General features: G+C 41.1%; 6 gene segments (V, D, J or C); all 6 read left to right on the top strand.

Annotated features, from left to right (window-relative positions):
- Window positions 1–7,790: 7,790 nt before the first annotated feature.
- Window positions 7,791–9,412, top strand: LOC122704610. The segment is given in 3 exon segments: window positions 7,791–7,833; window positions 7,927–8,015; window positions 8,418–9,412. Coding segments are annotated over 2 exon segments (543 nt in total).
- Window positions 9,413–17,031: 7,619 nt separating this feature from the next.
- On the top strand, window positions 17,032–17,644 carry LOC122704623. The segment is given in 2 exon segments: window positions 17,032–17,173; window positions 17,306–17,644. Coding segments are annotated over 2 exon segments (438 nt in total).
- A 6,402-nt stretch (window positions 17,645–24,046) lies between these two features.
- Window positions 24,047–24,743, top strand: LOC122704640. The segment is given in 2 exon segments: window positions 24,047–24,198; window positions 24,326–24,743. Coding segments are annotated over 2 exon segments (372 nt in total).
- A 6,235-nt stretch (window positions 24,744–30,978) lies between these two features.
- Window positions 30,979–48,528, top strand: LOC122704632. The segment is given in 3 exon segments: window positions 30,979–30,992; window positions 47,666–47,883; window positions 48,048–48,528. Coding segments are annotated over 2 exon segments (399 nt in total).
- LOC122705829 lies at window positions 37,227–38,091 on the top strand. The segment is given in 2 exon segments: window positions 37,227–37,580; window positions 37,708–38,091. Coding segments are annotated over 2 exon segments (430 nt in total).
- A 21,601-nt stretch (window positions 48,529–70,129) lies between the features above and the next one.
- Window positions 70,130–71,048, top strand: LOC122705830. The segment is given in 2 exon segments: window positions 70,130–70,228; window positions 70,672–71,048. Coding segments are annotated over 2 exon segments (441 nt in total).
- Window positions 71,049–72,089: the final 1,041 nt, after the last annotated feature.

Consider the following 72,089-nt stretch of genomic DNA (forward strand, 5'->3'; position numbering starts at 1 on the left):
TTCAACTTTAGTGAACATCAGGTGCCCACATACAGGCTAGCCTACTATGCTTCTCACATACAAGCCCAGTAGCAGGGAGACTAGTATAACTATTCCACATATTGACCTTCAGTTGGTCCCCAAGTGCTGTCCCTCCAGCCCTGCATCACACTTATCCTTTCTCAGTCCAGAATCTCTACAGGTTCCTAAGGAGTAAGTTTCCTTCACTTGCATATCCAATAAAATCTGTGCTTTCTCTCTCTCTGTCTCACCCATCAGAATGCTCACATCTACTTTTTGTCTTATGGGAACTGTTTATATCTTTCATCTTTTTATTATATTCACATTATGGATTTAGTATCATCCTATTTATACTTGTAAATTTCATCCCAGTGGGAAGTTTGGTGAGAAAGGAGGAGAGTACATATATTTGATCAGATATTTTGAATCATATAAAATTTCAAACTGACCCTTTGATTTGGTCTTATATGTGAAAGAAAATCTATCAACAGGATCAAGAAGTAAATAGAAGCACAAGGGAGACATGATTTCTAACTGGTACAAGTCAACGGAGTGCTCAGAAAGAAGGAAGTTGATTTGACCTTGTCAAAAGGACCCCCGCTGACCAGACTTTCATTTCAGCTGAGATTTCTCTGCTTAATATTTTCAACATTAGGTTTCAGTGTTCTCTATGCTAAAATAAGTTGGGTATGGAAGTCTTTTCCCTTTAGAGTTGCGTCTTATTATTAGACCACAAAAGGAGTGTTCCTTGAACAGACCCTCTCCCCTCCCCGCATGGAATGCTAATTGCTTTGCTATGTTGAGTGTCTGTGTCAATTTACTGCTGTGTCCTCTGTACCTACAGAAGTTCTTCTCATTTCTGCTCTCCTGGTTTCACTCCTTCCAGCTTTATTGAGCTTATGTAAGTGTACTCTTCTTTTTCTCACAGTTCTTTCCAGAATCATTTATTTGTGTGCTATATTTTCTTTACTGGTAGAATGTAGCTCAGGTTTCTCTGCAGATATGCCTCTGTTGACATTCTCCTTAGTGTGAGGTCCCTTTAATTTGGCGCAGTATACCTGTCTGTTCTGACCATCGACAACTGGAATGGGACTCTCCCTTTCTGCACATAAACATGTGGTGCCCAAGTCATTTTTTTTTCACGGCTTTAACAAATATCAGAGTTGTTCACCTGAGACCAAGTCATATTTAGACTTTCTGACTGACAAAGAAAATTGTTGTTTTTTATTAGTTTGCATTGATTAAATAATTAATGTTACATGTTCCATTCTGATGTTAAGTAAAAATCTCTGATCTAATTTACTCTTCCCCTTTTAGCACCAAACAAAGGAATAATCTCCCCCCATCCCCCACCTGCTATGACACTCATATCCATCCTTCCTTTTTTGAATGTGATGCTTGCTGAACCACCTGAGTCCAGCAGGGAGCCCAATCACAGACTTTTAACATTTCTGTCACTTCACTGCATTATTTTTATGTCTCCTAAGCAATATTTGAATATCATTCAGATTGTCTCTATATCTTAATAGGAAATTTTGCCTATTTATATTTGTGTTTACATGCATTTATTGTTCCAACTAGTATTTTTAACTATTTGAAGCAGTGTCTTTGTTTGGACCAAAGTACAATAGACTGGGTGGATTATAAGCAAAGTGGATTTATTTGTTTCTCACCATTCTTGTGGCTGAAAGTCTGAGGTCAGAGTGCCAGCATGGTGAGATCCCGTCTCTGGTTTACAGACTGCTCACCTCTCATTGTATCTTCACGTAGAGAGTAGAGAGAGAAACAGCCTGTCTTGCATCTATTATAAAGGCACAAATCCCACAGTGAGGGCTCCACCCTAATTTCCTCTCAAAGACCCCACCTTCAGATGCAGTGACACTGGGGGATTAGAGTTTCAACATATGAATTTCATAGCAAATAATGATGACATTTGAGATTATAGAACCCTACCTTCTCGAAATTCTTTCTTTAGATTTAGAGCCAGAGCACTTTCTTGGTTCTCTTCCTGTTATCAGTTGCTCCTTCTCAGTCTCCTTTGAGGGTTTTTCCTTCATTCCCCTGATCTCTAAATGTTAGAATGCCTCAAGAATTTATTTTCAGAACTCTTTTACTTTCTACCAACAATTTATTTCCAGCTAATTGTATCCTATCTCTTGGCTTTAAAAACTATTTAAATATCAGCATTTATATCTGAAACCCACATGGCTCCTCTGATTTCTGAACTTGTATATTAAATGATCTATCTGACATCCCCATTTGGGCATCTTCTTCTTGGTGTATCTCCAGGTGATCTCCTGATTTCCACCACTCCAGCTACTTCACCCTCCAGACCTCCCACCTGCTTTTTGTGAATTCATCCTCATTTAGGCAAAAGGCAGCTCTGTCTCTGAAATTCTCTAATCATCTTGGTCAGAAACCTTGAAGGTGCCCTTATCTCCTCAATTTTTCTCATATTGCCAGTTGATCTGTTAGGAAAGTCAATTAGCTCTTTCTTCAAAGCAGGCCCAGAATTGATCACTTTTCACCCCCTACTCTGCTCTTACCTGATCCAAGCCACTCTCATCTCTTGCCTGAGGGTGGCAGTACTAACCCTCGCTGATCTCTCTTCTTTCCTTCTTGCCCTCTTCAGTCTGGTCTCCACCCAGCGGAGTGAGCTTCTGAGAACATAACTCAGATCATGTGGCTTCTGTGCTCACAACTCTGCAGTGGTTTTTCATGTCAGTGAGATGAAAAGCAGATTCTTACTACAACCTGCAAGACTGCTCCACCTGGTTCCCTGCCCCTCTCTGCCATCAGGCACTGTCTCCTCACTCTCTCCCCTTCACCACATTGGATGCTGCTCTGACCTGATACCTGCTTTCCTGCCCTGGGGTTTCTGCAGCTCTTCTTCCTGGACCTGAGTGCTTTTCCTCCAGGTAGCCACCTAGCTTACTCTTTCACTTCACTCTGGCCTCTGCTCAGAGACATGCTTGAAACATTTATTGCAGCACTTGAGAGTGGTAGCAGTTGGAAAAAAGAAATACAAAGTGTTTCTCAGAAAATGAGTTCAAAAGCTGTATTACAAATCTATTCTATATTAGGCCCCCTACATACAAGTGAGTTCCATTCTGAGAGCGTGTACACAACTCCAATTTGTTTGCAAGTCCAACAAAGTTAGCTTTGTCCTACTAACACAGCTGGTTATATAGTACTGTACTGTAATAGGCTTATAATACTTTTCACGCAAATGACACATAAAAGATGAATACAAAAATAAAGAAAACAAAATAAAATTATAGTACCTTGAAAATTACACCAGATATGTGAACTAACTTATGTGACTGGACATGAGAATGCATGTTTGCATCTTTGAAAGTTTGAAACTTGAAGGTTCGTATGTAGGGGACTTCATTATCATGAAGCGGGGTGTTAGCATCAATAGATCATCAGGACGTATAACAGAGTTCCATAACTCAAGTTGCAAACCGTATACTATTACATATAGAGAGGAGAGATAGGTTAATAATATATCCATATGTCCTTTAAAATTTTGAAATGCACAATAGAATAGAACACTTTACCTCATATCTCCCACATTACTTCCCCCTGTCTGTCCATCTCCTACTCTTTCATTTTCATCTAGAAAGTGTCTCTAGTCTTCAGTCTACTCCCAACCCAATATCTCTACTTAACCTCTGATAACATTCCTTTCCATCATTTCCAGGAAAAAGACAAGGCGATTTTGTTCTCATTAATTTTTGTTTGACTGTTCTCTGTTATAAGAAATCTCTCCTTATTTCTGGATTCATTTTGTACTATCTCATGTGCCACTTTGTACATGAAGACACACACACACACACACACATGTCCTTGTCTTTCCTATTATGTTGCAATGTCTTGTAAGTATACAAAGCTGAATTCAGTTTTTAAGTTTTAAAGACTTAGAACAATATCTCACTCATAGAAAACCTTTGATAATTTGTTGTGGACTTACTCTGAAATAGATTGGAAAAATCACATTCAGCTTTGAAGATGCAATTTGACAAAATAGTTTAAGATGGTAGTTTCCATTAACTGACATTTTCAAGAAGGAATAAGTTTACTTAAAAAATCCCCACCCAAGCCGACAGTTCTTTTGTTCCTGATAATTTCTAGATGGTCCTCAGGAGAGAATGGAGGGCTAGAGGCTGCTGATCAGCTAGTTGACCCAACAATTTTAGACCACTAGGGGGCACTCTAAGCTACTCCAAATGATGAAATTTTTTCTCAAGGTTTGAGATGAATCTTGGTGAACATTAGAACGAGGGTTTCTGGCAGTTAGGAAAACCTCTGAACTAGTCAGATGGGGAACGGGGTCATCTCCATATACTCATCTGTGAGGAAGATCTGTTGCTTTGAGTGGTGTAAATCGATGATTCCCCAACAGAATTGAGCATCAGATTAGGGCCATGGTAAAACTAAAAGTTCAAGAAGAAAAGACATGCATTACCTGTCTAGAGTTTTGATATTCATAACTAAAAATTCTAAAATACGAGCCTTGATGTCACTTCACAATTATTCCAATGATTTCTACCTTCTATTACACATCCATTTCTTTCAGAGACAAAAAAAAAAAAAAGTAAAAAGGAGACGAGAAGATGAAACAGAAGAGAAGTAGTGCACAGAAAAGAGAAAAAGAAAAGAGAGATTGGGGAGAAAGAAATAGGAGACAGTTACTTGAATTGTGGCCCCTACTTCATAGTCACAGAGCAGAATCAGTCAGATGCACTTGCAAGGTGCGTGGGGAAAGTGCTGGATAGGAGCAGAAGGGCGGTGGGATTGAGGTCAGGTGGTCATCATGTACATGTCCTGTTTCTCTTCCATCAATCAAAATCTTGTTGGAGACACTATTTTTTCATGATAATTATGTCTGAGGTTTACATAATTCTCCTAATTTTATTTAATTGCACTTATTCCCTCAAGAGGATTCAATAAATAAGCAATGCATTCAGTGAGATATTCCTTCTTTGGGAGAGCTTCCTTGTAAATGAATTCTCAATCACTGAAAACTTTGTGTCCTGATTTTTGGCTAGGGGAATTGGGTCACTGACCCTGATCATTTTTTAGACTTTATTTTCCCCAGATGAAGCCCTTATTTTTCTCTGAAGTATCCTTTCCCTTTCTTTACTCCTTTCTGACCTGTCTGGTTGCTGGGGCACTTTAAGTGGAGGCAATGCCATGAGAGTGAAAAGTCTAGATATTTCTGTACCTGTGATCAGCAATGTCTTAGGCAGTAGGGCACTGGTCTCAACAGCAATGCCAGTATCTTGCTGAAAAACTAGAAAGACATGTCTTTGCTCTCCGATCTTGTTGTACTCCTCTCCATTTAGGACAGATGGGAGTCAATCTGCTACTTCCTTCTCAGTTATTTGGGGGCTAGAGAAAAGACTTTCTCAAAAGAACTAGCTTCCTTAGAGGTCCATTGATCTCTGCATGCAAAGCTTTCTTTACGACCTATAGTTTTCTGCTCTTCGTCCTGAAGTTCCTTGCTACTGACCCCAGATTTATTATGAGCCCCAATGGAAGAACTCACTTGAGCTCTGTTGGCACAGCATTGGCCGGCTTCAACAGAAAGCTCCTTGGCTAAACACAGGGGATCAGGAACATTTTTAATCTACCCTCTTTCTAGAATTGCCTTCTTTTTAGTTCAAATGATTGTTACTTTGTTAATGAACTATTTAAAAAAAGACTGTAGATCTGAAATTCTAAGGGCCCATTCCTGGTGTGAGGAAGGTCAGAATCAATGATGAATGGAAAATAACTCGGTATGGTAATGCTTAAGCATTTCATTAACAAACCTATACAGAAGCTTAAATTTCTGTGAAATCTGATCTGCTAATTTCCTATACTCTTTCTGGCTTTCAGGCTTAGAAAATTCATGACCATCCTAAATTTATCAAAAAATAGCTATTACTTAAAAATATTAATCATCTATATTTAGAATTTATTTAATAACAGATGCTAAGGTAGGTGTCCAGATTTATTTGTTAACCTCTAGAGGACTGCAGAGGACCTTTAGTATTGGGCATGGAAGTGCCAAGAGGCTCCCCTAGGAAATCTCCTGGGTTCCAGACATAGTCCTCTTTTTATTTGATATGTAGCAACACCCCATTTCTCCTTGGTAATTGGTATCAACCACCCTAGTCAGTAGAGTAACCTCATTTTCTATTCATTGGTTGTGAGACGTATGTAGCCCAAATAGCCGCATTGAAGTCTTATCTTCCAATTCAGTGAAACCATTGCTGTGTTCCCTGGGGAAAGCATTATTTCTTTTAGAGAATAAGAACTAATGCAACTCAAAGTTACAAATATTACCTGCAAAAATCTTGCTAGTGAGTTACTGAAAATAACAGTGAAGGATCCACTCCCAGTGCCACCTCCTTGATTTCTGGAATCACGCATTCTGGCGATGGGGGAGACAACACCATTACTTATCTCTGCTGTAAAGCACACATTGCAGCCGATGAGACAGAATGCCGTCTTTTCAGAGTTGTTTTTCAACCGGTGCTATTACAGAATCAATGTGTGTGAGAGTGCTCAGTCGTTCAGTCCCCTTTGGGACCCCATGGACTATGGTCCACCACGGTCCTCTGTCCCTGGAATTTTTCAGGCAAGAATACTGGAGTGGGTTGCCATTTCTTACCCCAGAGGATCTTACTGACCCAGGGCTCAAACCTGCATTTCTTGCATCTCTTGTATTGGCAGGTGGATCCTTTATCACTGTGCCACCTGGAAAGCCCATAGAATCAATAAGCCATGCTAAATTTAATCAGGTCAGCCATTTCTGGATGATAGGGAATGTGGTAAGAAAAACAATCCTGTGGGCAAATACTGTAGGGAATATCTTGCTGAAATTCGGCATTCTGTGAGTTTATGAGGAGGACGCTGGCAGAGTACAACAGCAGGTATGAGTGTCTATTCCAGTGAGAACAAAGCTCAGCCATCTCCATCATAGGAGATATCTAATGTAATCCAGTCATCACCAGGCATCTGGGAAGTCTCTCTGGGGAATGACACCACATCAGGAACTCAGTATGAGTCTGTGTCATTGACAGATTAGGCCCTGAGCAATAGCATTATCGAGGTCAAACTTGGTAAGTGCAAATCAGTGCTTTTGAGCTCAGGCATAACTTTCAGACTGCTAGCAAGGCCGGATCATGAAGTCATGAGACCAAAGTGATGAAGCAGGTTGCACTGAGATGGTCCTTCCTCTGCAATCTCTGCAACTTTTGAGAGTAGTTTGAGAAGGATCAGTGTTAACTCTTCCTTAACTGTTTAGTAGACTGACTCTATAGCTTTGGAGTCTAGTTCTCTGACCGTATTGGAGATTCTGAGGCAAACCCAATATTAATTAACTTATTCCTTTTCTATTTAATTCAGCCAGAGTCAGTTTCTGTTACTCATAAATAAGAACCTTGACTGATACACAATCTCATTCCAGCATTAGGCAAGTTAGGAAAAAAGAAGAAGGGCATGGTATCAGAAGTGACTGTAAGAAGTCTAACGGTGCTCCTCAGAGGTGTTCTGTAAATACTAGGCATCAATGTTCTTTCTTAATTGAGTTTTTAGTGCATAAGATTGTAGCTGTTCTCACTCTAGGCTGGAACTGGAGTTCGACAAAGGCAGATAACAGAACAGCTTTGCGATTTCCTCTGACCCAGCCCTAACACACTTCATCTTCCTCAAGTGGTTCTCTTTGCAGGATGATGTTGCCCTCACAAGATGGCATTGCCTCTCTCCTCAGACTCACTTTGTTTGAAATCAGCATGTTTGTATTGAAAGCAGAAGATTAAGCTTCCTTTGATTGGCTGGGTAAGAAACCTGAGACTCTCCCTGGGACTCAGAGGGACTGGATGAGTACACTCAAAAAAGAGAGCTAGACTGAGGAACCTGGCTTTATTTCAGGACGAGAGCTGCGTCTTCTTCCCCATAAAAAAGAAGAATGGAGAAGCTTCTGGTTCTGTCTTTGGTGATTCTGTGGCTTCAGCTGGCCAGTGAGTCGGGGCTCTTGGTGATGGGAAGAGGGTGACCAAAGTTCAGAGTCCACAAGACTGAGGGGCAAAATCTCTTTAATTGGGAAAAGTGAAAGTGTTAGTCACTCAGCCCTGTTTAACTCTTTGTGACCCAATGGACTATAGCCTGTGAGGCCCCTCTGTCCGTGGAATTTTCCAGGCAAGAATACTGGAGTGGGTTGCCATTCCCTGCTCCAGGAGATCTTCCTGACCCAGGGATCAAACCCACATCTCCTGCATTGGAGGCAGATTCTTTACCACTGTGCCACCAGGAAAGCATGTTAATTGGGAAATGTACCCTCAAATTATGGAAGGAAATGCAAACACTAGCGAGTGAAAATGCAGTGACTGACTCCTGGCCTCTGTCCTTGTGTTTCTGCCTAGAGGTGAATAGCCAGCAAGGAGAACAGAATCTTCAGACCCTGAGCATCCAGGAGGGTGAAAATGTCACCATGAACTGCAGTTATAAAAGTATTACTTTAACTGCCTTACAGTGGTACAGACAGGATTCAAGGCGAGGCTTTGTTCATCTGATTTTAATGCGTTCAAATGAGAGACAGAAATATAGTGGGAGACTACACTTCACACTTGACAACTCCATCAAAAGCAGTTCCTTGTCCATCACGGCTTCCCAGGCTGAGGACGCGGCTACTTACCTCTGTGCTGCAGACCCACAGTGCTCCGCGGGCACCCGCAGCCCCAGCACAGACCTGCCAGAGCTGTCTCTCGGAAGCCGCAACAGTGTGCAGAGTTGGTGGTTTTGTCTTCCCACAAAGGAGAGTCTGCAAACGGCGAGCAACACGAAAGGGAGCTCCTCTCAAATTCCTGATGTTTTCGGTAGCGTGTCAGACTGTAGCAAAGGGCATGAGGTTTAGAACGGGAAACTGAAATGCCAGATTCAGCTCTGCCCATCCTGGCTGTGTCTTTAGCCATGTCATCGGTGTAGCAGCCTTCAGTTTCCTCAGTTTAAACAAAGGATTCAGACTGGATGAGCCTAAGGACCCTTCAAGTTCTAATTTTACCAGGTCACCTCTGGAGGATAAAGAAGGACTTCTCAGTATGGAAGGGCTCATCTGTTATATGTGCAGCCCCCTCAAGACTTAGGGAGGGCTTTAAGATGCCTGAGATGATTTTAGTATTTCTCTAATTCCTGTATAGGAAACAGTAGACTCATCAGGCATTAGAAATAAAAAGGATTTAGGACTGTTTCAATGAAACTTTTCACTTTAAAACAGAGGAGTGAAAATGTTACATAATAATAGACACAAAGATCTCATTCTTTGGAGTAAAAGAGACAAAGATGTGCATCTGATTCTGCCATTTATGATTTGTATGATTCCTAAGCTTCAATTCCTCCATTAAAGAGATGGGAATTTATCTAAAAGTCAGAATTTTTCCTCTTACAAGTGAGAGATGTATGTTTTCTGCTATCAGCCCCTAAAGTATTGTTTTTTGAAAGTGGATACTTCTGTTTATTATCACATATAACAGTTTTCCATCCATTGTATTCTTGTTCCTGGTAAGAGTAGTTTTCTTGATACAGTTTTGATGCTACTGAAAATGTGTTTGTGGACAAAGGGCATTTGTATTTATGTGACACTTGGTGTTAAAGGTAGGAGGGCAGGGGAAAGGTTGGTAGGACTGTGGTTCCCACATTCCAGACCTTAAACCACCACCATCACCTATATCAGAATCACCTAGAACACCTTTGAAGATCTGGGTTATTAGGAGCTTACTCAATCAGACTGATGCAGTGATGTATTTTTAATGAACATCTTTTATATCAGATATTGGTTCAGCTTCACATCACAAAAAACTCAGGTAACATTTTTAACAAGCTGGAATTTACTTCCCTCTCATATAAAGAAGCTCTATCGCATGTACCATGTGCAGTCCAGGGCTGGTATACTAGCTTCGTAATTTTGTGAGAAATCAAGGGTCTTCTTTCTGGCTGTTTCTTGTCCTTAAATTGTCACTTTGGTTTATATACTTTGCCGAAACAGCAAGAAGTCTATCCATTTTTTCCACCTTCCAGGAAGAACGTCAAGAGGCAACTGAGCACATGCTGGCCATGTCAACCATTTTCAGAAGCTTCACCCTGCAGCTCCTACTTACATTTCATTCACGAGTGTTAGTCCGTGTCTCCACCTTTTTTCCATCAGCAAAGGAGCCTGGGATATCAGGATTTTTTCAGTCTCTGCATGTTGTCGCTCACAACAAAATTGTTGTTCTCAGTTCAATTCAGCTTAGTTGCTCAGTTGTGTCCGACTCTTTGCGATCCTGTGGACTGCAGCACGCCAGGCTTCCTTGAGCATCACCAATTCCCAAAATTTTCTCAAATTGATGTCCATTGAGCCTGTGATGCCACCTAACCATCTCATCCTCTGTCATCCCCCTCTCCCTCTGCCTTCAATCTTTCCCAGCATCAGGGTCTTTTCCAGTGAATGAGTTCTTGACATCAGGTGGCCAAAGTATTGGAGCTTCAATTTCAGCATCAACCTTCCAATGACTATTCAGAACTGATTTCCTTCAGGGTTGACTGGTTGGATCTCCTTGCAGTCCAAGAGACTCTCAAGAGTCTTCTCCAACACCACAGTTCAAAAGCATCAGTTCTTCAGTGCTCAGCTTTCTTCATGGTCCAACTCTCACATCCTACATGACTACTGGAAAAATCATAGGTTTGACTATATGGACTTTTGTTGGCAAAGTATTGTCTCTGCTTTTTAATATGCTGTCTAGGTTGGGATATCAGGATCCTTTCAATCTCAGCATGGTGTCACTCACAACAAAATTTTGGTTCTACCATAATTGAAAAAGACACATGTACCCCAGTTTATTTAAGCACTATTTACAATAGCTAGGACAAGGAAGCAACCTAGACGTCCATTGACAGATGAGTGGGTAAAGAAGTTGTGGTACATATGCACAATGGAGTATCACTCAGCTATAAAAAGGAACACATTCGAGTCAGGTCTAATGAGGTGGATGAACTTAAAGCCTATTGCACAGGGTGAAGTAAGCCAGAAAGAGAAAGACAAGTATCATGTATTAATGCATATATATGGAATCTAGAAAGGTGGTGATGATGACCTATTTGCAGGGCAGCAAAGGAGACACAGACATAAAGAACAGACTTTTGGTCACAGTGAGGAAGGGAGAGGGTGGGAAGACTTGAGAGGGTAGTACTGAAATATATATATTACTATATGTAAAACAGAGAGCCAGTGGGAATTTGCTGTATCACACAGGGAACTCAAAGCTGATGCTCTTCTAACAACCTAGAGGGGTGGAAGGGGGAGGGAGGTGGGAGTGAGGTTTAAGAGGGAGGGGACATGTGTACGCCTGTGGCTGATTCACGTTGATGTATGGCAGAAACCATCGCTAGAGTATAAAGTAATTATCCTCCAATAAATAAGTAAAAAAATAAAGTATATAATCAACAAGGACCCACTGTAGAGCACAGGGAAGACTGCTCCGTGTTCTGTAATAACCTAAGTGGGAAAAGATTTGAGAAAGAACAGGTCCATGTTTATGTAACTGAATCACTTTGCTGTACACTTGAAACTGACATGATACTGTCAATCAACTATAACATAAAATAAAAATGAAAAAAAATTGTAGTTCTATTAGAGGTAGTAGAAAATGAGCATTCTATAGGCAAATAGCAGTTTCTGCTGTACTCTCAATATGGGGTATATTAATACTCATGTAGGTTTTCTTTGCTGGTTTAGTGATATTCAGTTTTGAAATATTGTCTCCAGTCTGCTTCCCAGTTCTGTTGACTTTGCTTCCTAAAAGTCCTCTAGAAGATGTCACAAGCCCCACAACCCAACTCACCTCCACAATCCTCATTAAAAATCCATCTTAGTCTCTTGTTCAACACTCGACACACCCCATCACTCTTCCATGTAGTCCCTTATACCATGGTGAGAACGATTTTGTCAGAGTGCAAATTTTAGCCTGTCAGTCACCTGGATCTGCATTTGCTCTGAGGGTTAAAAAAAAGCTGTGTCTCTAGCTTCATTTCATTGTGTCCAATTCCCCGTCTCTGTCTCTCCCTCTCTTTCAACAGAACTGATACTATGTTTGTCAAAGGCACTTCTTTCCTCTTACATAACCCATTCATAGTAATTTTAGGTGATTTTTTAATTTTTTTCTTTTCCTAAAATTCTTTTCCTTGCTTCAAAAGAGTTAGAAGAGAAGAGAGAAGAAAAGTCGCTCGGTGGTGTCTGACTCTTTGCGACCCCATGGACTGTAGCCCACCAGGCTCCTCAGTCCATGGGATTTTCCAGGCATGAATACTGGAGTGGGTTGCCATTTCCTTCTCCATCAAAAGAGTTAAAAATATAGTCGGTGCCTACTCATTCTTGTATACTTGTCCAAGAGTCAATAACTAAGGAAAGCTTAGTGGATATTTTTAGAATTACAGACCTCTGCATTTTCAGGTTTGTGATTTATTTTTACTTCTTTTATTATTTGTTTAAGGTCTATTTTCAATCCTACTCTGTGATCTCCTTAATGATAGTGTCCATAGCTGTGTTTTTCTTTCTTGAAAACTCAGCATCACTGTATCTTAGCCATTTGTTGTTGTTTTTTAGTTGCTAAGTCATGTCCAACTCTTTGTGACCTCATGGACTGTAGCCTGCAAGACTCCTCTCTCCATTGGATTTCCAGGTGAGAATAGTGGAGTGGGTTGCCATTTCCTCCTCCAGGGGATCTTCCTGACCCAGGGATCGAATCCACATCTCCTACATTGGCAAGTGGATTCTTTACCACTGAGCCACCTGGGAAGTATCTTTGGCATTAGCATCATTCAATTTCCTTCTTCTTTTCTATCCATTACTGTGTTCTTTATTTTAAGCCTCCTCAAAAAGCTATGATAATATTTAGTGAAAAAAGTAATCTTTAGAGGTTTATGGATAAATTCTTGGAGTATAGCGGGGATTGGCAAAGGATAGCCACAGGGCAAAGTAGCTTGATACTTATGTTTATAAATAAAGTTTTGCTGGAAGACAGCCATGCTCATTCATTTATGCATTGACCATGGATGCTTTGTGCTATACCAGCATAGTTGTAGCAGAGCCTGTACGACTTCAAAACCTAAACTATTTACTATTTGACCCTTTATGGACAAAAAAGTCTGCCAACCTACAGGGTGTAGGAATTACATTAGAATTTTTCAATTTGGATTTTTTTGTTTGATGACAATAAATTAAATAATAAAGGCATATTTCTAATCATCTGTTGGGTCAATTTAGAATACTCCCCGTCTTTCTGAAGATTTTGTGTTATGTCATTTTTTTAATCTAATTAAAGCAAATGGAATAATGACACTTTACAATAAAAGCATCATAGGTCTTTAAATGGATAAAAGTTTTAAGAATATTTTTTAAACATTTAAAAAGTTTGAATGTATCAACATGAAATTCAGTAGAAAAAAGAGCAGCAGTAAATGCACAATATTTTTTTCAGTGCTGATTTTTTGATGCTTTGTTCAATAATAGAGTTATATAATGCTGACTTAAATGGATATTTTTGAATAGAAGTAAAAATACTGGAAATCAGTAATCACAGTAATTCAGACAACAGTGTGGAGAAGGCAATGGCAACCCTCTCCAGTACTCTTGCCTGGACAATCCCATGGACCGAGGAGTCTGGTAGGCTGTGGTCCATGGGGTCGCTAACTGTCAGACACGACTGAGCGTCTTCACTTTCACTTTTCACTTTCATGCATTAGAGAAGGAAATGGCAACCTACTCCAGTGTTCTTGCCTGGAGAATCCCAGGGATAGGGGAGCCTGGTGGGCTGCCATCTATGGGGTCGTGCAGAGTCAAGACACGACTGAAGCGACTTAGCAGCAGCAGCAGCAAATAGTGTACTAAGCTCCAAATCATCTTAAGCAGGCGAATTGTTGACTGACACAATCTATAGCTTTCTACTAATGAGTTTTCACCACCTCTTTAGTTTCATCAAAATATCACTCCTCACATTAATGTTTTAATATGAATTTTATTAACTTTATATTTTGTATGCATGGGCTTCCCTGATAGCTCAGTTGGTAAAGAATCCGCCTGCAATGCAGGAGACCCCGGTTCGATTTCTACATCGGGAAGATCCATTGGAGAAGGGATAGGTTACCACTCCATATTCTAGAGCTTTGCTTGTGGCTCAACTGGTAAAGAATCCGTCTGCAATGCGGGATCTGGGTTTGATCCCTGGATTGGGAAGATCCCTGGAGAAGGGAAAAGCTACCCACTCCAGTATTCTGGCCTGGAGAGCCCCATATAGTTCATGGGGTCGCAAAGAGTCAGACTCGACTAAGCGGCTTTCACTTTAGTGATTAAGAACTGTGAACTGAAGACATTTATACTTAACCTGAGTTTTGTATGTATAAAAGTGTTATAGTATTTTTTAAATAGTCAGTATGAGAGTGGTCTCTTACACGAAGAACTGTGCTTTAGTTTGAGAAATACCTAATGCCCCTGTGTTCAGACCCTAGACATGCCGCTGGAAAAAGCTCATCATACCGCGGGCCTGAGAACTATTTCTCATAGAGACTATACTTTATAAACAGATCATTGTACACCTGGACATGTCCACTCATTCACTTATTCATTCATTTTTCAAATATTTTTAAACCATTTGCCCTGAACTAGTGTTCTGTGTATTTTGAGAAGTTGGCCACTGAGATTAATAAGATTAAGTTCCTAAAAAAAAAAAAAAGAAAAAAAAAAAGATTAAGTTCCTGATCTCAGGTGCATCAAACCAAGTTTGAAAAACAACACACAAATGCTACTGGATTGATAGCGCTGCCCTGAAAACCCGTGTAAAGCAACCTCACACCTGACTGCAGCCACAAAGTATTCATGCCTTAAAATGGTTAATGTCAGCAAAGAACAATGTTTTGACTTCTTACCATAATACAACCATACTTTCCATAAAGTAAATCCTAGAAAAAGAAGCAGCTATGAAATGACTTTGTTATATCTTCTGCTGGGTTCACTTCACTTGCACAAATAATTGCACAGGAACCTAGACAAACAGGCTGACAGACACTGAGCAGACAGTTCTTCCCACTGAGGTTCCTGAATCTCTAATAAAATAAACACACAGGAGCCTGATAAACACCACACACATGCCTTTGAAATGAAGCAAGCCTGGTTAATATATTAAGCATCTGAACTTCATTTTCTAAAGACTCTACCAGAAAATTACTAGAGCTAATCAATGAATATAGTAAAGTTGCAGGATATAAAATTAACACACAGAAACCCCTTGCATTCCTATACACTAACAATGAGAAAACAGAAAGAGAAATTAAGGGAACAATACCATTCACCACTGCAACAAAAAGAATACTTAGGAGTATATCTACCTAAAGAAACAAAAGACCTGTACATAGAAAACTATAAAACACTGATGAAAGAAATCAAAGAGGACACAAATAGATGGAGAAATATACCGTGTTCATGGACTGGATGAATCAATATTGTGAAAATGAGTATACAAACCAAAGCAATCTATAGATTCAATGCAATCCCTATCAAGCTACCAATATTCTTCACAGAACTAGAACAAATAATTTCACAATTTGTATGGAAACACAAAAAACCTTGAATAGCAAAAGCAATCTTGAGAAAGAAGAATGGAACTGGAGGAATCAACCTGCCTGAATTCAGGCTCTACTACAAAGCCACAGTCATCAAGACAGTATGGTACTGGCACAAAGACAGAAATATAGATCAGTGGAACAAAATAGAAAGCCCAGAGATAAATCCACATACCTACGGACACTGTATCTTCGACAAAGGAGGCAAGAATATACAATGGAAAAGAGACAACCTCTTTAACAAGTGGTGCTAGGAAAACTGGTCAACCACTTGCAAAAGAATGATTTTCTAAAAAAAAAAAAAAAAAATACTTAGTTGAATTAAAACAAGAATGTGACAAGTGCTATCATCCAAGTATGGTCCAGGGGCTCCAAAGGAGATCTTTCCAGGGAGGTTTACCAAACTCCCTGAGGTTTCTCTCTTTTACAGTAGATTATTACTCAGCCTAAGATTCACTTTGGATCTCCGCCCTCCACATGCTACCCCCTTGCCCCATCTCTCTCTCTCTCTCTCTCTTTTTGCCTACATCTCTCCTTTCTTGTCCAGTGGTCCACACATTTCTAGGTTCCATCTCAATCCCACAGGGAGACAGTTTTGGTAAACCCCGCCAGTACTGGTGCCTGGAAGCTGCCTCCAAGAAGTAAGCTGGGCAGTGTTAGCCCTCATCTCATCTGTCTTCCTTATCTTTGTGCTACCTGATATCCAAGGTCCAAAATTTGTTTCATGTATCTTGTCCAGTTTTCTAGTTGTAAGGTCAACTCTACCTTTAACTGTGAAAAAGAAGTAACGGTAATTTTTTTTTTTTTTTTTTTTAGTATTTTTACAAATGTGTCATTTTATGATGGTAGGGTATGTAATAATAACCTTATCATTCAACCACATATTATTTGAGACCTGCTGTAGATAAGGTTTCCTCCATGGCATGTTGACTGAGTCTTGGGGATGAACAGAGCTAATTCAGGTAAAGAACTCGAGTAGAGCAGGGAGCACTTTCCACTGAGGAGGATCCTTCTCTGATTCATGGGTATCTTGGAGACACATTGAAGGAAGAAATCTCTGACTATTCCATCTAGAAATTGTAACTGGGATTTCTTGCGAAGCTAGAGATACCTGTACCATGCAAAAAATCATGGAAGTAATGGTAGTTTGCCTAAGCACGATTATGTTTAGAACTTTCTTCTTAGGGTCCTGTCCCATTCTCCTGCATGTAATCCCACAAGCTATTATCAGGAAAAATAGGTCAGAACGGACTGTGGTGCAATTCTCACGATCACCACCAGAGGGCGAAGCTTCGTTCAGATGCGCTTCCTCATTGTGTTCAGGAGTTGGTTTGACTTGCCTACTCTGTAGCCGCAAGATAGAATACTGCTATGGTGCAGAAAGGGGCTCTCCTTTTCTGAGTGAGGAGGTTCTGGAACATGATGGAGACTAGATTCGTTAGACTGGTGTATTCCAGGGAACAAGGACCGTTTTCTTTTGCCAGCATGCATTCTGCCACTCACTCAGTTCTTCTGATCATCTTAATATTCAGTAAGTAACATTTTATCCAAAATGTTAATGATTTTTCATTTTCCTATGAATATAGGTAAGTTTTATTTTTCTTCTCTGGTTGAAAACTCCTCTCCTGTGCATTTCTACAATAACAAAGTGATTTTCTTGTAGGAGGGACCAATGGTGACTCAGTGAACCAGACAGAAGGCCCAGTGACTGTCTTAGAGGGGGCTCTCATGACCCTGAACTGCACTTACCAGACTGCTGATTCAGCTCCCTATCTTTTCTGGTATATCCAGCATCTCAGCAAAGCTCCTCAACTCCTCCTGAAGGGCTCGACGACAAACCGGAGGCCCGAGCATGAAGGTTTTCAGGCCACTCTTGATAAGAGGGACAGCTCCTTCCACCTGCAGAAACAGGCAGTGCAAACATCAGACTCGGCTGTGTACTACTGTGCTCTGAGGGACACAGTGATGGAGGGCTGCAGGGGGAGCTGAGCACAAACCCAGATGCAGATGGGGCTCTGGCTGTGGGCAGACCCAGAAGGGGATGTTGTTTCCTCTCTCAGAGGTGCTGTCAAAGCACTTCCAGCTCTGATACTCTGGGCCAAGGACCTTGGAATTCTTGGACTGCCCAACAGAGGAATCTGGGGCAGGACAGTGTAAAGAGGAACCTAAGCCTTTTTCTCCAGAAATGCCTATTTTCAGCCCATCCACATGCCCCCATATGGCATAGAATCCCTTAAAGTGACATTAATTCTTCAACAACAGTTCAGATTATATATGCTGAAATATTTCACAATGTGTTAATAAAAATTTCAGGTCTCACAGTTGATGGATGACTGTGTGATCAGGAAGCTAGTCTTGGGTTTTTAAAATTCAGGCCAAGATTGTGTATCCTGCTGAGTTTCACCTGCAGACACTCCATCTTCAGTGACTGGAGCTTTATTCTCTCTTTTCTTGACTTTTCCATCCCTTCTGGTTGCTCCAGAAATGCTGCTACCTAAGTAAGTTCCAAGAGGAGAGTTTCTGACAAGACATTCCTTCTGTCAAGGGCCCTGTGGATTAGAGCAGCCCTCTCTGTAAATATTGCAGGTGTTGTGTGTATTGTTTGTATTCATACTGGCTGCAGGATATTCTCTTTGCTAATAACCTCATCTCAGGGAAATGAATGCCAAAGAATGTTCAAATTACCATACAGTTGCACTCATTTCACATGCTAGTAAGATTATGCTCAAAATCCTTCAAGCCATGCCTCAGCAGTACATGAACCAAGAATTTCAGAGGTAGAAGCTGGGTTTAGAAAAGGCAGAGGAACCAGAGCAGATCCAATATCTGCTGGATCACAGCAAAAGGAAGGGAATTTTTTTTAAAAAATCTACTTCTGCTTCACTGACTACGCTAAAGCCTTTGACTGTGTGGATCACAACAAACTGTGGAAAATTCTTAAAAAGATGGGGATACTCAAGAAACCTGTATGCAAGACAAGAAGAAACATTTAGTACGGCACAGGGAACAATGGACTGGTTCAAAATTGGGAAAGGAGTACATCAAGGCTATATATTGTCACCCTGCTTATTTAACTTATATAACTTATTATATATATATTATATATATATATATGTATAATATAACTTATATACATCAGGTGAAATGCAGGGCTGGATGACTCAAAAGCTGGAATCAAGATTGCCAGGAGAAATATCAACAACCTAGATATGCAGATGACACCACTCTGATGGCAGAAAGTGAAAAGAAACTAAAGAACATCTTGATGCAGTGAAAGAGGAGAGTGAAAAAGCTGGATTAAAACTCAACATTAAAAAAAAAAAACCTAAGATTATGGCATCCAGTCCCATCATTTTATGGCAAATAGATGGGGAAAATATGGAAACAGTGACAGATTTAATTTTCTTGGGCTTCAAAATCACTGCAAATGGTGACTGCAGCCATGAAATTAAAAGATGCTTGCTCCTTTGGAAGAAAAGCTATGACCAACCTAGACAGCATGTTAAAAAGATGAGACATTACTTTACCGGCAAATGTCCATATAATCAGAGCTATGGTTTTCCCAGTAATCATGAATGGATGTGAGAGTTGGACCATAAAGAAAGCTGAGTGCCAAAGAATTGATGCTTTCTAGCTGTGGTGTTAGAGAAGACTCTTGAGAGTCCCTTGGACTGCAAGGAGATCAAACCAGTCCATCCTAAAGGATATCAACCATGAATGTTCATTGGAAGGACTGAGGCTGAAGCTGCAGTTCCAATATTTTGGCCACCTGATGTGAAGAACCAATTCACTAGAGGAGACCCTGATGCTGGGAAAGTTTGAGAGCAAGAGGATAAGGAGGTGACAGAGGATAAGATGGTTGGATGGCATCACTGACTCAATGGACAGGAGTTTGAGCAAATTCTGGGAGATAGTGAAGGACAGGGAAGCCTGACGTGCTGCAGTTCGTGGGGTCGTAAAGAGTCAGACATGACCTAGGGACTGAACAACAGCAAAAGCAGGGAAAATCGATTCATCAGTCAGTCATATTTCAGACACGTGGGGGAAGTCTCTGTGTACTCTTACAATAGGCTATCTTGGCAGTGGAGTGGGCTTTTCACCTGCTCAGGAGACTAGGAGAAATTACCACCCACTCAGCGAGCAGGAGCATCTCCACACTCCTCTGCTCATGAGTGGAATGCAGAGCCACTCTGGTCCCCGCTCTGTGTCCCTGCTACAGTCGTGCCCATTGACAGAGAGTCCCCTCATCTTCTCAGGCTGATCTCCTGTCTGCAACTTCCGGGAGCAGACTTTCTGGAAGGACAGTGGTGGGCACAGCAGGTGGGCAGAGATGGAGGTTTTACTGCTGGACAGCCTGTGAGGTGTGGCCAGGACACTGAATCCTTGTCATTTCATAATTTACAGGTCTGTGTGTATTGTGTCTGGTGCTCAGTTGCTAAGTGGCATCTGACTCTCTGCAATCCTGTGGACTGTAGCTGCCAGGCTCCCCTGTCCGTGGAATTTTCCAGGCAAGAACACTGGAGTGGGTTGCTATTTTCTCCTCCAGGGGATCTTCCTGACCCAGGGATCGAACTCTCATCTCCTCAGTCGGCAGGCAGATCCTTTACTGCTGAGCTACTGGGGGCACCCAATTTATAGACAGAACTACTTAAATGCAGAGTTTAATAGTTATAGTAGTTTTATGGTCTTGGCAGATGTAGTCACCATCATCACTTAGGGTGGGTCTGGACACCCACCTGAAAGTGAGCACTGCCTTCCTCCCTGACATCCTAGAGTCCTGCTCACTGGGGGCTGGCCGCCTGTGCCCTGGGGGCTCAACATCTTAATAAAGAGGCCTAGAAATGGAGAGGGAGATGAAAGAACAAAAATAATCTTAATAGTGGGAAAACAAAAGTATTCTACCAGGTTTTATTTCCCTGGTGATAACTGCATCAGCTCTCTACTTCCAGTCTGATCCCTCATTTCATGTACTGGGGTCCAGCCTAGTGGGAGTACAGACAAGGCATAGGTTTTTTTTGTTTTGTTTTGTTTTTTTGTTTTTTTTTTTTTTTTCTTACCTGCTTCTTAATCAATTGAAAGCAATTTGAGATAGGAATTGTATCTGATTTTGGTTTCCACATTGCAGTCAACCCTGTAAATTTCCAGAATGAATGCTGGAAGCTAGGGATTCCTGAAAATGCACAAGAGTTTAAGACAATCTAGGTGATCTGCTGAGCCAGAGAGTCCTGCCAGCATGATAACTTCAACTCAAGATTCTCATTTTAGGGGGAGGGTTGGTTCGGTGAGTAGGACTCTGCACTCACATTGCTGGAGGCCCAGGTTCGATCCCTGGTCAGGGAACTGGATCCCACAAGCCTAAACTAAGACCTGGCCCAGACAAAACACAAACAAAAAGAACAGTTCAGCAAACAGCTGTGCATTAAAAATGATCCCAGTTTTGGTAAGAACTAACAAAGTTCATTTTAACTGGTGAGAAAATCTCTGTAGAGGTTTGAAGAAGACTGCTCTTGAGTTCCGGAGAAGCAATGGCTCCCCACTCCAGTGCTCTTGCCTGGAAAATCCTATGGACAGAGGAGCCTGGTGGGCTGCAGTCCATGGGGTCGCTAAGAGTCGGACACGACTTAGCGACTTCACTTTCATGCATTGGAGAAGGAAATGGCAACCCACTCCAGTGTTCCTGCCTGGAGAATCCCAGGGACTGGGGAGCCTGCTGGGCTGCCATCTATGGGGTCACATAGAGTCGGATACGACTGCAACGACTTAGCAGCAGCAGCAGTTCTTAAGTTCAACTGACTTAGTCACAACCATTGTTACTGGATTGACAGCACTGCCCTGAGAGCCTGTGTAAGGCGACCTCACAGCTGTCTGCAGCCACAGTGTTTCCATGCCTTAACATGGTTTATGTCAGCAAAGAACAATGTTTTGACTTCTTACCATGATATAGTCGGACTTTGCATAAGATAAACCCTATCCTAGAGGAAAGAACAGCTATGAAATGACCCCATTAAATCTTTTGCTGGGTTCACTTCACTAGCACAAATAATTTCACAGGGAACTAGACAAACAGGCTGACAGACACTGAGCAAACAGTTCTTTCCATTGAGATTCCTGAAACCCTCATAAATAAACAGAAGACAGATAAATAGCACACACACGCCTCTGTCATGAAGAGTGCCTGGCTAATATATTAAGCATCTAAACTTGACATTCTAAAAAAAAAATACTTAGTTGAATTAAAGCAAGAATGTGACAAGAGGTTAAAAGATGTTCCAAGAACCAGGTTTCCTAAGTAAGGTCACCCGTCCCTCATGAGGCTAAAGGTGTAGGTGGCTGTCCTCCAAGTAGGGTCCAGGCCCCAAAGGAGGCCCCTTCAGGGAGATTTACAAGACTCATTGAGTCTTCTTTGTTTAGTTACAGATCAGAACTCAGTCCAAGGTTCACAGTGATCCTCCCCCCACCTCTTTGCCCTCATCTCTCTCCCTCTCTCTCTTTTGCCCACGTCCTTCCTCTCTGGTACACTGGTCCACAAATTTCTAGGTTCCTCAGGATCCCCAAAATATTTTTCCATCTCAGAGTGAGACAGTTGGGCCATTTTTGTTAAATCCCTCATGCACCGGGGCCTAGAAGCTGCCTCCGTGAAGAAGGCTGGGCAACGTCCTGGCTCATCTCATCTGTTTTCCTTACCTCTGTGCTACCTGATGTCCAAGATCCACAACTTGTCTCATACATTTTGTCCAGTTTTCTAGTTGGAAGGTCGACTCTACCTTTATCAGTAAAAAGAAGTAACAGCAATTTATTTTTTAATTTTACAAATATCACATTTTATGATGGACAGGGGTAATAACCTGCTCATTCAACCACACATTAGATGAGATCTGCCTTAAATGATCAGGTGGCTCAGATGTGTAAAGAATCCACCTGCAATGCAGGAGATGCAGGAGACTCTGGCTCAATCCCTGTGTTGGGAAGATCCCCTGGAGGAGGGCATGGCAAGCCACTCTAGTATTCGTGCCTGGAAAATCCCATGGACAGAGGAGCCTGGCAGGCTGTAGTCTCTAGGGCCACAAAGAGTCAGACATGACTGAGTGACTGAGCCCAGCACAGGGCACAGGGATCGTTCATTCATCTGATCATTCAGCCACACATTGTTTGAGACCTGGCTTAGATAATGTTTCCAACATTATGTAACATTCCAACATTCCAGCAGCATGTTGGCTGTGTCTTGGAGATGAACAGAGCTAATACAGGTGAAGGTCTTGGGGAGAGGAGGGAGCACTTTCCATGCTGAGGGGTCCTTTGCTGACCCATGGGAATTATGGAGACATATGTAAAGAAGAACCCTCTGACTATTCCTCCTAAAAATTGTTAACTGGCATTCTTTGCAAAGCTAGTGATATCATACCACACAGAAAATAATGGATGTAATAATGGAACGTTTCCCAAAGCATGTTTGTGTTTAGGGCTCTCCTCTTAGAGTCCTGTCCCATTCTCCTGTGTGTACCCCACAAAGTCTCATCAGGAGGACTAGGTCAGGAGTAGGTCAGGATGAGGAGAGTGAAAAAGCTGGCTTTAAACTAAGCATTCAAAAACTAAGATCACGGCATCCAGGCCCATCACGTCATGGCAAATAGATGGGGAAACAATGGAAACAGTGACAGACTTTATTTTCTAGGGCTCCAAAATCACTGGCAATGGTGACTGCTGACATGAAATTAAAAGACACTTGCTCCTTGGAAGAAAAGCTATGACCAACATAGACAGCATATTAAAAAGCAGAGACATTACTTTGCTGACAAAGGTCCATATAGTCAAACCTATGGTTTTTCCTGTAGTCATGTATGGATGTGAGAGTTGGACCAAAAAGAAAGCTGAGAGCTGAAGAATTGATGCTTTTGAGCTACGGTGTTCAAAAGAGAATCCCTTGGCTCTTGAGAGCCCCTTGGACTGCAAGGGGATCAAACCAGTCAGTCCTAAAAGAAATCAGTTCTGAATATTCACTGGAAGGACTGATGTTGAAGTTGACGCTCCAATACTTTGGCCACCTGATGGGAAGAGCCGACTAATTGGAAAAAACCCTGATGCTGGGAAAGATTGAAGGCAGGAGGAGAAGGGGATGACAGAAGATGAGATGGTTGGATGGCATCACTGACCCAATGGACATGGGTTTGAGCAAGCTCCAGGAGCTGGTGTTGGACAGGGAAGCCTGGCCTGCTGCTGTCCATGGGGTCTCAAAGAGTTGGACATGACTGAGCTACTGAACTGAACTGAGGTCAGATATGACTGTGGTGTAATCTTTAAGGTCACCACCAGAGGGTGGGGCTTCCTTCAAATGTGATTCCTTTTTGTATTCAGGAGCTGGTTTGACTTGCCTCCTCTGTAGCCACAAGACAGGTGACGGCTGCTGTGCAGAAAGGGGCTCCCATTTTCTGAGTGAGAAACTTCTGTAACATCCAGCTGAAGACTACCTTTGATAGATTTGATGTTTCTAGGGAACAAGGACTGTCGCCAGAATGTTTTCTGCCCCTCACTCAGTTCTGGTCATCTTCTTAATACTTGGTAAGTAGCATTTTATCCTAAAATATTTTCTCATTTTCCTATGATAACAGGTAAATTTTATTTTTCTTCTCTGGCTGAAAACTCTCCTCCTGTACATTTCTACTATAACAAAGTGATTCTCTTGTAGGAGGGACCGATGGTGACTCAGTGAACCAGACAGAAGGCCCAGTGAGTGCCTTAGAGGGGGCTCTCATGACCCTGAACTGCACTTACCAGACCACATATTCAACTTCCTATCTTTTCTGGTATGTCCAGCATCACAACAAAGCTCCTCAGCTCCTCCTGAAGGGCTCAACAGCAGACAAGAGGGTAGAGCATGAAGGTTTTCAGGCCACTCTTGATAAGAGGGGCAGCTCCTTCCACCTGCAGAAACAGGCAGTGCAAGCATCAGACTTGGCTGTGTACTACTGTGCTCTGAGGGACACAGTGATGGAGGGCTGCAGGGGGAGCTGAGCGCAAACCCAGATGCAGATGGGGCTCCAGCTGTGGGCAGACCCAGAAGAAGGTGTTGTTTCTCTCTCAGAGGTGCTGTCAAAGCACTTCCAGCTCTGATACTCTGGGCCAAGGACCTTGAAATTGTTGGATTGCCTGACAGAGGAATCTGGGACAGGACAGTGTAAAGAGGAACCTAAGCGTTTTTCTCCAGAAATGCCTGTTTTCAGCCCATCCACATGCCCCCATATGGCATAGAATCCCTTCAAGTGACATTAACTCTTCAACTATTCAGATTATATGTGCTGAAAATTTTTACTATGTGTTTTGAAAATTCCAAGTCTCACTGTTGATGGATGACTGTGTGATCAGGAAGCTAGTCTTGGGTTTTTAAAATTCAGGCCAAGATTGTGTATCCTGCTGAGTTTCACCTGCAGACACTCCATCTTCAGTGACTGGAGCTTTATTCTCTCTTTTCTTGACTTTTCCATCCCTTCTGGTTGCTCCAGAAATGCTGCTACCTAAGTAAGTTCCAAGAGGAGAGTTTCTGACAAGACATTCCTTCTGTCAAGGGCCCTATGGATTAGAGCAGCCCTCTCTGTAAATATTGCAGGTGTTGTGTGTATTGTTTGTATTCATACTGGCTGCAGGATATTCTCTTTGCTAATAACCTCATCTCAGGGAAATGAATGCCAAAGAATGTTCAAATTACCATACAGTTGCACTCATTTCACATGTTAGCAAGATTATGCTCAAAATCCTTCAAGCCATGCCTCAGCAGTACATGAACCAAGAATTTCAGATGTAGAAGCTGGGTTTAGAAAAGGCAGAGGAACCAGAGCAGATCCAATATCTGCTGGATCACAGCAAAAGGAAGGGAATTTTTTTTTAAAAATCTACTTCTGCTTCATTGACTACACTAAAGCCTTTGTGTGGATCACAACAAACTGTGGAAAATTCTTAAAAAGATGGGGATACTCAAGAAACCTGTATGCAAGACAAGAAGCAACATTTAGTACGGCACAGGGAACAATGGACTGGTTCAAAATTGGGAAAGGAGTACATCAAGGCTATATATTGTCACCCTGCTTATTTAACTTATATGTGGAGTACAACAGGTGAAATGCAGGGCTGGATGACTCAAAAGCTGGAATCAAGATTGCCAGGAGAAAAATCAACAACCTCAGATATGCAGATGACACCACTCTGATGGCAGAAAGTGAAAAGAAAATAAAGAACATCTTGATGCACATGAAAGAGGAGAGTGAAAAAGCTGGATTAAAACTCAACATTAAAAACAACTAAGATTACAGCATCCAACCCCATTATTTTATGGCAAATAAATGGGGAAAATGTGGAAACAGTGACAGATTTAATTTTCTTGGGCTTCAAAATCACTGCAAATGGTGACTGCAGTCATGAAATTAAAAGATGCTTGCTCCTTGTAAGAAAAGCTATGACCAACCTAGACAGCATGTTAAAAAGCAGAGAGATTACTTTACTGGCAAAGGTCCATATAATCAGAGCTATGGTTTTCCCAGTAATCATGAATGAATGTGTGCCGGGAGCCATTATGGGAGATCCCACCCATGACAAGGTCATGAGGAGAAGACCTGAAACACAAGGCTGTTCAGGCTACAAGGGACCCTCCAGGTTGACCCCGGCCTCTACCCCACCCTGTAGCCTCTCCCTCTTGCTGTTGTCCTTGTTCGTCCTGTTGCGGATCTTGGGGTTGCCTGCCGAGAGCTCTCCTGCTCCTCTTTCACTAAATAAAGACCAACATAGAACCCTAATTAATAAATCTCCTGGACGCTGGTTCCCTATGAGGGGGCCAGGAATGAAGGAAATGTTTCAAGTAAAAACCCTTCTGCTGGCACTCTGGCTTGTTTGGCAAATGCATACTAATGCACATGGCTGCTCACAACACCTTAATCATAAACAGCATAAAGAACCTGATCACAAAAGGCCCTAATGGTCACAGAGACCTTCGGGGGGTAAGGGGGCCCTATTAGAGAACACAAAAATATTATTCTAAAAGTGGTTATAGTTAAAGATTTAGAAAAATAAGAGTTTAGGATTGTTAATTTTAACCAGGAGTGTTAAAACAGAGGCTGCCTTACCAGAGCAGCAGAGCCTTTGTGTGGTAAACTTTTTAGAAAGATTTAGCCGAGAACTTTTGCAAAAAGACTGACCTTTGTGTTAACAGGATTGTATTTCTACTATGTTGCAACCTGCTCTACCACCAGACTGCAACTTTTCTGTTTTCTGCTAAGCTCAAGGCAAAATAGAACAATAAAGAATAGACTACGAAAAACAGCTTTGCCTTCACCTAGGTCATAAAATGTTAATAGGCCCCAAGGCCAGAAGATAATGTACAAAGATCCACCATGATAGAAGACTCTCATAAACTAAGAAGCATGCAGAAAACACCCTGGTTTCATGAAGGACAAACTGACGTAATGTTAGACTAAACTTTGTATGCTTATCTTTCACCTCCCCTTAGAAATGTACTAACTTAGGGTATAAAAGCTACGATAAAAAATAAAGCAATGCCAGACCCTGCTGCACACACCCCAGTCTGGTCTCTCTCTCTCTCTCGCCAACGCCGTTCATCCTAGGGGTACCCCTGGATCCTGCTGAGGCTGGACCCCAGCAAATGTGAGAGTTGGACCATAAAGAAGGCTGAGTGCCAAAGATTGATGCTTTCTAGCTGTGGGTTGGAGAAGACTGGTGAGAGTGCCTTGACTGCAAGGAGATCAAACCAGTCCATCCTAAAGGATATCAACTGTGACTATTCATTGGAAGGACTGATGCTGAAGCTGAAGTTGTGGCCAGAATACTGAATCATTGTCATTTCATAATTTATAGGCGTGCGTGATTTGCTAAGTTTTGTCTGACTCTTTGCGACCCCGTGGACTGTAGCCCACCAGGCTCCTCTGTCCATGGAATTTTCCAGGCAAGAATACTGGAGTGGGTTGCTATTCCCTTCTCCTGGGGATCTTTCTCACCTAGGGATCGAACCCTCATCTCCTCAATTGGCAGGCAGATTCTTTATCACTTAGCACCTGGGAAGCTCAATTTATAGACACAACTACTTAAATGCAGAATTTAATAGTTATAGTGAAGAAGGAATTCATAGGGCCTGGACTCCATCTCAGGCCTGTCTGTGCTGATCGTGCTCGGCCACCTCTCCAGTGGACTCTGAACTCTCTGCTTAGTGCCTGTGGGAATGATAATGGAAGGATAAGACCCCCTCCAGACAGGGGAATCTTGAAGATCACATCCAGGTTACTCATCACCTAAGAGAAAACAGACACTAATCACCCCTGCCTCCGGACACTATCTATCAGAATGTAAGCACACGCTTATTGGTTATTAACTATTTGGAATGTAACTGCGGGCTTATTGATTATTGACTGTTTGGACACGTACACATGGGGTAGGTGGTGGGTTTGGACACGTACACATGGGGTAGGTGGTGGATTTGGACACGTACACATGGGGTATAAAAGATTTTCACAAATGCTGGACGGGGTCCTTGGCTAAGAGGAGACTCTGCCTTGGGCCCACTGGTGTAATAAACTGCACTCCACTATCTGCATTGTCCTTCTGAGTGAGTCTGTTTCCCAGAAAGTGTGGCTATAACAATAGTAGTTTTATGGTCTTGGCAGATGCACTCACCATCATCACTTAGGGTGGGTCTGGACACCCACCTGAAGGTAAGCACTGCCTTCCTCCCTAATATCCTAGATTCCTGCACACTGGGTGCTGGCCACCTGTGCCCTGGGGGTTCAACATCTTAATAAAGAGGCTGAGAAATGGAGAGGGAGATGAAAGAACAAAAATAAATCTTAATGGTGGGAAAATAAAAGCATTCTAGCAGGTTTTATTTCCCTGGTAGTAACTGTTTCAGTTCTCTGCTTTCGGTCTGATCCCTCATTTTATGACATACTGGGGTCCACATAGTGGGAGTACAGACAGGGCATAGGATTTTTTTTTTTTTTTCTCACCTGCTCCTCAATCAACTGAAAGGAATTTGAGGTAGGAAATGTGTCTCATTTTTGTTTCCACGTTGTAGACAACCTTGTAAATTTCCAGAATGAATGTTGGAGGGATTCCTGAAAATGCACAAGAGTTTAAGAGAATCCAGGTGATCTGCTGAGCCAGAGAGTCCTGCCAGTATGATAACTTCAGCTCAAGATTCTAATTTTAGGGAGAGCGTTGGTTCAGTGGCTGGGACTCTCTGCACTCACATTGCAGGAGGCCCAGGTTCGATCCCTGGTCAGGGAACTAGATCCCACAAGCCTAAACTAAGAACTGGCACAGACAAAAGAACAAAACAAGCAAAAAGAACAGCTCAGCATCAGATGTGCATTAAAAATGATCCCAGTTTTGGGAAGAACTAACAAAGTTCATTTTAACTGGTGAGAAAATCTCAGTAGTGAAAAAGGCACATTTGAAGAAGACTGTTCTCGAGTTCAGCTGACTTAGTCACAGCCGTTGTTACTGGACTGACAACATTGAGAGCCCTGTAAGGCACCCTCACAGCCGTCTGCAGCCACAATGTCCCCAAGCCTTAAAATGGTTTATGTCACCGAAGAACAATGTTCTGACTTCTTACCATATTATAGTTAGACTTTGCATAAAGTAAACCCAATCTTAGAGAAAAGAACAAGCTATGAAATGACCCCATTAAATCTTCTGCTGGGTTCACTTCAGTAGCACAAATAATTGCACAGGGAACTAGACAAACAGGCTGACAGACACTGAGCAAACAGTTCTTTCCATTGAGATTCCTGAACCTCTAATAAATAAACAGAAGACAGATAAATACCACACACATGCCTCTGTCATGAAGAGTGCCTGGCTAATATATTAAGCATCTAAACTTGACATTCTAAAAAAAATACTTAGTTGAATTAAAGCAAGAATGTGACAAGAGGTTAAAAGATGTTTCAAGAACCAGGTTACCTAAGTAAGGTCACCTGTGCCTCATGAGGCTAAAGGTGTAAGGTTGCTGTCATCCAGGATGGTCCAACTCCCCTTCGCCACTCTCTCCCCCAAACCTGCCTTGTGCTTATTTCTCTCTCTTTCTCTCTTTTTTGTCAACATTCCTCCCCTTTGGTACAGAGGTCCACAAGTTTTAGGTTTTTCAGGATCTCCGTTCTCCTATTCTGTCTCAATCCCACATTGAGACCGCTGCACTCTTTTTGGTAAATCCTTCATGCACTGGTGCCTAGAAACTGCCTCCATGAAGTAAGCTGGGCAATGTTTGTGGTCATATCATCTGTTTTCCTTATCTCTGTGCTACCTGATGTTCAAGGTCCAAAAAAGGTTTGGAGCTGGAAGATCAACTCTACCATTATCAGTGAAAAAGAAGTCACATATTTTACTTTTATTGTGTTTTACAAATCTGTCATTCCATGATAAATCAGGATAATAACCTTATCATTTAACTACAAGTTATTTGACACCTGCCTTAGATAAAATTTTCTCCACGGCATGTTGACAGAGTAAACATGAACATAGCTACTTCAGAGAAATGGCTTGGGGAGAGGAGGAAGCACTTTCCATACAGAGGGATCCTTCTCTGACCCATGGGAATCCGAGACATACGAGAGGAAGAATCCTCTGACTATTCCATCTAGAAACTGTAACTGGGCTTTCTTGTGAAACTAGAGATAGCTGTGCCATGAAAAAAATTGTGGAAGTAATAATAGAATATTTCCCTAAGCACGCTTATGTTTAGGACTCTCTTCTTAGGGTCCTGTCCCATTCTCCTGTATGTAATCCCACAAGCTGTTATCAGGAAGAATAGGTCAGACTCGACTGTGGTGCAATTCTGACGATCACCACCAGAGGGCGGGGCTTCCTTCAGATGCGGTTCCTCCTTGTGTTCAGGAGCCGGTTTCACTTGCCTACTTTGCAGCCACAAGACAGATGACTGCTGCTGTGCAGAAAGGGGCTCTCAGTTTCTGAGTGAGGAGCTTCTGTAACATCCAGATGGAGACTAGATTCGTTAGACTGGTGTATTCCAGGGAACAAGGACCGTTTTCTTTTGCGAGCATGCATTCAGTCACTCATTCAGTTCTTCTAATCATCTTAATATTCAGTAAGTAGCATTTTATTCTAAAGCTTAATGATTTTTCACTTTCCTATAACTGTAGGTAAGTTTTATTTTTCTTCTCTGACTGAAAACTCTCCTCCTGTACATTTCTACTATAACGAAGTGATTCTCTTGTAGGAGGGACCAATGGTGACTCAGTGAACCAGACAGAAGGCCCAGTGACTGTCTCAGAGGGGGCTCTCATGACCCTGAACTGCACTTACCAGACTGCTGGTTCAGCTCCCTATCTTTTCTGGTATGTCCAGCATCTCAACAAAGCTCCTCAACTCCTCCTGAAGGGCTTCACAGCAGACAAGAAGGTAGAGCATGGAGGTTTTCAGGCCACTCTTGTTAAGGGGGACAGCTCCTTCCACCTGCAGAAACAGGCAGTGCAAGCATCAGATTCGGCTGTGTACTACTGTGCTCTGAGGGACACAGTGATGGAGGGCTGCAGGGGGAGCTGAGCTCAAACCCAGATGCAGATGGGGCTCCGGCTGTGGGCAGCCCTGGAAGGGGGTGTTGTGTCTCTCTCCAGTGTGCTATGCTAGAGGTCTTGTCAAAGCTCTTCCAGGTCTGCTCCTCAGAGCCAATTGGACCTAGGAATTCTTGGGTTGCCCTACAGAGAGGAATCTGGGGGCAGGACAGTTCAAAAAGGAAACTAAGAGCTTTTCTCCAGAAATGCCTGTTTTCAGCCCATCCACATGCCCCCAGATGGCATAGAATCCCTTAAAGTGACATTAACTCTTCAATGACAATTCAGAAATATGCTGAAATATTTTACAATGTGTTAATGAAAATTCCAAGGCACCTTGTTAATGGATGACTGTGCGACCTGGAAGCTAGTCTCTGGTTTTTAAAATTCAGGCCAAGATTGTGTATCCTGCTGAGTTTCACCTGCAGACACTCCATCTTTAGTGACTGGAGCTTTATTCACTCTTTTCTTGACTTTTCCATCCCTGCTGGTTGCTCCAGAAATGCTGCTACCTAAGTAAGTTTCAGGAGGAGAACTTCCTGAAAAGATAATCCTTCTGTTGATGGAACTGTAGATCAGAGCAGCCCACTCTGTAAATATTGCAGGTGTTGTGTGTATTGTTTGTGTTCAAACTGGGTACAGGATATTCTCTTTGCTAATAACCTCATCTCAGGGAAATGAATGCCAAAGAAAGGTCAACTTACCATACAATTGCACTCATTTCACATGCTAGCAAGCTTATGCTCAAAATCCTTCAAGCTATGCTTCAGCAGAATGTGAACCAAGAACTTCAGATGTACAAGCTGAGTTTAGAAAAGGCAGAGGAACCAGAGATCAAATTACCAACAGCCACCGGATCTCAGAAAAAAAGCAGGGAATTAAAAAAAAGTCTACTTCTGCTTCATTGACTATGCTAAATCCTTTGACTGTGTGGATCACGACAAACTGTGGAAAATTCTTAAAGAGATGGGAATACCCAAGAAACCTGTATGCAGGACAAGAAGCAACAGTTAGGCCCTCACATGCAACAATGGACTTGTTCAACTTTGGAAAAGGAATACGTCAAGGCTATATATTGTCACCCTGCTTATTTAACTTATATGCAGAGTACAGCATGCCAAATGCTGGGCTGGATGATTCACAAGCTGGAATCAAGATTGCCAGGAGAAATATCAACAACCTCATTTAAGCAGATGATACCAGTCTAATGGCAGAAGAAGAGAAGCTAAAGAGCCTCTTGATGAGGGTAAAAGAGGAGAGTGAAAAAACTGGAATAAAACTCAACATTGAAAAAACTGAGATTATGACATCTGGTCCCATCACTTTATGGCGAATACATGGGGAAAAAGTGGAAACAATGACAGATTTTATTTTCTTGGTTTCCAAAGTCACTGCAGATGGTGACTGCATTCATAAAATTAAAAGACTCTCGATCCTTGGAAGAAAAGATATGACGAACCTAGACAGTGTATTAAAAAGCAGAGATATTACTTTGCCGACAAAGGTCCCTATAGTCAGAGCTATGGTTTACCCAGTAATCATGTATGAATGTGAAAGTTGGACCATAGAGAAGGCTGAGCACTGAAGAACTGATGCTTTTGAACTGTAGTTTTGGAGAAGATTCTTGAGAGTCTCCTGGACTGCAAGGTGGTCAACGCAGTCTATCCTAAAGAATATCAACCCTGAACGTTCCTTCCTGAACTGATGCTGAAGCTATAAGTTCCAATATTTTGGCCACCTTATGTGAAGAACCGATTCACTGGAGAAGACCCTGATGCTGGGAAAGTTTGAGGGCAAGAGGAGAAGGAGGTGACAGAGGATAAGATGGTTGGATGGCATCACTGACTCAATGGACAGGAGTTTGAGCAAATTCTGGAAGCTCGTGAAGGACAGGGAAGCCTGACGTGCTGCAGTTCCTGGGGTCGTAAAGAGTCAGACATGGCCTAGGGACTGAACAACAGCAAAAGCAGGGAAATTAATTCATCAGCCAGCCATATTTCAGACACGTGGGGGACGTCTTTATGTTCTCTTACAATAGGCTATTTTGACAGTGGAGTGGGCTTTTCACCTGCTCAGGAGACTAGGAGAAATTACCACCCACTCAGCGAGCAGGAGCATCTCCACACTCCTCTGCTCATGAGTGGAATGCAGAGCCACTCTGGTCCCCGCTCTGTGTCCCTGCTACAGTCGTGCCCATTGCACAGAGTCCCCTCATCTTCTCAGGCTGATCTCCTGTCTGCAACTTCCGGGAGCAGACTTTCTGGAAGGACAGTGGTGGGCACAGCAGGTGGGCAGAGATGGATGTTTTACTGCTGGGCAGCCTGTGAGGTGTGGCCAGGACACTGAATCCTTGTCATTTCATAATTTACAGGCCTGTGTGTATTGTGTCTGGTGCTCAGTTGCTAAGTGGCATCCGACTCTTTGCCATCCTGTGGACTGTAGCTGCCAGGCTCCCCTGTCCGTGGAATTTTCCAGGCAAGAACACTGGAGTGGGTTGCTATTTTCTCCTCCAGGGGATCTTCCTGACCCAGGGATTGAACTCTCATCTCCTCAATTGGCAGGCAGATCCTTTACTGCTGAGCTACTGGGGAAACCCAATTTACAGACACAACTACTCAAATGCAGAGTTTAATAGTTATAGTAGTTTTATGGTCTTGGCAGATGTAGTCACCATCGTCACTTAGGGTGGGTCTGGACACCCACCTGAAAGTGAGCACTGCCTTCCTCCCTGACATCCTAGAGTCCTGCTCACTGGGGGCTGGCCGCCTGTGCCCTGGGGGCTCAACATCTTAATAAAGAGGCCTAGAAATGGAGAGGGAGATGAAAGAACAAAAATAAATCTTAACGGTGGGGAAAAAAGTATTCTACCAGGTTTTATTTCCCTGGTGATAACTGCATCAGCTCTCTACTTCCAGTCTGATCCCTCATTTCATGTATTGGGGTCCAGGCTAGTGAGAGTACAGACAAGGCATAGAATTTTTTTTTTTTTTTTTTTTGCTTATGGGCTTCTCAATCAACTGAAAGCAATTTGAGATAGGAAATGTGTCTCATTTTGGTTTCCACATTGCAGTCAACCCTGTAAATTTCCAGAATGAATGCTGGAAGCTAGGGATTCCTGAAAATGCACAAGAGTTTAAGACAATCTAGGTGATCTGCTGAGCCAGAGAGTCCTGCCAGCATGATAACTTCAACTCAAGATTCTCATTTTAGGGGGAGGGTTGGTTCGGTGAGTAGGACTCTGCACTCACATTGCTGGAGGCCCAGGTTCGATCCCTGGTCAGGGAACTGGATCCCACAAGCCTAAACTAAGACCTGGCCCAGACAAAACACAAACAAAAAGAACAGTTCAGCAAACAGCTGTGCATTAAAAGTGATCCCAGTTTTGCTAAGAACTAACAAAATTCATTTTAACTGGGGAGAAAATCTCTGTAGAGATTTGAAGAAGACTGCTCTTGAGTTCTGGAGAAAGCACTGGCTCCCCACTCCAGTGCTCTTGCCTGGAAAACCCCATGGATGGAGGAGCCTCGTGGGCTGCCATCCATGGGGTCACATAGAGTCGGACACAACTGAACCGACTTAGCAGCAGCAGCAGTTCTTAAGTTCAACTGACTTAGTCACAACCATTGTTACTGGATTGACAGCACTGCCCTGAGAGCCTGTGTAAGGCGACCTCACAGCTGTCTGCAGCCACAGTGTTTCCATGCCTTAACATGGTTTATGTCAGCAAAGAACAATGTTTTGACTTCTTACCATGATATAGTCGGACTTTGCATAAGATAAACCCTATCCTAGAGGAAAGAACAAGCTATGAAATGACCCCATTAAATCTTTTGCTGGGTTCACTTCACTAGCACAAATAATTTCACAGGGAACTAGACAAACAGGCTGACAGACACTGAGCAAACAGTTCTTTCCATTGAGATTCCTGAATCCCTCATAAATAAACAGAAGACAGATAAATAGCACACACACGCCTCTGTCATGAAGAGTGCCTGGCTAATATATTAAGCATCTAAACTTGACATTCTAAAAAAAATACTTAGTTGAATTAAAGCAAGAATGTGACAAGAGGTTAAAAGATGTTCCAAGAACCAGGTTTCTTAAGTAAGGTCACCCGTCCCTCATGAGGCTAAAGGTGTAGGTGGCTGTCCTCCAAGTAGGGTTCAGGCCCCAAAGGAGGCCCCTTCAGGGAGGTTTACAAGACTCATTGAGTCTTCTTTGTTTAGTTACAGATCAGTACTCAGTCCAAGGTTCACAGTGATCCTCCCCCCACCTCTTTGCCCTCATCTCTCTCCCTCTCTCTCTTTTGCCCACGTCCTTCCTCTCTGGTACACTGGTCCACAAATTTCTAGGTTCCTCAGGATCCCCAAAATATCATTCCATCTCAGAGTGAGACAGTTGGGCCATTTTTGTTAAATCCCTCATGCACTGGTGTCTAGAAGCTGCCTCCATGAAGAAGGCTGGGCGATGTCCTGGCTCATCTCATCTGTTTTCCTTACCTCTGTGCTACCTGATGTCCAAGATCCACAACTTGTCTCATACATTTTGTCCAGTTTTCTAGTTGGAAGGTCGACTCTACCTTTATCAGTAAAAAGAAGTAACAGCAATTTATTTTTTAATTTTACAAATATCACATTTTATGATGGACAGGGGTAATAACCTGCTCATTCAACCACACGTTAGATGAGATCTGCCTTAAATGATCAGGTGGCTCAGATGTGTAAAGAATCCACCTGCAATGCAGGAGATGCAGGAGACTCTGGCTCAATCCCTGTGTTGGGAAGATCCCCTGGAGGAGGGCATGGCAAGCCACTCTAGTATTCGTGCCTGGAAAATCCCATGGACAGAGGAGCCTGGCAGGCTGTAGTCTCTAGGGCCACAAAGAGTCAGACATGACTGAGTGACTGAGCCCAGCACAGGGCACAGGGATCGTTCATTCACCTGATCATTCAGCCACACATTGTTTGAGACCTGGCTTAGATAATGTTTCCAACATTATGTAACATTCCAACATTCCAGCAGCATGTTGGCTGTGTCTTGGAGATGAATAGAGCTAATTCAGGTGAAGGTCTTGGGGAGAGGAGGGAGCACTTTCCATGCTGAGGGGTCCTTTGCTGACCCATGGGAATTATGGAGACATATGTAAAGAAGAACCCTCTGACTATTCCTCCTAAAAATTGTTAACTGGCATTCTTTGCAAAGCTAGTGATATCATACCACACAGAAAATAATGGATGTAATAATGGAACGTTTCCCAAAGCATGTTTGTGTTTAGGGCTCTCCTCTTAGAGTCCTGTCCCATTCTCCTGTGTGTACCCCACAAAGTCTCATCAGGAGGACTAGGTCAGGAGTAGGTCAGGATGAGGAGAGTGAAAAAGCTGGCTTTAAACTAAGCATTCAAAAACTAAGATCACGGCATCCAGGCCCATCACGTCATGGCAAATAGATGGGGAAACAATGGAAACAGTGACAGACTTTATTTTCTAGGGCTCCAAAATCACTGGCAATGGTGACTGCTGACATGAAATTAAAAGACACTTGCTCCTTGGAAGAAAAGCTATGACCAACATAGACAGCATATTAAAAAGCAGAGACATTACTTTGCTGACAAAGGTCCATATAGTCAACCCTATGGTTTTTCCTGTAGTCATGTATGGATGTGAGAGTTGGACCAAAAAAGAAAGCTGAGCACTGAAGAATTGATGCTTTTGAACTAAGGTATTCAAAAGAGAACCCCTTGGCTCTTGAGAGCCCCTTGGACTGCAAGGAGATCAAACCAGTCAGTCCTAAAAGAAATCAGTTCTGAATATTCACTGGAAGGACTGATGTTGAAGTTGAAGCTCCAATACTTTGGCCACCTGATGGGAAGAGCCGACTCATTTGAAAAGACCCTGATGCTGGGAAAGATTGAAGGCAGGAGGAGAAGGGGACGACAGAAGATGAAATGATTGGATGGCATCACTGACTCAATGGACATGGGTTTGAGCAAGCTCCGAGAGCTGGTGTTGGACAGGGAAGCCTGGCCTGCTGCTGTCCATGGGGTCACAAAGAGTTGGACATGACTGAGCTACTGAACTGAACTGAGGTCAGATATGACTGTGGTGTGATTTTTAACATCACCACCAGAGGGCGGGGCTTCCTTCATATGCGATTCCTTTTTGTATTCAGGGGCTGGTTTGACTTGCCTCCTCTGTAGTCACAAGACAGATGACTGCTGCTGTGCAGAAAGGCATTCCCATTTTCTGAGTGAGGAGCTTCTGTAACATCCAGCTGAAGACTACCTTTGTTAGATTTGATGTTTCTAGGGAACAAGGACTGTCGCCAGAATGTTTTCTGCCCCTCACTCAGTTCTGGTCATCTTCTTAATACTTGGTAAGTAGCATTTTATCCTAAAATGATTTCTCATTTTCCTATGATAACAGGTAAGTTTTATTTTTCTTCTCTGGCTGAAAACTCTCCTCCTGTACATTTCTACTATAACAAAGTGATTCTCTTGTAGGAGGGACCAATGGTGACTCAGTGAACCAGAGAGAAGGCCCAGTGACTGTCTCAGAGGGGGCTCTCATGACCCTGAACTGCACTTACCAGACCACGTATTCAGATCCCTATCTTTTTTGGTACATCCAGCGTCTCAACAAAGCTCCTCAACTCCTCTTGAAGGGCTCAATGACAAACCAGAGGCCCGAGCATGAAGGTTTTCAGGCCACTCTTGATAAGAGGGACAGCTCCTTCCACCTGCAGAAACGGGCAGTGCAAGCATCAGACTCGGCTGTGTACTACTGTGCTCTGAGGGACACAGTGATGGAGGGCTGCAGGGGGAGCTGAGCACAAACCCAAGGCGAGCAGGAGGCTGACGTCAGGAAGACGTATATTCTCTCCTTGACCAGAGTTTAGTTTACATTTAGAGTTTTTCAGGGAAACCAATCAAGCTCAGGTCTAATCCTAGAAACTCAGGAGGTTGGGAATTGCTCTACAGGGATAATAGGGTGGATGTCAGTCTTAAAGAAGACCAAAGCTCAGTCCCCAGCAGCACCCCTGTTCAGCCAGAAAGATTCCTCTCTTCTCTAGGCTGACCTTAAAATAAAATCTATTTTTCTCATAATGTAAGATGGATATTAGATGCCACAGAATTAAGAATTCACTTAGAGAAAAGAAAGAGATGATTAAAAGCGCATCACCTGAAGCATAATCATAAACCAACACAGAGGTACCAGGCAAATCACACAGCAGTCTGCATGTGGCTGAGATGTAACGCTATTGAGGTGCTGTTTGCAGTGAAAGCCTTTGAACTGGAGATGCTGCAGCCGTGGGATGAAAAAGCGTCTGTGACTTTTGAGTGGCCATGTTTCTTTTATTACTTATTTGTTTGTTTTATTTTTGGTCCGGCTGGGTCTTTGTTACTGACCTTGGGCTCTCTCCAGTTGCAGCGGGTGGAGGTTGCTCGTCATTGCGGTGCACGGGCTTCTCACCGCGGCGGCTCCTCTTGATGAGGAGCGCGGGCTCCCGCTGCAGCGGCTTCAGTAGCGGCGACGCACCGGCTCAGTAGCCGCGGCACGCTGCCTCTAGGGCTGCATTTCTGATGTAAGGAAAGAACGATGCTTAGTCTGGTGAGCTTGTACTCATTTTGGCTATAGGGTGGACATTTAAAAGCAAGATTATTTTAGCACACATTATTGATTACTGTTAGACACATACAGCTGGACAAATTTTGTCCATCAGGAAGCTTGCTGTGATTGCATTAAACAGACAAGGAACTTTATCCATTGCAAATTTCCATAGAAACCCATGCCTTGGAGTGTAGGAAGAAAAGTTATGACGATTGAGAGTAAACAGTTCTATCTTCCCGTATGAAAGAAAAACTTGCGAGCTTATTTCACTGTAGATTTGGGCTGCAGATCCCTCCCCCCAAAAAGAGCTATACAAAAATGGATGCCTATTTGTTCTCAGAGGTCACTATAATCATAATAAATTGTTTTTGTCACAAAACGTATGCCTATCCTAGATGCATTGACTGAATATGCATGCAGCCCTGATGTAATTGTTGTTAATTTAATTACAGCATGGCAACCTGCTCCAATATTCTTGCCTGGAGAATCCCACGGACAGAGGAGCCTGGTGGGCTACAGTCCATGGAGTCACAAAGAGTCAGATATGACCAAGTCTAAATAGGCAGCTTACAATCACCAGCCACATCAACAAGCCATGACATGACCCAGGCAAACTGATATCAGCCAGTTACATCTCCTGTTCTGATGCAGAAGCGTCTCACAGTTCAGTCACGGTGCGTGTGCCCTCAGGCACGGCTCAGGCATCTACTCAGAGGAAGAACTTCCCACATGGGGCTCCCTGGCCTGCTCAGAGCTCTCATAGCCTCTGTCTGCCTTGGTAAGGCTGGTAAGGATGACCGCCAGCAGACTCAGCTCTGCTCAGCTCCCATGTGTAGAGGTAGAGCAGGTGATTATTGTCTGTTGGGGTTTAGGAGAGTTGGTTAACTGGCAGAGGGATTAGAACTCTGAATCCTCTGTTTGTTCCTTGAAGCCCTCTGAGTTCCACCAGGAGAATCAGCCTCTTCCTTTCTGTCTCTCTCTCTCCATATTATATATATATATATATATATATATATATTTTTTTTTTCTTCTCTCTAGGATCCATCATGGCCCAGAAAGTAACTCAAAACCAGTCAGAAATTCCTATGCTGGAGAAGGAGGATGTAACCTTGAACTGTGCATATGAAGCTAATAGTTATACTTATTATTTATTCTGGTACAAGCAACCACCCAGAGGGAAAATGATTTTCCTTATTCATCAGGAGTCTTTCAATGAGCTGAATACAACAAAAGGTCAGTATTTTTTGAACTTCAAGAAAGCAACGAGTTCCATCAGCCTCACCATCACAGACTTACAGCTTGAAGACTCAGCGGTGTATTTCTGTGCTCTGAGAGACCACAGTGATGCTGGTGCCTGAGGGAGCCCCACAGAAACCTCAGATGTCAACATGTGGAGTCCCCCAGCTATGAATACCTTTGTGAGATTCTCAGTAAGGAAAAGGACAGGTAGGGGTGTTAGACGCGAAAACCTCACTGTAAAGAAAATGCTATCTCTTTGGCTCAGAGAGCATATCTCAAAGTGTCATTCATTAAAAATACCTTTATCTTCAATTCTTTATCTTGCATCATTTGCCAAATTAAAAAAAAAAAAAAGAACTTTTAAATGGTGATTTTATTGAAGCATGAAATTTGGCTTTAAAAAATTCAATAGTATTTGACTAAATCTGCATCTGAGTTGTTAGAGTTGTAGGTTCATTGCACAAATATTCATGCATTGCTAAGTCTGGCCATCATTGTGGATATGAAATATCTCTGAAAGGACACTTCTTGGACCCTCCCTGTGCCCTGCCTCACCTGTGCCGTGAATGACTCGGAATGATGTGCGTAGAGTAACTGTTACCACAAACCTTCACCCCAAGGGGAAACAAAACCCTACAGTTAGCTCAGAACTAACCTCATCACCTGGTCACATTCTCTATATGTGATTACAAAGTTATGTATGTTTAAGGTAGAAAATAGACTATGCAAAGAAGGAATGCTGAAAACAAAATAACTCACCAATTTTACTAGTCAAAAAAACTCTCTTAGAGATTCATACCTTATAGAATATTTCTATTCTGAGTTTTTACCTGACAGTATATTGTGAAATAATTATTTCACAACAATATTTACAGGTCAATATCACACATCCGAATGGTGATATTCCAATGTGCGATTTTATCATACTTTTGGGCTAATTCCATTTTACTAGCTTTTTAGATTGTTTTACTGACTGTAGTAAACAATAATGGAATAAACACGAAGGTATTTGGTGATTTTCTTGATGACTCCCAGGAGTTTAATAGGAGTTTACCATTAAATCTTTCTGATGTGGCTCCCTGCTCATTTCTGTGACCCTGGAGTATAGAGCATTTTCACTCTGCAATTACTAAACAGTCATATTTTCCTTGTTTCACAAAACTCTTTTATACAAAGGCTTTGCTTTATACTTTAGTCCCAATTAACTCCAGATGGCTTCAATTTTGGATGATTTTGCACCACATCTGTGCAGAGTAGCTGTCATATAACATCTAAAAGAGTTAAGTCTTTCTTGGTGACATTAGGTGGGAATTAACCTAGTGGGTTTGCTTTCATCTGGAATTCCAAAAAGGAAGACACTACTCTTCCTTGTGTAAGGATGTTCTATCCCTATTGTACAAATAACAATGATCCCAATAAAGAGCAATTTTCCAGAAAAGAAAGTATAAGTGTGTGTGTGCATGACACGCAAGTGTGTGAAGGAGAGAGAGAGATGAGAGAGACAACAGACTTACATAGCCATGTCATCAGGTAATTAGTTAAAAGAGTTGAATTTTGTAAAACATATTGGAAAGAAGGAAGTAAAGCCATCCAGAGATCAACTTTTAATGAAGAAAATAGATGTAAGCAGTTTCAAGGAATAAATCAAACGTGAAAGAAGAAAAATGTATCCTAGAATTGACTCTTTGCAATCCCATTTTTTTGCAGGTTCCTCTGTCCATGGGATTTCCCAGGCAAGAATGCTGGAGTGGGTTGCCATTTCCTTCTCCAGGGCATCTTCCTGACCCAGGGATTGAACTTGCATCACCTGCATTGGCAGTCAGATTCTTTACCACAGTAAAGTGAGAGAAGTTGTCATTGCAACCTAGTGTGAGCCTCAAAATCCTCCAGACTCCAGGGGAATATTCCAAACTCTCTGAGTCAGTCCTTTGAATCTCCTCTAACTTGGGGAAGATTGAAAAAAACACACACCACCACAGCTTCACTTTTTTCCCTTATGTTTTTAATATTTTTAAAATTTATTTGGCTGTGCCAGCTCTTAGTTGCAGCACATGGGATCTAATTCTCTGTCTGGGGTCAAACCCAGGTCCCTAGCATTGAGAGTTCAGCATCTTAGCCACTGCACCACCTGTGAAGTCCCTATTTATTCTAACTCTTTAGTGATTTTTCAGTTTCCTCATGTATCATTATTGTGCAGAATAGGCTAAGGAAAGTTAAAAAGTGGGCTTTATGTAAGTTTTGCAAGTGTCTTCAACCATGTATTGTGGTCTCTCTCCATGAGTTCTCATGTACTGCAGGCTGTCTTCAAAGTCCAAGACAAAAGGGATGTTGCAATTAATATGCTTTTATGTATCTACAGCTATATCTATAATTATGTATTGTATTTTTCAGTAGCTCAGTCATGTCTGACTCTTTGTGACCCCAATGGACTGCAGAACACCAGGCTTCCCTGTCCTTTGCTATCTCTCAGAGCTTGCTCAAACTCATGTCCACTGAGTCAGTGATGCCATCCAACTATCATCCTCTGTCATCCCCTTCTCTTCCTTCAATCTTTCCCAGCATCAGTGTCTTTTCTAATGAGTCAGTTCTTCACATCAGGTGGCCAAAGGATTGGAGCTTCAGCTTCAGCATCAATCCTTCCAATGAATATTCAGGACTGATTTCCTTCAGGATTGACTGATTTGATCTCCTTGTAGTCCAAGGTACTCTCAAGAGTCTTCTCCAACACCACACTTCAAAAGCATCAATCCTTCAGCACTCAGCCTTCTTTATGGTCCAACTCTTACATCCACACATGACTACTGGAAAAATCATAGCTTTGACGATATGGACCTTTGTTGGCAATGTAATGACTGTTATGACTATAACTGTGAGCTCTGTAGGGTCAGGAAATGTGAATGCATTGTACATTACACACTACATAGAACATAGTGGTTACATATTAAATATTGGTTGACTGAAGAAGAATTAATTCATAAAATCAACAGATATAGAGCTTCTACCCTTTGGATGCTGTTAGGTAATTGTGGATCTATTTTTTCTTGTAGTTCATTTCTCATCACCATAAGAATACTTCTGTTTATATGTGTCATAAGTTCCCTTTCTGTTTGAACAGATTTTGTTCATATGGTACTATTTTTAGGCTTGCAATTAAATTAAATGGTCTCCCTCCTGTTGGCATAGACAGAGCCATCTTAATCACCTGAGTGAGTCTATAGTAATGTATATCGACTTGTTCTCTTGTAAACTTGGAAGTCCCTCTTATCAGTGATTCTTCTAGATTTCAGCCAATGTTAACGTACCCCTGTATTATCTCTTTCTTGCTTTCATTTCTAGACTTTTTAATCTTCGAATTTTAGCCTCAAATATTTACTTGCTGTGGCTAAAGATATGAATCCTGTTAAGCTAAGGATGGTAGTGGGCAAGGAGGGAGCAGTGGTCCAGACTGAAAGAAAGTCACAGTTACCTTAGTTCTCTTTGAGCCCCAATACTTTTCCTTTCCATCCTAATTTCTAGGGTTCAAAGGAAATGACCTTTGTATAACAGGTAGGCTCCATACACTAGATATTGCCCATGAGTACAACTGATGGTGTCAAACTATCTGTTTCTATTTATCTTTACCATTGCCATGACTTGTGCTGCTTCTTTGTATATTTTTGCTTTCAAATCTAAAGACCTAGTTTAGGGATAAATACTCCTATCATTGGGAGTCCTAGACTAACAAGAAAAGTGCCTTGTCAGTTTTTCTAGTTTCTGTTTTCAAGGGCTGACTTATTTTGATCAAGAACAATTTTAAGCTCCTGGATTCACAACCCTTAAGAAAATTTTTTGAAAGTGTTATCCTCAATTATAATATTTGTATTTAAAAAATTGGTATCTAAAAGACTCTGCCCCGGGGACAGTAGAAAGAAGAATTACTACATCCTTGGAGAAATGAGCTGTTTGACCTTGGAATGCTGACTGTGACAAAAGGTCAATGGAAGCCTGTAATTTTAGCAAAAAGTAATAACAGAAAGAGGGAATTTTCATTCTTGGGACAATTTGTAAAGAATATTCTCTTCTTCAAGAAACACATGCTCAGTTATAGGAAAGAAGTAATAGACAAGGAAGGAGATTCTGACGTTTAGCTCAGTTTGATGACTTAAAGATTGATAGGCATTTTTGTCAGAGAACTTTAAAGAAATGTGAATGTTAGAAATATCAGTTATCTTCACTCATAAGACAGATGTAACCATTTTCTGAATCTTTACTAGAAAACATTGCCCTCTAATACATGATAGAGGATTTCAGAGGCGATGAATTGAGAAGGACTTGGCTTTTTACTACAGTTTTAACTTTACTCTTTAGGTAGAGAAATCACACTAAGTGTAAAAAGGGAAAGCCACAGGCTCAAAGAACGAATTTTTTTTCACTCCCCTATGAGAAGTCTTCAATCCACACTTTGGTCATGTTGCTTTGAACTAGTTACTTGATAACAGCAAATAGGTAAAGCCTGAAACAAAGATGATGACACAGCCCCTTAAATATATTAAAAATATATATACATTATAAAAGTTAGCTCAAAATGGATCATGGACTTAAATGTAAAATATAAAACTATGCAACTCTAAAAAAACATAAGAGAAAAACTTTAGGCTTGCAGCTAAGTAAATCTTAGATTTGACACTGAAAGCATGATACACTCACACACACATGCACACACCAAACTGAATCAAAATTAAAAACCTTTCCTCTGTAAAAGACCCTGCTAAAATATGAAATGGTAAGTTACAGAACTGGAGGTGAAAGTGAAAGGTGCTCAGTCATGTCCGACTCTTTGCGACCCCTTGGACTATACAGTCCATGGAATTCTCCAGGCCAGAATACTGAAATGGGTAGCCTTTCCCTTCTCCAGTGGATCTTCCCAATCCAGGGATCGAACCTAGGTCTCCTGCATTGCAGGTGGATTCTTTACCAACTGAGCTATGAGGGAAGAAAACGAGCCTCGGATTCGAACAGGTGTTTCACCAAAGAGGGGATAAACAGATTGCAGATTAGCACCTGAAAAGATGTTCAACAATATTAGCCATCAGAGAAATGCAAATTAAAGCCACAATGAAATATCACTACACAAATCTCAGTGGGGCTAAAATAAAAAATAGTGATAACAATAAATTCTGGCAAACATGTGGGAAAAACTCAGTCACTCACAAATTGCTGATGAAGATCTAAAATGATACGGGCATTCTGGAAAATAGCTTGGCAGTTTCTCATAAAACTAAACATGCAATCACACATCTGGACACTTATTCTAAATAAATAAAATATTTTATTCACATAAAAACTTGTACCTGAATATTCATAACAATTTATTCACAGCAGCCGAAATATGGAAATAACTGTGTCCCTCAGTGGGTTACTGGTTAAGCAAACTGTGAAACATCTACGCCATGGAATACTCTTCAGAAATGAAAAAGACCAACAAGTTGGATACATACAGTAACTTGGATAGATCTCATGATTTTACTACTTATGCTAAGTGAAAAAAATCTCATTGGCTACTTCTATATAATTCCATTTCTAGGTCATTGTTGTTGTTTAGTCGATAAGTCAGGCCTGAGTCTGTAATCCCATGGACTCCCACCAGGCTCCTCTCTCCATGAGATTTCCCAGACAAGAACACTGAAGTGGGTTGCCATTTCCTTCTCCAGAGGCTCTTCCTGACCCAAGGACTAAACCTGCATTTCCTGCAGGTAGATTCTTTTACCATTGAGCCACCAGGGAAGCCCCTCTATGACATTACTAAACAACAAAATTGTATGGATGAAGAACAGATGAGTGATTGTCAGGTTAATGATTAGGGAAGGGGGTCAGTGTGGCTACAAAGGTGTGCATGGCCTAGGGAAACCTTGTTATGATGAAGCAGTGTGCATCTTGATTGTGGTGATGAACCTATACATGTGATATACATAAATACATGAATCTGTACATGTGTAAAACCGAATAGAGCTACACACACACACACACACACATGTATCTGCATGCAAAACTGAGGAAATCTAAAAACTGAAACCTGTGGATTTTACTAATGTTAATTTCCTGATTTAAATACCAGGGAGGAGACCAGGTAAAGAGTACACAGAGCCTCCTTGTACATTTTTGGAAACTTTCATGACTCTACAGTGATTTAAAATTAAAAATATTTTTTAAATGACATGCAATTTTCATAAAGTTCGCAACTATAAATCATCTCTTGAGCTTCATTACCCATCACTCATCCAGCTCCCGGATTCATTTAGTGTCTGTTCTACAAAGAGCTCCTGCATTTATCTTGCAGTTATCTTTCCCATCTTCTTTCTGAGATACACATTCAGAAACAAAGAAAAGCTGCCTTCTAACTATCATTGTAAGAGAGCTTGCTAAGTCTGGGTAAAATGAATTATATTAAAGGATGCTAAAATTGATATGTTAGTACAAGGACTTTTAAATCACTGAGAAATTACCAAATTTTCAAATAAAAAGTCCAACAACAACAAACTCCAAACACTGTTAGTGTAAGAACTTCTGTGCTGCTTATTCTTTCTTGTCACTGAGTGGGTGAAGGATAAAGTGACATCAAAACAGTGCAGCTGAGAGCTGATGCTCTTTTTCCGCATTGAAGCTAATGGGGTTGGGGCAGAGTGTGCTGTTCAGACAAGTCTTAAGAGAGCTCCTATAAATGGTGGTCAACTCCACAGCATAGACACACGTTCAATGACAAAATCCAATGGGGTGTCATAGAAGCGAGCAAATTAAGCAAGGCTAGTTTTGCTATACTTATCTTCTGCTACCCACTCTGCCCTGTGACTTTCTGACCTGTCTGGTGTCTACATTGGAGAGCTCTTCTTTCCCTCTGCCATGATCGCCTGTTCTGTCCTCCCAAGATCTATCACGTTCTTGACCCTGAGTTTTAGTTATGCTTGGTCCCTGAAGCCAGGCATAAAATTATTTGAAGAAATGGATTTCTTAACTTATATTCCCAATTCTCTGTCAAAGAGGTTTCCAGACAGATGCACATCTATTCTATCCCTCTGCTTCTCTCAGCACTCTGGTCTTTTTAAGGTCTCCCCTGCTGAGACTCTTGTGTACCGTAGAGGGAAACACAGTCCATTACACCAATACCGCTGCTACTAAGCCCCTTCATTCGCATCCGACTCTGTGCGACCCCATGGACTGTAGCCTGCCAAGCTCCTCTGTCCATGGGATTCTCCAGGCAAGAGTACTGGAGTGGACGGCCATGTCCTCCTCCAGCACACCTTCCCCACCCAGGGATTGAACCCACATCTCTTACATCTCTTGCACTGGCAGATGGGTTCTTTACCAGTAGTGCCACCTAAGAAGCCCCATTACACTGATGCTTGGGCTCAACTCCCATAACCCTTGGTAGCACTTTAGCTTTAAAGTACATCCAAGGAACAAAGACATGATTAAAATCGCAGGCAGAGAAGGCTTTTCTGATTACTGCTTTAGACCTCCTGTGTACTGTGCCCACCAACATAAAAGATGTTCTTCCCTCAATATTTGTCTTTGTAGGTGGCATAGTTGTCCAGTGAGATGTTTGTGTTTGTAATTCCATTCCTTTCATTTTCCCAGTGTCTTAAAAGTCAAAAGCATGAAGCTACTTGAGGATTTGCTCGTGACTGGCTGAGCCCAGCAGAAAGGCTCTCTTGCGCATTAGAGAAGAACTAAGACACGGGAGCAGCCCCTCAAGGGAGAAGATTTGGAATCATTAAAATTGCATCAAGAGTGAGGTGGCAGGATGGAGAACATGCTGGAATGTGCATTCATGGTCTTGTGGCTTCAGCTTGGATGTAAGTTGCCGGTTAAGAGGTGAGAACTTATGGGCACATTTTTCCAAAGACGGGGAGGAGAGAGAGAGGAGTCTAGACACTGCTCATCCAGGCTTTGTGTTGGGATTTTAAGCACTGCTGAACTGAAAGCTTTGTGTTGTTTCTGACTTTGTTCTCCTGAACAGGGCTGCGTGGAGAAGACCGAGTGGAGCAGAGTCCTCAGACCCTGAGAACCCAGGAGGGGGGCAGTCTCAGTCTCAACTGCAGCCACATCGTCAGCGGTTTCAGAGGGCTACAGTGGTATAGACAAGACCCCGGGAAGGGCCCTGAACTCCTCTTCCTTCTTTACTCAGCTGGGGATGAAAAGCAGAAAGAAAGACTGAGAGCCACCTTGTTAAAGAAGGGAAGTTCTCTGCACATCGAAGTCCCCAAACCCGAAGACTCAGCCACTTACCTCTGCGCTGTGCAGACACAGTGCTCCCCAGGCACCTGCAGACCGTACCCAAGCCCTGAGCCTGCGGCTCTAGAATAAGGGCGTCTCTGCTGTTTTCGTGCCTCCCGAGCACCCAGGGCCTCTTCCCAAGTGGTCCTATGGAGAACGAACTCTTGTGACGCAGCCAGACAGCAGAGATTACTGGGCATTCTGTCCAGGATCCTAGACAGTCCCCTCCCCCCGCGTGTCCATGGATCAGGCTGCTCTTTTAAACAGCCCAGAGCTTCGCCTGTGTAGATTCGAAAGGGATAGTGGTGGTATGGAGTCTTTGTTTCCAGTCTTGGGCCCCTTGAAAAGATGCCACAGGAACCTTCTTCCCTAAAATAAATATTTTGGCATTCTCTTATAATAATCTGGCCACACATCTGTAAGAGAATCTTTCCCATTTTAATATACTCTCGAAGGTTATATCTCCACCAGCCCAATACTACATTTCTCTTCTCCTTAATAATCAAATTAGTTGACTGTCTAGACTTACTGTCCCCTCCTTGAACCTGACTTCTGTGAGCATTACTCCGTGAGAAGCTCTCACTTAAACCAGTGGCTTTGGTGGTGATAAAGCCAATGATTATTTCTCAACCTCATCTCATCTGAGATTCTCACTTTTTCATCCTTTTTAAAAATAAAATTACCTATTTTTTAATCAAAATAATACTCTCATTTAGTTACAAAATCATATAGCACTCTCTTTTTCTTCTCACTCTTCCACATAGTCTATTTTTGCCTCCCCAGAGGAACCACTTTTTATTCTCAGGTGCTGACACTGACATTTATCTCCATATTCAAAATGCTTCTTGGCTTTCTCTTCTCTCTCTCTGTAACTGAGGTACAACACATATAATAAAGTGTACAAAACGGAAGCTTAGAACTCAAAGAAATTTTACACTTGTTAATATCTACATGCATAGTATATATTACCTCTGGCTTTTTTCACTCAATAATATCTTTGCAATTCACTGGTGTCACTTTGTGTATGTCTTGTTTGTTCTTTTTTTAATTGATGCATAGAGTTCCTCTACATGAATATCTAACAATTTAATTATTCATCCTCCCAGAAGTAGATATTTGGGTTGTTTGGATTGATTACAGTCTTGTGCTACTGTGAAAAAAGCTGTGTGTGAGGGAAAAAACCAGATTTTTTTCCTTCTTGGGTAGGGAAAAATCCAGTTCTGCCCTATTATGTCCTTCTTTCCTATGAATCTCCTTTACTACTCGCACAAAACATTTCTGGTCAACAAATGTGTTTTTTCCCATACTAAGCAATTCTCTGCAATCCCACCTGAGTATCCTATCATTCTAGTCAGTTCTGACACTTTCTTCCTGAAAAAAGCATGCCAGTCACAAGCCCAAGTGATCAACTGTGCTTCTGAACAAAAGACTGTAGATAGAAGACTCCCAAAACAAGATAAAACAAAATAAAATCCTAGGCTCAATTAATTCTCTAGAGTGACTCACAGAACTAGGAGAAATATTTCACTTACTTTTACCTGTTTATTATAAAAGGCTATGATAAAGGATACACATGAATATCCAGATGGAAGAGACGTGTAGGGTCAGGTTTGTGAGAGGAACTGTAGAGCTTCCCTGTCCTCTCCAGGGACCACTCGCCTAGCACCTCTGTGTGTTCACCGACGGAAAGCTCTTCAGTAGGTCTGGGGTCTGGGCAGTGGTCGTAGGAGATGACTCCCCAGCCCACTTGTCGTTCTGCATTTTCATTTTAACTGCACCCCACAAATGATATAGCAAGTCCTACTTAACTGGCTAAGATCACCTATAAAATGTTGAATAGAATTCTTCTTATTCCCAAACTCAGAGGTAAAGCATTCAATATTTCACTGTGACTATTAATTATAGTGTTTTTGATAAATATTCTTTATTTATTTAAATTGATTTTTAAATGTGAAACCAACTTTCATTTCTAGAGTTAAGTGCCCTTAGGAATGTTGTTTTGTCCTTTTTACATAATGAAACATTGATTTGCTATTATTTTATTGAGCACTTTCCCCCCATTTTCCTGAATGATGCTAGTATTCAACTTTTTCTTTTCCAAGTTAATGTCAGATTTTGGTATCAAGATTGTAATGGTTCATTAGGTAACTTGCAATTCATGGCTTCTTTTCTACCTGTGGAAGAATTTGTGTAGGGTTTTTAATGATTTAGAAACAATTTTCAGAAAGTTCACTATAGTGAGGCCATGTAAGCATAGCCTTATGGGAGAAACTTAATAATCCTGAAATTATAGATTCAGTTAGTTTAACAGATAAAGGGTTCTTTATATATTTAGTTTTCTCTTATGATGGTTGACAAATTGTGTTTTTTTCTGCCCATGTTTTATTATTTGCTACCTTTACTTTCTTTTATTTTAACTTGCTACTCTTTCCAGTTCTTTGAGTTGCAGCTTTGCCTATTAATTCTCAACATTTCTTTTTTCTGACAAATATAATTTAAATTCATAAATTTGTCTCTAATTACAAATATTCCTTGACTTACAATGGTGTTATGTGCCAAAAAACTTATCATAAGCTGATAATATCTTTAGTCAAAAGTTCATTTAATACACCTGAACTCTGAACATCATAGCTCAGCCTAGCCTACTTTAAACATGTTCAGAACACATATTAGCCAACAGTTGTGCAAAATTATCTAATACAAAGCCTATCTTATAATTTGATGCAGACTACCACGTATAATTTATTTGGCACTGTACTGAAAATGAAAAACTGAGTGGTTGTCTAGGTTCAGAAGGGTTGTGTGTTGGTTGTTTACCTTTGCAGTCGAGTAACTGACTGGGAGCTGCAACTTGCTGCTGATGTTCAGCATTAAAAGACAGCATCATGCTAGCCCATGAACAAAATTCAAAATTAGAAGTGCAGTTTCTACTGAATCCATATTATTTTTGTACCATCGTAAAGTTGGAAAACCATAAGTCAGGGACTTTCTGTACTGCCTTTGCTGCTTCTTACATGTTTTGATATGTCATATGTTCATTATTATTCAGCTAAAATATTTCCATTTGAAGCGGGGATTTAATATCCTATGGTGATATTGTCAGGGACCTAAGAATGGCCAAATCCTACCCTGCTCACCACAGGGAAGATTCCTGAAGATGCTGTATATATTAGCTTAAGACAAACAGAAGGTGAAGAAGGACTTTTAGCTGATCCCTGGACCTAATTACTTCCAGGACCTAACATCACTTGTCCTCTGATTACCTCTAGGAAAAGTAAGTTTGAGGTTCATGCTTAAGTAGAGTTTCCTACTTCCTTCTGAATCCAGAATAGCAAGCTCAGAATTCCTACAAGGGTGAGGTGGAAAGATAGGACACACCTCAAATTGGCCAAGAGTTGATTTACTTTTCAGGCATCTGGGCTGAAATAGAAAGAAGAGGCAGCCCATCCCAGGGCACTAAATTAGCCCTCTATAGAAATGCATTTATCACAGGTGGCAAAGACTTCAAAATTCAGGAGCTATAAGCAGAATAAGTGGACTCTGGAGCCCAGTGTTTAAGTTAGACTGAGAACTGATCTCCTGGGCTTCTCTGGGGGCTCAGATGGTAAAGAATCCGCCTGCAGTGAAGGAGACACGGGCTCAACCCCTGGGCCAAGAAGATCCCCTGGGGAAGGGATTGGCTGCTCACTCTACTATGCTTGCTTGGATAATTCCATGGACAGAGGAACCTGGCAGGATACCATCCATGGGATCGCAAAGAGTTAGACATGAATGAGCGACTTGCATTTTCACTTTTTTTTCAATCTCCTACTCATAAATGGACTCTGAATGACAGAATCAGCCCTCCTCACTCCTCCTTTGTGGGTAGAAGAAGAGGGGGGTTTACAAAGAAGGAAAGAAGTGGAAGCTTCCTGATTCAAGGAGAGAGACACAGGTATTCTTGTCCATACCTCCTGGTTTTGTTCAGTTTTTGATCTTTTGGGTTTTTAGCTTTATAGTCTGCCCAATGTCTTCAGTGGAATAGATCCAAGAATTATCATGAGATTCTTGTTTCTACCTGCTGTCTTTTTGTCATTCTCATCTTCAACATCAGAGTCTTTATTATCATTTATTGAACCACTACCATATGCCAGGTCCATTGCTCAGCACTTTAGATACTCCTTTTGTAATCTAAAACCCACAAAGTAATATTAATCTATCCTCAGGAAAGGAAACTGAGCCTTAAACATGTTTAAAGATAAAGGGATTTCTGAGATAAATGCTGCAGGCAACATAAAATGAGAATTAAAAAATAAAAACTCCAGAGTTAAACAGTTCAAAATTTTTTCTGCTATACAGCAGAAAGTAACATAACATTGTAAATCAGCTATACTCCAACAAGAATTAATTTAAAATGTAAATAACCAGTTTGAATAAGTTGAAAAAATCTTTGCAAGTCAGAAATAAGTCTACTTACTCTTTTGACAACTGTCTAGTATATTATAATAGAGATCTATCATAACATATTGAGTATTTGTATTGAAGGATATTTAAATATCCTTGCTGCATACAATATGCAATTTTATAATGTATTTATAAGGTTATTTCTTAAAAAATTCTCAGACAAGTGGAATATCTGGCCAATGATATGAACATAGCACCTATGAATCTTATTTAGCTTATACTTCAGTTATAGGATGTGAAAGTGCCCATTTCCTGATATATCACACACATTGAATGTGAATATTATGATTTTTAACTCTTTTTGCAACCTGATGGCTGAGAAATGATAGAAATGGATTTTCAAGAAAGTGTGAATTAAAGAAAACAATTCTTAAGAACTGAAGTGGCAAGAGGAGGGAGCAGTTACAGGAATGTGAAGAGGTTCAGCTGCAGCTATACAGTAAAATTTACAATTTCTTCTTTTCTAACATAAGCATTTATGCTTACATTTCTCTCTAGGTACCTGTGTGTATGAGTTACTCAGTATTGTCTGAGTCTTTGCCACCCCATGGACTGTAGCCCACCAGGCTCCTCTGTCCATGGAATTTTCCAGGCAAGGATACTGGAGTGGGTTGTCATTCCTATCTCCAGGGGATCTTCCCCATCCAGGGATCGAACTTGGGTCTCCTGCATTGCAGGCAGATTCTTTACTGTTTGAGCCATCAGAGAAGCCCCTCTAGGTACATACTTAGCCACATTCTGCAAATCTGATGTGTTAAAAATTGTTTCCCTTAGGAGGAGGGAAAGAGATAATCATTTCTCTGGCAACTCTGGGCTTAGTCCTGAGATGATGGTGTTTCCATGGCAACCTCGCACTCCCGGCAGATGGGCTTCTGGCTCGTCCTCCTCCATGTCTCTGTGACTTGCTCTGATGGGCTGGGCTGACTCTGTGATTCCTGTAGAAAGTTTTGAACACAAGAGGCAGGAAAGCAGGTCTTTTATCCTGCGAGTCCTTGAATATTTTACAGACATAAGAATTCAGTTCTTCAGTGAGTCTTAATGACAGAAGGAATGGACAAATTCCTGAGCCTGCTCATCCTTTGGTTACAACTAAACTGGGAGTTAGAGGGATTTGGAAATGGGCAAAGAATGGGCATCTCCCGGATATTCCTCCCTAGGGAAGACAGAAAGTCAGGGAGTTGTACGTGCATGGTTTCTGGGAGTTCCTGTGGAGAACGAAAAAGTAAACTTAAGTTAGTTTACAAGAATAATCAGCCACTGACCAGCCTGTCTCTGTTTTCTTTCTGAACAGGGGTGAGCAGTAAGCAGGACGTGAGTCAGAGTCCTGAAGCTCTGAGCGTGAGAGAGGGAGACAGCGTGGATCTCAACTGCAGTTACACCGACAGTGCTCTGTACTTCCTGCAGTGGTTTAGGCAGGATCCCGGGAAAGGACTCACATCCCTACTGTCAATTCAGGCAAATCAGAGCAAACAAGTGGAAGAATTACAGTCTCGTTGCATAAACCATCAGGACACAGTGCTTCACACACTGCGGCTTCTCAGCACAGTGACTCGACCACCGACCTCTGAGCTGTGGGCCCCAGTGCCCAGAGGGAGCCTGTTCCCAGGACTCAAACTGCAGATGGGGCTCCAACCACGTCCTGGCTTGGTGCTGAGGAAACTTCTTCCATTAAGGGGTTTTCTGTATTGACTTTCCTTTCAGATAGAGGCAATTAGCAAGGGTAGGATGATTTGAGAGAATAGCATTGAATCATGTACATTACCACAGGTAAAATAGATGACCAGTGCAAGTTCCATGCATGAAGCAGGGCACCCAAAGCCCACCCTCTGGGACAACCCAGAGGGATAGGGTGGCAGGGGAGGTGGGAGGGGTGCTCAGGATGGTGGGGACACAGGTATACCTGTGGCCGATTCATGCTGATGTAGGGCAAAAACCATCACAATATTGTAAAGTAATTATCCTCCAATTAAAATAAATAAATTAATTTAAAAAAATCTTTTAAAATGATCTAAAATTATATTGTGAATTCTTTGATTGTTAGATTTTCATCAACTTCAAATCAAATAATAGTTTTACAATCTAAATGGGAAAAGAATTTGAAAACGAGGAGATACATGTATATGTATAACGGAATCACTTTGAGGTACACCTGAAAATAACACAACACTGTTAACCAGCTATTCTCTAATATAAAATAAAAAGTCAAAAAATAGTAGTTTTGTTGAGATTAAGCAACATTTCACACAATTCTCTCTTTCAAATGAACACCTAAGTGTGCATCTAGTATATTTACAACATGGCACAATCACTACCTCTATCTAGATTTGAAACCTTGTCATCACCCGGAAAGGAAACCACGCGCCCAGGACACAGTCACTCCACGCACTCCCCACCCACACATCCCTGGGAGCCACCCACCTGCTTTCTGACCACGGGTTTGCTTATTCTATGCATTTCATGCAAATGGAATCTTACAATACATGACATTTTGGCATTGCTTACTTTACTTAGCATAATATTTTGGAAGTTCATTCAACTCAGGACCAACTGCTAAAGTTAGTTAGTTAGTGAAAGGCTCTTAGTTGAGTCCAACTCTTTGCGACCCCATGGACTATACAGTCCATGGAATTCTCCAGGCCAGAATACTGGAGTGGGTAGCCTTTCAATTCTCCAGGGGATCTTTCCAACCCAGGGATCAAACCCAGGTCTCCCACATTGCAGGCGGATTCTTTACCAGCTGAGCCACAAGGGAAGCCCAAGAATACTAGGGAGCATATTCCTTCTCCAGTGGATCTTCCCTACCCAGGAATCGAACCAGGGTCTCCTGCATTGCAGGCAGATTCTTTACCGACTGAGCTATGACAGAAGCCTAGGACCAACTGGAGAAAGGCAAATGTTCATCCTTAGCCAATCACATGGGATACCATACTGCTAATTAGCCTGCTGACATTGTCCCTGTTCTTCCCACTCCCCTCCACCCATCTGTTTTGCTAGAACTTTGTCAGTTTTGCTGATCCTCTTAAAGAACCAGATCTTTATTTCATTGATTTTCTCTACTGTTTATCTCTTTTAAATTTCATTGATTTCTCCTTTTATCTTTATTATTTTCTTATGCTTGTTTTGGATTAATTTATCTTTTCCTTGTCCATGTTCTTCAGATAGAAGCTTGGATAATCTGAGATGTTATTCTTTTTTAATATTTGCATGTGGTGCTAAAATTTCACTCTAAATACTTCTTTGGCTGTGTCCCCCCAGTTTTGGTATGCTGTATTTTCATTTTTATTCAACTCATGGGAAATTCAATGATTTCCCTTGAGACATTCTCTATGACCCATAGATGATTAAGAAGTGTGTTGTTTGGTTGTCAAATGTTTGGGAATTTTCCTGTATCTTTCTGTTATTTATTTATACTATTATTTCATTGTGGTTGGAGAACATACTCTTTATATTTCAGTTCTTTTACATTAGATTTGTTGAGTTTTTTTAGGTCCCAAGATTTGGACTTACCTGGTATATATTCCACGGACACTTGACAAGAAGTATAGTCTCCTCTGCTTGGGTGGAGTGTTGTATAGCTGATAATTAAATCATACTGGTTAATGGTGTTATTGAGTTCTATATATCTGCTGATTTTCTGGCAAGTTATTCTACCAGTTGTTGAGAGAGGAATATTGAAGTATTTAACTATATTTCTAGATTTGTGTCTTTTCTTTTTAATTTTAATTTTTGTTCCACTTATTTTTCAGCTCTGTTAGTTGGTACATATACATTTAGGATTACTATGCCTTCTCAGTAAATTATCCTCTTCATCAGTAGATAATATTTCTCTGTCTCTTGTAATTTTCTTTGTTCAGGAGTCTGTCTACTTTATCTGATGTTAATATAGCCATTATACTTTCCTTTGATTAATGTTTGCATAATACATCTTTTCCCATCCTTTTACTTTCAAGATGACCATGTCTTATTTGAAATGAATTTCTCTCAGACAGTTATAGTTGGGTCGTGTTTCTTAATCCACTTTTTGTCTGAACAGTTTTGACACTGGTGTGTTCGGGTCAAATTCTGTGTCTTAGTTTCTGTGTGTGGATCACTTGTTTTTAATGTCTTGATATTTTAGGGCTCAGGCTTCCATTTTATTTGATTTTTTTGTGTGTGTGCCTTTTTTTGTCCCGTATGTTTTTCCTTCTAACCTCTTGTGAATTATTCAACATTTTCTAGGATTACACTTCAATTTATCTGCAGTGTTTAGTGTGTGTGTGTGTGTCTGTTAGTTGCTCAGTTGTGTCTGACTTTTTGCGACCTCATGGACTGTAGCTACCTGAATTCTCTAAACAAGAATACTGGAGTGCATAGCCATTCTCTTCTCCAGGGCATCGTGTCGACCCAGGGACTGAACCTGGGTCTCCTGCATTGTAAGAAGATTCTTTTATGGTCTGAGTCACAAGAGAAGCTCCTATAGCATGTCAGTCAGTTCAGTTCAGTCGCTCAGTTGTGTCCGACTCTTTGCGACCCCATTAATCACAGCACGCCAGGCCTCCCTGTCCATCACCAACTCCTGTAGTTTACTCAAACTCATGTCCACTGAGTCGGTGATGCCATCCAGTCATCTCATCCTCTGTCGTCCCCTTCTCCTCCCGCCCCCAATCCCTCCCAGCATCAGGGTCTTTTCCAATGAGTCAACTCTTCGCATCAGGTGGCCAAAGGATTGGAGTTTCAGCTTCAGCATCAGTCCTTCCAATGAACACCCAGGACTGATCTCCTTTAGGATGGACTGGTTGGATCTCCTTGCAGTCCAAGGGATTCTTAAGAGTCTTCTCCAACATCACAGTTCAAAAGCATCAATTTTTTAGCACTCAGCTTTCTTCACAGTCCAACTCTCACATCCGTACATGACCACTGGAAAAACCATAAGATGCATATTAATCAATTTAACAAAGATCAAACACAAAGAACAAATATTAAAAGCAACAAGGCAGAAAAAACATATAACACACAAGGGGATTCCCATAAGGATAACAGCTGATCTTTTAATAGAAACTCTTCAGGCCAGAAGGGAATGGCAGGACATACTTAAAGTAATGAAAGAGAATAACCTACAACCCAGACTACTGTACCCAGCAAGGATCTCATTCAGATATGAAGGAGAATTCAATAGCTTCACAGACAAGCAAAACCTAAGAGAATTCAGCACCATCCAACCAGCTTCTCAGCAAGTGCTAAAGGATCTTCTCTAGACAGGAAACAAAGAAAGGTTGTATGAATGCGAACCCAAAACAACAAAGCAAATGGCAACAGGACCACACCTATCAATAATTACCTTAAATGTAAATGGGTTGAATGCCCCAACCAAAAGACAAAGACTGGCTGAATGGATACAAAAGTGAGACCCCTATATATGTTGTCTACAAGAGATCCACCTCAAAACAAGGGACACATACAGACTGAAAGTGAAGGGCTGGAAAAAAATATTTCATGCAAATGGAGACCAAAAGAAAGCAGGAGTCACAATACTCATATCAGATAAAATAGACTTTCAAATAAAGGCTGAGAAAAGAGACAAAGAAGGACACTATAAAATGATCAAAGGATCAATCCAAGAAGAAGATATAACAATTATAAATATATATGCACCCAACATAGGAGCACCACAATATGTAAGGCAAATGCTAACAAGAATGAAAGGGGAAATTAACAATAACACAATAATAGTGGGAGACTTTAATACCCCACTCACAAGTATGGATAGATCAACTAAACAGAAAATTAACAAGGAAACACAAACTAAATGACACAATGGACCAGCTAGACCTAATTGATATCTATAGGACAATTCACGCCAAAACAATCAATTTCACCTTTTTCTCAAGTGCATACAGAACCTTCTCCAGAATAGGTCATATCCTGGGCCATAAATCTAGCCTTGGAAAATTCAGAAAAATTCAAATCATTCCAGTCATCTTTTTTGACCACAATGCAGTAACATTAGATCTCAATTACAGTGGGGGGGGGGGGGAAGCTATTAAAAATCCCACCATATGGAGGCTAAATAACACACTACTGAATAACCAACAAATCATAGAAGAAATCAAAAAAGAAATCAAAATATGCATAGAAATGAATGAAAATGAAAACACAACAACCCCAAACCTATGGGACACTGTAAAATCACTGCTAAGGGGAAGGTTCATAGCAATACAGGCTTACCTCAAGAAACAAGAAAAAAGTCAAATAAATAACCTAACTCTACACCTAAAGCAAGTAGAGAAGGAAGAAATGAAGAACCCCAGGGTTAGTAGAAGGAAAGAAATCTTAAAAATTAGGGCAGAAGTAAATGCAAAAGAAACAAAGGAGACCATAGCAAAAATCAACAAAATTAAAAGCTGGTTTTTTTTTAAAGGTAAAAAAATTGACAAACCGTTAGCCAGACTCATTAAGAAACAAAGGGAGAAGAACCAAATCAGCAAAATTAGAAATGAAAATGGAGAGATCACAACAGACAACACTGAAATACAAAGGATCATAAGAGACTACTACCAGCAGCTCTATGCCAATAAAATGGACAACTTGGAAGAAATGGACAAATTCTTGGAAAAGTATAACTTTCCAAAACTGAACCAGGAAGAAATAGAAGATCTTAACAGACCCATCACAAGCACGAAAATCGAAACTGTAATCAGAAATCTTCCAGCGAACAAAAGCCCAGGACCAGATGGCTTCACAGCTGAATTCTGCCAAAAATTTAGAGAAGAGCTAACACCTATCATACTCAAACTCTTCCAGAAAATTGCAGAAGAAGGTAAACTTCCAAACTCATTCTATGATAACACCATCACCCTAATACCAAAACCAAACAAAGATGACACACAAAAAAGAAAACTACAGGCCAATATCACTGATGAACATAGATGCAAAAATCCTTAACAAAATTCTAGCAAACAAAATCCAACAACATATTAAAAATATCATACATCATGACCAAGTGGGGTTTATCCCAGGAATGCAAGGATTCTTTAGTATCCACAAATCAATCAATGTAATACACCACATTAACAAATTTAAAGATAAAAACCATATGATTATCTCAATAGATGTAGAAAATGTCTTTGACAAAATTCAACATCCATTTATGAAAAAAAAAAAAAAAAAACTCTCCAGAAAGCAGAAATAGAAGGAACATACCTCAACAAAATAAAAGCTATATATGACAAACCCACAGCAAACATTATCCTCAATGGTGAAAAGTTGAAAGCATTTCCCCTATAGTCAGGAACAAGGCAAGGGTGCCCACTCTCACCACTACTATTCAACATAGCTTTGGAAAGTTTTGACCACAGCAATCAGAGCAGAGAAAGAAATAAAAGGAAACCAGATAGGAAAAGAAGAAGCCAAACTCTCACTGTTTGCAGACAACATGATCCTCTACATAGAAAACTCTAAAGACTCTACCAGAAAATTACTAGAGCTAATCAATGAATATAGTAAAGTTGCAGGGTATAAAATTAACATACAGAAATCCCTTGTATTCCTATACATTAACAATGAGAAAACAGAAAGATAAATTAAGGAAACAATACCATTCATCATTGCAATGAAAAGAATAAAATACTTAGGAGTATATCTACCTAAAGAAACAAAAGACCTATATACAAAAAACTATAAAACACTGATGAAAGACATCAAAGAGGACACAAATAGATGGAGAATTATACCATGTTCATGGATTGGAAGAATCAATATAGTGAAAATGAGTTTACTACCCAAAGCATTCTGTAGATTCAATGCAATCCCTATCAAGCTACCAACGGTATTCTTCACAGAACTAGGACAAATAATTTCACAATTTGTATGGAAATACAAAAAAACCTCGAATAGCCAAAGCAGTCTTGAGAAAGAAGAATGGAACTGTATGAATCAACCTGCCTGACTTCAACTCTACTACAAAGCCACTGTATCAAGACAGTATGGTACTGGCACAAAGACAGAAATATAGATCAATGGAACAGAATAGATAGCCCAGAGGTAAATCCATGTACCTATGGACACCTTATCTTCGACAAACGAAGCAAAAATATTCAATGGAGAAAAGACAACCTCTTTAACAAGTGGTGCTGGGAAAACTGGTCAACCACTTGTAAAAGAATGAAACTAGAACACTTTATAACACCATACACAAAAATAAACTCAAAATGGATTAAAGATCTAAATGTAAGACCAGAAACTATAAAACTCCTAGAGGAGAACATAGGCAGAACACTCTCCGACATAAACCACAGCAAGATCCTCTATGTCCCACCTCCCAGAATATTGGAAATAAAAGCAAAAATAAGCAAATGGAACCTAATTAAACTTAAAAGCTTTTGCACAACAAAGGAAACTATATGCAAGGTGAAAAGACAGCCCTCAGAATGGGAGAAAATAATAGGAAATGAAGCAACAGACAGAGAATTAATCTCAAAAATATACAAGCAACTCCTGCAGCTCAATTCCAGAAAAATAAATGACCCAATCAAAAAATGGGCCAAAGAACTAAACAGACATCTCTCCAAAGAAGATGTACAGATGGCTAACAAACACATGAAAAGATGCTCAACATCACTCATTATCAGAGAAATGCAAATCAAAACCACAATGAGGTACCATTACACGCCAGTCAGGATGGCTGCTATCCAAAAGTCTACAAGCAATAAATGCTGGAGAAGGTGTGGAGAAAAGGGAACCCTCTTACACTGTTGGTGGGAATGCAAACTAGTACAGCCACTATGGAAAACAGTGTGGAGATTTCTTAAAAAACTGGAAATAGAACTGCCATATGACCCAGCAATACCACTCCTGGGCATACACACCGAGGAAACCAGATCTGAAAGAGACACGTGTACCCCAATGTTCATCGCAGCACTGTTTATAATAGCCAGGACATGGAAGCAACCTAGATGCCCATCAGCAGACGAATAGATAAGGAAGCTGTGGTGCATATACACAATGGAATATTACTCAGCCATTAAAAAGAATTCATTTGAACCAGTTCTAATGAGATGGATGAAACTGGAGCCCATTATACAGAGTGAAGTAAGCCAGAAAGATAAAGACCAATATAGTATACTAACACATATATATAGAATTTAAAAAGATTGTAATGATAACCCAATATGCAAAACAGAAAAAGAGACACAGATGTACAGAACAGAATTTTGGACTCTGTGGGAGAAGGCGAGGGTTGGATGTTCTGAGAGAATAGCATTGAAACAAGTATACTATCAAGGGTGAAACAGACCACCAGCCCAGGTTGGATGCATGAGACAAGTGCTCAGGACTGGTGCACTGGGAAGACCCAGAGGGATGGGATGGGGAGGGAGGCGGGATGGGGGATCGGGATGGGGAACACATGTAAATCCATGGCTGATCCATGTCAATGTATGGCAAAATCCACTACAATATTGTAAAGTAATTAACCTCCAACTAATAAAATAAATAAAAAAAAAAAAAAACCAAAAAAACAAAAACGATCATTACGATAACCCTATATGCAAAACAGAAAAAGAGACACAGATGTATGGAATAGACATTAGACTCTATGGGAAAAGGTGAGGGTGGGATGTTCTAAGAGAACAGCATTGAAACAAGTATACTATCAAGGGTGAAACAGATCACCAGCCCAGGTTGTATGCATGAGACAAGTGCTCAGGGCTGGTGCACTGGGAAGACCCAGAGGGATGAGATAGAGAGGGAGGTGGGAGAGGGGATCAGGATGGGGAACACATGTAAATCCATGGCTGATTCATGTCAATTAATGGCAAAATCCACTACAATATTGTAAAGTAATTAGCCTCCAACTAATAAAAATAAATGGAAAAAAGAAAAGAATACATTTGAATCAATTCTAATGAGGTGGATGAAACTGGAGCCCATTATACAGAGTGAAGTAAGCCAGAAAGAAAAACACCAATAGTGTATACTAACACATATGTATGGTATTTAGAAAGATGGTAACGATTATCCTATATGCAAGACAGAACAAGAGACACAGATGTTAGAACAGACTTTTGGACTCTGTAGGAGAAGGTGAGGGTGGGATGATCTGAAAGAATAGCATTGAAACATGTATATTATCAATTGTGAAACAGATCGCCAGTCCAGGTTTGATGCGTGAGACAATTGCTCAGGGATGGTGCACTAGGATGACCCAGAGGAATGGGATGGGGAGGGAGGTGGGAGGAGGAGGAGGGTTCAGGAAGGGGAACACATGTAAATCCATGGCTGCTTCATATCAATGTATGGCAAAAACCGCTACAATATAGTAAAGTAATTAGCCTTCAACTAATATAAATTAATGAAAAAAAAATCTTGAAGAAATAAGAAGTCAGAACAATCAGCCAATCTGATTTCAGGCTACTGTCATCAAGGTTATTTAGTACTGGTGCAGGGATAAACACACAGTTCAGTGGAAATGAACAGAGAAAATACATCCACACAAATATACCCAACTGACCTTTTCTGGCAAAGTGCCAAATAAATTCAATAGAAGAAAGATAACCTTTCAATAGATTATGTTGGGAAAAGTTGAAATCTATTGGCAGGAAAAATTAACTTTGATTCAGGTCTCACACTTCATACATGCATTCTTTAAAATGGATCACAGACTTAAATGTAAAATGTTAAATTATAAAACATTTTAGGAAAAAATACAGGACAAAATTTTGATATGTGTATGGGCCAAGAGTCTTTGGACTTGACAACAAAAGAACAGTCAATAAAATTTTTTAAAAATGACAAACTAGACTTCAAAATTAAGATCTTTTGCCCTGCAAAGCAACCTGTAAGAGCATGAAAAGACAAGCTACCAACTGCGAAAAACTATTATTTGGAAGCCATATATTCCACAAGGAACTAGTATCTAGAATATATAAATAACTCTCAGAGCTAAACAGTATTTAAATAAGGCAAAGATTTCACTTAGACCATAGGCAAGGAGCTATTTCACTAAAGAAGTATACAGATAGCAAATAAGCATATAAAAATATATCCAACATCATAAATCATCAGAGAAATACAATGAAAACCACAATAAAATATCACTAAGAGCACAATCTAGTGTTTGTGTGGTAGCAGCCCAAGGTGGGGGCTTCCCAGGTGGCTGAGACGGTTCTGCCTGCAGTGTGGGAGACTGCAGTTTGATCCTGGGTCTGGAAGATCCTCTGGAGAAGGGAATGAAAACCCACTCCAACAAAAAAAAAAAAAAAAGAAAACCCACTCCAGTATTCTTACCTGGAGAATTCCATGGACAGAGGAGCCTGGCAAACTACAGTCCACGGGGTTGCAAAGAGTTGGACAAAACTGAATGACTCAGGGGGGAAGGAAGGAGCAGAAGGTGGATTTAATTTACATTTGTTGATGAGTAATGGTGTTGAACACATTTTCTAAGCTTATTGGCCATTTGGGTGATTTCTTTTGAGAAGTATCACTTTGCATCATTTGCTTATGTATTTTTAGGTTGTAGATTATTTATTTTTACCATTTTAAAATATATAGGCATGTTTGTTATTCTGTATTCAAGTTGTTTATCAGATACATGCATGTATATGTGCTCAGTCCACTTCAGTCATATCCTACTCTTTGCCACCCTATGGACTGTAGCCTGCCAGGCTTCTGTGTCCATGGGGATTCTCCAGGCAAGAATACTGGAGTGGGTCGCCATGCCCTCCTCCAGGGGATCTTCCCAAGCCAGGGATTGAACCCATGTCTTCTGCATCTCCTGCATTTCAGGCAGATTCTTTACCCACGGAGCCACCTGGGAAGCCTGTATCAGATATACATAACACAAATATTTTAACCCAGTCTATAACTTGTGTTTTCATTCTCTTGGTGGTGTATTTGGGGAACAGATATATTTAATTTTGAAAGAGTGAAATGTAATATTTTTCCTTTTCTGATTGGGTTTGTGTGTGTGCTTTTGAAGGAATCTATGCTGTCAAACTTATAAAGAAATTCTCTTGTATTTTTTAAGAAGTTTTATAGTTTTACTGATCACATTTAGAAGTTGTATCCAATTAGAGTTAATATTTTTATGTTATGAGGAAGGAGTCAAGGTACTTTCAAAAGATGCAAATAGCCAGAAATTGCAGAAATGCAATTAAAACCACAGTAAGATACCACTAAGAGCACATTCTAGTGTTTGTGTGGTCTCAGCACAGGGTGGGGGCTTCCCAGGTGGCTGAGACGGTAAAGAGTCTGCCTGCAGTGTGGGAGACCTGGGTCCAATCCCTGGGTCAGGAGGATCCCTTGGAGAAGGGCATGGCAACCCACTCCACTATTCTTGCCTGGAGAATCGCATGGACAGAGGAGGCCGACTAGCTACAGTTCATAGCATCACAGAGAATCAGACATGGCTGAGCAACTAACACTAGCTGTTATCCCCGAAAGACCATCTTTTTCCCCATAGAATTGCATAAACACCTTTGGAGATAACCAATTGATGATGTATACATATAGGCTTATTTTTGGATTTGATCCTGCTTACTCATCTTTATTTTATCCTTTTCCAACAGAACATTCTGTCCTAATTACTGGGGCTTCATATACATTTTGATATCTGGAAATGTAATTCAAACTTTTCTTCTTTTTCAAGGTTTATTTTAGGTCTTTTTGAATTTCCACCAAACTTATAGAATTAGCCTCTCACTGTCTACCAAAACACATTGCTAGTAGTTGGAATGGGCTTGTGTTGAATTTATGGATTCATTTGGGACAATTTATATCTTGACATATGGAATCTTATGTTATTCCCTTTTATGTAGATCCTAATTTTTTTTTTTTTTTTTTTTTTTTTTGGTAGAGGACTGTATTCAGTTCAGTTCAGTTCAGTCACTCAGTCGTGTCCGACTCTTTGCGACCCCATGAATCGCAGCACGCCAGGTCTCCCTGTCTATCACCAACTCCTAGAGTTTACTCAAACTCATGTCCATCAAGTCAGTGATGCCATCCAGCCATCTCATCCTCTGTCATCCCCTTCTCCTCCTGCCCCCAATCCCTCCCAGCATCAGGGTCTTTTCCAATGAGTCAACTCTTCGCATCAGGTGGCCAAAGGATTGGAGTTTCAGCTTCAGCATCAGTCCTTCCAATGAACACCCAGGACTGATCTCCTTTAGGATGGACTGGTTGGATCTCCTTGCAGTCCAAGGGGCTCTCAAGAGTCGACTGTATACCTTGTGTTAAATTAATTTCCATGTATTTAATAAATGAAATTTAAATTTCACTTTCTAATTATTTCACTAGTATCTAGAAATAAAATTTATATTTGTCTTTAGTGACTGTTTTAATTCCCCTATTTTAGCTCTTGTAGTTTGCTTATATACTCCTTTGTATTTTCTACATGCACCTATAAATAAAAACGGCTTATTTGCCCCTTTTCAGACTTAATACATCTTATTTCCTTTCCTGGTTTGATGCCAGGCCCTTCAGGAAGACAGTGAATAGAAGCAGTGATAGTCTACCTGTCTTGTTTGTGATCCTTTAGAGACTAATATTGATTTTTTATATTTTCATTGATACTCTTTATTAGATTCAGGAATTTCTCTTCCACTTCTGGACTGCTGAAAGTATTCATCATACAGAGGTATTAGCCTTTCATCAAGTCATCTTGATTTTCTGAAAGTAAGTTATGGGCATTATTTTGGTTTTCATCAAGCAAAGGAAGATAACCTCACCTCATATGGTCTTAGAGATATAATCCTATAAAATTAAGAACTCTGAAAAGAGCCAGTAGGCAAGATAACATTTTTAGATTCCTCATGGTCATACAGAGTATTTTTTGTTTTTCAGTATTATTTAAAAAGACATTTGGTAGTCATTTTTACCATCTTCTAAAAACAAAGGCGAAGAACCCCACAAACAAAAAATGTACTGGTAATTGCTTTTCTTCTGCTTTATACTAATATAATTAACTAATACATTCATACTTACTATAAATAATTCATTTTTATTTGTTCTTATATTTTCAGTAGTAGTGCTTGTTGGCTTACGTGTGTGTGTGTGTGTGTGTGTGTGTGTGTGTGTGTGTGTGTGTGATTTGCCACAGAACAGGCTCCCAGTAAATACTTATGAATATTTGTTAAATGAATGAAGCATGATTACCACGATGTTTACTCCCATGTCTTCAATATAATTTTCCTGCATCTTAGATTTTGAATGTTTTTTCCCTATTATTGAATTTGCCCATAATTATAACCCTTTACTTATCCTGTTAGAGTCTTTTTGTTTAACATGCTTTCCATAAAATTGGAAGATTGTTTTCAGAATAGTGGCTGAGCACAATTTCTTTCTTTCACTAAATTCATGAATATAGATTCAACTATTCATTCAGGAAACATTCTTGAGTTCCCAGACAGTAACAACCTCTCTTATAAATGCTTGAATTATGTGGACTTTTGAAGTAACCTTTAAATATGGGAAGGTTAAAGACAAATGGAAAAATGAAAGAGATGTCAATAATGAGAATCATAGTAGGGGTTTTACTGAAATAAAACAGTCAAAAATAATTGATGGCTAAGAAAACACAGGTGAGTACAAAGGTTTTACAGCTAAGATTTATTTTTCTTTTGAACTTTTGATTTTGTATTGAGGTATAGCCAATGAACAATGTTGTGATAGTTTCAGGCGAACAGTGAAGGGACCCAGGCATACATGTACATGTATCCACTCTCCCCCAGATTCCCCTCCCATCCATGTAATGTTGAGGTCCTTGTTGGTTATCCATTTTAAATATAGCAGTGTATACATGACCATCCCAAATTCCCTAACTATCCCTTTCTCCTTATGACAACCATATATTTGTTTTCTAAGTCTGTGAGTCTCGTTCTGTTTTGTAAGAAAGTTCATTTGTATCATTTCTTTTTAGATCTCACATATAAGGGATGCCATATGATATTTCTCCTTCTCTGTCTGACTTACTTCACTCAGTATGAAACTCTCTAGGCCCATCCATGTTGCTACAGATGGCATTATTTCATTCTTTTTAATGGCTGAGCAATATTTCATTGTGTATATACACCACATCTTCTTTATACACTCCTCTGTCAATGAACATTTAGGTTACTTCTTTTACCTTCAAATTTGAGCTTTTCCAAAGGTTGCATGCTCAGTAGTGTTCAAATTTGGGAATGCCATGGGCAGAGGAGCCTGGCAGTCTACACTCTGTGGGATTTCCCAGGTGAGAACACTGGAGTGGGTTGTCATTTCCGTCTACAGGGTATCTTCCTGGTCCAGGGATCTAACCCATGTCTCCCGCATCTCCAACACTGGCAGGCAGATTCTCACTGCTAAGCCATCTGGGAAGCCCCCTTTTAAAAGATTACATAGTAGTGCTATAGTGCTCAGTCGTGTCCAACTTTTTGAGACCCCATGAACTGTTGTAGACTGCCAGGCTCCTCTGTCCATGGAAGTCTTTGGGCAAGAATATTTGAGTGCATTGCCATTTCCTCCTCCAGGGGATCTTCCCGACTCAGAGGCTAAACCTGCATCTCTGGGATCTTCTCCATTGGCAGGCAGACTCTTTACTCCTGAGCCACACCAGTGGGCTTTTGGCCTGGGTTTACTTCTGCAGTTCATTTACTCAGTCACTGGAAGGGGCTGCTTCAACTGAAAATAGTGGTCCTTTCTGGGAGAGGGAAAGGGAAACGAATTTTCCATTGATGTGCCAAAGAAAAAGGAAAAACGACATACTTCCATTCTCTCTCTTTTTTAATGTTTAAATGTTTATTTTCATGTTAAAAAGGATGAGTTACCCTGTTGTTAGAATACCTTTATGCTGAACAACAAAGTCACATTTATTTCTGAAATATTTCCAGAAAAAAAAAATAAAAGAAAGAGAAAAGGAAGTAGAAATCCAAAAGTAAGGAAGAGCAAGATCAAACTGTTCTGGTAGATTCCATCCACAGTCCCAACAGAAGCCATTCCCTCTAAAGGCTGCATCTCTAATTCAGTGCAATTCACAATATCAGGTTCTGATGTCTCCCACCATAAATTTACATATTTCTGAGCAGGATGTCTGTACATTTAAAACCTACAGCTTTGCATGCTTTTATTTGAAAAGGTATTTATTCCAACACACCTTTCAGTGTTTTAGTATATTGCCTATTTTGCATATAAAAAGTATCTGCTCTCCATATTTGAGCATAACTTCTCCACCACCCATACTGGTCCTTTACATAACAGGTGACATGCGATATATTACACATAGTTCAGTTTTGAGGGAAGAGATGGTTGTTGGGTTTATAGACCACCTCACCTGTCTTGCCATTTGCAGAGACTAGAATGGAGGAGTAAGACCATTTTTGAGTTGATGAGAGTAGAAAGATGATGAAGGAAGGACGGAACCACCCTCTGTGATCAGTGGAGTTGGAATGAGTGGTCTTCCCTGACAGAGACTTTACTGTAGTCCCAACATCCCAACACTGGGAACATGTTATTCTCTTTGACAGCTTGTTCTTTATATTCCCTGGCTGAGGGTCCGCGACCAAGGGTTGTGGGCATCTTAGCCCAACAGCCTAAGTCCTTTCCACGTACCTTCCTGACACTGCTTTCTCTGTTTCCCTCCTCTGATTATCTTTCCCTTCCCTATTACTTACGCTTTTATCCCTTCCCCTGACTTTTTCTACCACTTACACCCACTCTACACCCCACCCCGACTTTGTTTGCATTCCTTCCTGTCTTTCTCTCTGCTTCAGCATCCTTGGTGCACAGTGCCTACAAGCATGGGCATAGAGAACATGAGGATTAAAGATCACTCTTCAAGAAGAGTGAGGCGGACACCATCTGAGTCATCAGTTACTATATCAAGAACAGATGCATTGAGAAATGTTTACCTAGATGGTGGTAGACACATGATTTCAAGGACCTTTACAGGAGCCCAGAACTCCAGGTTGTATAGCTTTAGTCTCTACATTATTAATATTTTTTGTCCTCCAGAGAACATCACTGCCTGCTCTGGAGTTTCACATGCATTTTCTGGAATATGGATGGAAATTTTCATCTCCTTACAATACATAGCTCAGTACAGTTTTCTGGTATTAATTAATGTTTTTCATAAGCTTCATAGAACACCAGCCAATTTCTTTAAGGAACCAAATGATAGGACAATGGCTCTGGATATCATTGTGATTGGTGTTCCTTTTACAGAGCCAGGCTTTAAACTTTACAGAGGATGGCAGCAGACACCGTGTGAGTTGGGGATGTCTCTCCTTCTTTAGGGGGCATGACTAAAACAGGGCAGGAAGACCTAGACAAGGAACTGCTTGATCATTGGCTGACAGATCCTGGCAACAACACACTGATACCTGCTCTGGTTCTAAGTCTCTACCAGCAGTAGTTGTTTCTGTTCTGTGGAAACAAGCCCAGGAGCAGACACAAGTCTGAGCTGTGAGCCCATGATCCTGGTGTGTCCTTGGAGTATGAGGCTGGTGACTGGAGTAACCGTGTTTCTGACCTTGGGTAAGTGCTCTGTGTCTACAAGGGATGACTTGAGGGCAAAGGGCCATGAAGTGTTATTTGCTCTCTGCTCTCCCTGTGCCCTATTCAGCCTCATAAGGATGGAATTGAGAACTGATCTACGCATTTGCTAGGGAGCACAAACTTCTACATGACAGGTTAAATCATAGCCATGATCCCAGAAGAACACTTAGCAGTAACCAGTTTGTAAGAAATCCCTGTGTTTACTGAGCAAAGGACTCATGAGGTAAAGGCTATAGAGTCTCAGATTCTTGCCATATGTCTTTGGTCTCTATATAATAAACACCAATGATATTTTGCAGGACATAGATAAAAACACTGGAATAGGGGGTAGGTCCAGACAGTTATGAGAATGTTGTACACTTGATCCACAGGATTACACTGATTTGTGGTCAGGGGCTAATTTTATTTTCTTGACCCTTTAGGGACTGTGATTAATACTAAGACCACCCAGCCCAGCTCCATGGATTGTGCTGAAGGAGAAAATGTAAACCTGCCTTGTAACCACTCTACCATCAGTGGAGCTGACTATATACATTGGTATCGGCAAAATCCCAATCAGAGTCCACAGTATGTCATTCATGGCTTACGAGACACAGTGAACAGCATGGCCTCTCTGACCATAGCTTCAGACAGAAAGTCCAGCACCTTGGTCCTGCCCCAGGTCACCCTGAGAGACACCGCTGTGTACTACTGCGTCCTGAGAGGGGCACAGTGGGACAGACGGGGCTGCACCTGTGCGGTATCTCTGGTGGGAAGTAGGGGGGACACGGTGGGGGAGCAGTCACGAGAGCAAATCTAGAGTCATCTAGAAGGAGAGTCAGAGAGCAGTGAGAGATGAGGAAAAAGAAGGGAAGGGAAATGACAGAAGATGGATAAAGAAAAGAAGAAAAAGAGGACACGGAATAAGCACCTAGTTTATTGATGCAGCTGAGAAGAATTTTGAGGGGTCTTAGAATCATAATTTTAGCACAGCAATAAAGTAAGAGGTGTTAATAATTTGTTGTGGCTCCTCCTCATGTCAATCAAATGTTGGTTTTAGTGCACTAGTCCCAACATAAGAAGTGGGAAACATACAAATACTTCTCCTTGTACCAAAGGTTTCTTTCACTTGGACCCAGGGCCAAGTCTGGACTGTGATGTGTTATAGTTGTTCCACTTACCAGAAACAAACCACTCTTTCTCTGTGAAAAATCTGAAATTGTTATTGTTGCTAGTCTAGAACATTCATATTTCCCATGAAGAAGTTTTTTGAAAGAAACAAAAATTAAGTGAATAATAATTTTTCACTTTCTAGGCAGGTCTGGAAACCCTGCTTCTCTAAAGAGTTTTCATCACTTTTTATATTCCCTAAGCAGTACATGGGGCTTCCCCTTTGGCTCAGCAGTCAAGAATCTGCCTGCTGCAGGAGCTGCAGGAGAGAGACAAGGGTTTGATCCCAGGGTTGGGAAGATCCCCTGGAGGAGGGCTCGGCAACCCACTCCAGTATTCTTCCCTGGGGGATTCCATGGACAAGAGCCTGGCGGACTACAGACCCTAGAGTTGCAAAGAGTTGGACATGACTGAAGCGACTTAGCATGCAGGTGTGCAAGCAGCACATGGGGCTTACTCTGGTGGCTCAGTGGTAAAGAATCTGCCTGCCAATGCAGGGGTCACAGATTCAGTCCCTGGTTGGAGAACTGAGATCCCACATGCCTTGGAGCAACCAGGCCTACGTGCTGCTACTACTGAACCATCCTTGGACTGTCCATCTAAATGTTAGTGCCTGCAGATCACTTCATTTTCACTGCAGTAAAATTATACAGGTCCTCATCTTCCATACCTTTTACCCCCAAATCTACTG

The sequence above is a fragment of the Cervus elaphus genome, chromosome 12 (assembly GCF_910594005.1).
Source record: "Cervus elaphus chromosome 12, mCerEla1.1, whole genome shotgun sequence".
Classification (NCBI taxonomy): domain Eukaryota; kingdom Metazoa; phylum Chordata; class Mammalia; order Artiodactyla; family Cervidae; genus Cervus; species Cervus elaphus.